Source organism: Notamacropus eugenii, chromosome 7 (assembly GCF_028372415.1).
Source record: "Notamacropus eugenii isolate mMacEug1 chromosome 7, mMacEug1.pri_v2, whole genome shotgun sequence".
Classification (NCBI taxonomy): domain Eukaryota; kingdom Metazoa; phylum Chordata; class Mammalia; order Diprotodontia; family Macropodidae; genus Notamacropus; species Notamacropus eugenii.
This window is the reverse complement of record NC_092878.1, coordinates 12,795,019-12,864,803: the sequence shown is the minus strand read 5'-3', so window position 1 is coordinate 12,864,803 and position 69,785 is coordinate 12,795,019. Positions and strand designations below refer to the sequence as shown.

General features: G+C 45.0%; 3 protein-coding genes and 1 long non-coding RNA gene across 22 annotated transcripts; 3 read left to right on the top strand and 1 right to left on the bottom strand.

Moving 5' to 3' along the window:
* Positions 1-12,249: 12,249 nt before the first annotated feature.
* On the top strand, positions 12,250-37,238 carry ARHGEF40 (Rho guanine nucleotide exchange factor 40). 3 transcript variants are annotated; one of them, XM_072623652.1, is made up of 24 exons: positions 12,257-13,008; positions 15,581-15,778; positions 16,293-17,541; positions 17,681-17,848; positions 18,019-18,139; positions 18,515-18,611; positions 18,699-18,779; positions 18,882-18,998; positions 20,368-20,463; positions 20,619-20,734; positions 21,668-21,794; positions 27,195-27,317; positions 27,461-27,604; positions 29,973-30,583; positions 30,789-31,023; positions 31,480-31,566; positions 32,446-32,661; positions 33,565-33,735; positions 34,417-34,594; positions 34,746-34,850; positions 35,100-35,243; positions 35,771-35,901; positions 36,502-36,558; positions 36,667-37,238. In XM_072623652.1, exons 1-23 carry the CDS (start codon positions 13,006-13,008, stop codon positions 36,541-36,543), a joined length of 4,560 nt encoding a protein of 1,519 aa, XP_072479753.1. In that variant the 5' UTR covers positions 12,257-13,005; the 3' UTR covers positions 36,544-36,558; positions 36,667-37,238. The 3 variants fall into 3 exon arrangements, 2 of the variants coding, with proteins under 2 accessions (XP_072479754.1, XP_072479753.1); XM_072623653.1 differs by lacking the exon at positions 35,100-35,243 and having other exon boundaries at positions 12,252-13,008; XR_011970298.1 differs by lacking the exons at positions 34,746-34,850; positions 35,771-35,901; positions 36,502-36,558; positions 36,667-37,238 and having other exon boundaries at positions 12,250-13,008; positions 34,417-34,701; positions 35,100-35,224.
* Positions 37,239-37,934: 696 nt separating this feature from the next.
* Positions 37,935-65,675, bottom strand: ZNF219 (zinc finger protein 219). Of its 7 annotated transcripts, XM_072623656.1 has the most exons (7): positions 65,606-65,675; positions 51,415-53,003; positions 51,046-51,204; positions 41,408-41,493; positions 39,745-41,152; positions 39,322-39,453; positions 37,935-38,991 (listed from the first exon to the last, which is right to left on the bottom strand). In XM_072623656.1, exons 4-7 carry the CDS (start codon positions 41,411-41,413, stop codon positions 38,378-38,380), a joined length of 2,160 nt encoding a protein of 719 aa, XP_072479757.1. In that variant the 5' UTR covers positions 41,414-41,493; positions 51,046-51,204; positions 51,415-53,003; positions 65,606-65,675; the 3' UTR covers positions 37,935-38,377. The 7 variants fall into 7 exon arrangements, with proteins under 7 accessions (XP_072479757.1, XP_072479759.1, XP_072479758.1 ...); XM_072623658.1 differs by lacking the exon at positions 65,606-65,675 and having other exon boundaries at positions 51,105-51,204; positions 51,415-54,409; XM_072623657.1 differs by lacking the exons at positions 51,046-51,204; positions 51,415-53,003; positions 65,606-65,675 and adding an exon at positions 46,679-46,743.
* LOC140513744 (uncharacterized) lies at positions 41,492-43,566 on the top strand. Its single transcript, XR_011970299.1, has 2 exons — positions 41,492-42,522; positions 43,192-43,566. It is a non-coding gene; the product is annotated as an uncharacterized lncRNA (long non-coding RNA).
* Positions 46,226-51,085, top strand: TMEM253 (transmembrane protein 253). 11 transcript variants are annotated; one of them, XM_072623672.1, is made up of 9 exons: positions 46,226-46,425; positions 46,831-46,888; positions 48,251-48,346; positions 48,565-48,686; positions 49,157-49,267; positions 49,366-49,422; positions 49,666-49,776; positions 49,903-50,049; positions 50,353-51,085. In XM_072623672.1, exons 4-9 carry the CDS (start codon positions 48,579-48,581, stop codon positions 50,407-50,409), a joined length of 591 nt encoding a protein of 196 aa, XP_072479773.1. In that variant the 5' UTR covers positions 46,226-46,425; positions 46,831-46,888; positions 48,251-48,346; positions 48,565-48,578; the 3' UTR covers positions 50,410-51,085. The 11 variants fall into 11 exon arrangements, with proteins under 11 accessions (XP_072479773.1, XP_072479766.1, XP_072479774.1 ...); XM_072623665.1 differs by having other exon boundaries at positions 46,831-47,232; positions 47,765-48,346; XM_072623673.1 differs by lacking the exons at positions 46,226-46,425; positions 48,251-48,346 and adding an exon at positions 47,765-47,921 and having other exon boundaries at positions 46,887-47,232.
* Positions 65,676-69,785: the final 4,110 nt, after the last annotated feature.

Below are 69,785 nucleotides of genomic sequence, written 5' to 3'. Positions count from 1 at the left end.
AAATGATGAGCAAGATGCTCTCAGAAAAACCTGGAAAGACTGGCAAGGGGTGACGCAATGTAAAATGTACTACGTACAAAGTAACAGCAATATTGTATGGTGATCAGCCATGAATGACTTAGCTTTTCTCAGCAATACAATGATCCAAGACAACTCTGAAGGACTTATAATGAAAAATGCTATCCATCCCCAGAGAAAGAATTAATGGTGTCTGAATACAGATTGATGCAAATTTTTTATTTTAATTTTATTGAGTCTCTTTGTCTATGTTTTCTTTCACAATATGACTATTATGAATATGCTTGCATGATTACAAATGTGTAACCTTTATCTAATTTTCTGCCTTCTTAATGTGGGGGAGGAGGAGGGGGAATTTGGAATTCAAAGTTTAAAAACAAATGTTAAAAACCGTCTTTTCATGTAACTGGGGAAAAATAAAATACAAAATAAACATTAAAAACAAAAAAAAAGGTAATAGAGAAAAAATATGGTATAGTGAATAGAAGGCCAGCCTTGGAGTCAGAAAGAAGGATCCAAATTCCATATCTGACATGTGACTTGACCATAAGCAAGCCCTCTAACTTCTAAGTGCCTCAGGCGGTTCTTGATGATAATCATTTAGAGGCAGAAGTTCCCACACTGATAAAGTTATAGAACTGCATATACCTACATGTGTGCGTGCACAGAAACAAACATATGCCTACACACACACACAACAGGAAGAGGAGGAGGAAGAAAATCACCTGGGTAGCAGTAAGTTGTTTTTTTTTTGTAATAGAGTCAGCAAATTGTTTTATAAATTATTCTGGACAAACTAGAAGACAGGGAAATGCATGAACATTATCCATCTTGAATAAGATGGTTTCAGAAGGAGACAATCAGCAGATCATTGTATGACTCTCCATTTCTTAGCACAACAAATATCTCTACACCCTTACTTTTTCGGGGGGAAGGAGGTGCTCCAGCAGCACCTTTTGACTTGGTCAATAAAAAGAGGCTGTGGTAGAGATTAGTTGGCATTATGATTATGATGATTTTAAGATCTAATTTTAAGATTATTATTACTACGGTCAACAAAAAGAGACTTCTAAGCATTACAAGACATCAATTTTTCCTGCTTCAGAATCTGGCATAACAGTAGAAAAGGCAGAAGGTATTTAAAACAGTAGTAAGCTATTATAACAAAAGTTAGAATATGATAGGTACAAAGGACTCTTCTATTAGAGTTTCATATGAAGGAAAGAGAGATCATTTCTAGTTGTTTGCGGATATGGGGACTAGAATTAGGAAAGACTTCATGAATAAGGTAGAATTACAGCTGAGTCTTAAAAGAAGGGAAGTGTTACATGAGGTAGAGATGAGTGCATTCTAGGCAGGAGAGATGGCTTTTAAAAATAGAGAGGTGGAGTGGAACCAAAATGGTGGAGTAGCAGGAAGAAGTATAGCAAACTCTCTAACTCAAGGGAAAAAACTAAGACTTCAAACAGATCCAGAACATGCATCAGAGTGAATCATGATTAGGAAATTCAAGAAAAAAATCACAGTGAGTCTTTTTTCCAGCTCAGGTCAGCATAGGTAGACAGACAAACAGACATTAGGAAGGGGGTCCAATCAGGATCATGTGACAGGAACCCTCTAATGCAGGAGAGGCTATTTACCAGATGAAGCAGAGGTCCCAAATCCAACACAGAGGGACTTTAAGTTGTGCACAGTGCAGGAAAGATGTTATGTTGCTGACGACCCAGTTCTAAGTCATAGGGCAGACTTAGGAGATAACCTGTGCCAAGGGGTGTCATTTTAACAAAAGGAATAGTTGCAGACCCTAGGTTGTGTAACAAGAGAGAAGCAAGTTCACAAGCAAGCAGCTACTGTACAGCTTGGACTATAAAAGTAGAAGGGGACTCAGTTGCAGCCTCCAACCCAGTCTAAAGCCTACAAAGAAATAACCAGGACAGAAATCTCAAACCAAAGTGAAACCTAGTTCTATTGTTATAAATCAGCGGGATTTTCCAGCTGGCTGATAGTGGTAGAGTAAAGCAGCAATCTACTGGAACTCCAAATGGGATATGTCCACAGGCCTGTTGCTCAGACTCAAGTCAGGAATTTGCAGAACCCAAACCAGGGTATCAACAGTTAGACTTTGCCCTAGACAGAACCATGCTGGGAACTTTGAAAACATGCAGGTCCCCAATCTGAGCTGTCCTTGAGATACTGTAATAACACAACACTCAACACCCCCAAGAAAGCCTAAAAAGGCCAGGGCTTCCCATTGCATTCTAAGCCATTTGCAGTCATCCTGATAAATATCTGGCCCCTGGACCCAGATGACTCAGGAAGAGAAAGTGAGGCTCATGACCTTACAGAGCCATCCAACACGCAAATCAAAGTCCACTGCAAGTCACATCATCATCTCTCTGAGGTCATGGTTGTCTTTGAGAACAAAGAACGAACACCACAACAACAATAATCATATAAGCAATGAACCTTTAATGAAAGGTAGCACATTCAAACATTCCTAATGAAAAGACTAGGGCTGCATTCACAAGTACAGAGTACTAAAGAGAAACAAAAAAAAAAATATGAACAAACAATCGTAAGGGAATAGACAAGGACTAATCCCTCCCTTAATCTACCCACTTTTTAATTCCTCCTCCTCCCTTTGCCCCATTCTTTCCTATTTTCCTGGGGAGTAAAATGTTTTTTGGTGTTTAAATATGTATGTGTATATGTATATTCTTTCTTCCACCTGTGCAGTGGATAAAGCACCAGTGCAGGAGTTAGGAGGATCTGAGTTCAAATGTCACCTCTGACACTTGACACTCACTAGCTGTGTGACCTTGGGCAAGTCACTTAACTCCAATGGCCTCGTCCTGGGTCATCTCCAGTCATCCTGATGAATATCTGGTCACTGGATTCAGATGGTTCTGGAGGAGAAATGAGTCTGGTGACCTGCACAGCCCTCCCTCACTCAAAAAACAAAGTCAAGTGCAATAGATAAATGATCTCTCCAACAGATAAATGATCAAAAGATACAACAAGTTTTCAAATGAAATAATTAAAGCTATCTATCTAGTCATATGAAAAAATATTCCAAATCACTATTGATTGGAGAAATGCAAGTTAAAACAATTTTGAGGTACTGCTTCATACCTATTTGGTTAGATAATAGGACAGAAAAGGTAAATGACCAATGTTGGAGGGGATGTGGGAAAAATGTCCTATTGTTGGAATTGTGAATTGATTAAACCATTTGTTAAAAGTCTTCCAAAAATGTACAGACTATAGTAAATGGGAACTTTCTAGCAAAGTGTGTCAGCACAACCAGAAACATGACTCATATGGCCTGCAAGATGTGTCTAGAGACAAAAAATACGGAGGGTTCCCCTGAGGAAGCCTTAGGGTGATCAGAAAGCTCCAAAGTTGTCAAAAAGTCCCAGTGTGGGGACCTTAGAAGGCCTGAGGAATGGCAGCAACTGCCATACACCATGAGTGCCAACCAGTGTGGTGCCAACATGCTCAAATCAGGACAGTCAAGGTGCATGGGGTCTAAGGTCCCTAACACTGTCCAGAGAGGTCCCTGAGAATCTAACGCCCTGAACTTGAAAGGACCTGAGAGGCCTAATCATGCGATATAGAGGGCAGCACAAGAATCCAGTTAGTCCTAGAATAAAATCAAGCTAGGGTAACCAACCCACCCAAAAGTGTAACAGAGGGTGAAAAGTCACCCTGGCATAAAGCCTCAATTCAACCACCACAGTATAATTAGCCAGACCAGAAGCCCAGTTAATTTTAACTTTCTTCTACTGAAAAGAGGCAGCCCCAGACAGGAGAAAGAAGAGGAGATGATACCTTTATTAAGACAATTGGCAAGAATGCTGTATTTAATGGTGACAGATCTCATTCAAGGGACCAGAAGACAAATAGTTGCACCTGAAACCTACCAGTGAAAGCTGTCAGTTCAATTCAACAAGCATTTATTAAGCACTAATGGTATGCAAGGCACTATTCTACATGCTGCAGATGCAAAGGGGAAAACACAATAGACTTGGCCCTCAAATAGCTCACAATCTGGCAGAGAGTCTGTTTAACGGCACATTTGCCCAAGTAAGTAAATAAAAAGCAATGAAAGTAATTTCAAAAGAAAGAGAGTGTAAATAGCTAGGCATATCAGGAAAGGCCATGTTTAGGTGGTGGCACTTGGGCTGTGCTTTGAAGGGAGCTAGAGATTCTGTAATGCAGAGCGGAGGAGGGAGAGCAGAGGTACGCTAAAGCCAGGTAGTGTTCAATTTTCAGGATGAGTATTCAACACCTCCGAAGTTGGCAAATGCTATATTTGTTATAGTAACATTTAACCAGATTTATCCATCTTGCTTATTATCTTAAGAAAGTGATGGAGAAAATGTTAATAGTGCAAATGAAACTAGAAATTTGTTGAATGAACTTTTTTTTTTAAGAGCTCGCTGTTAAACATTTACTAGCACACCCCTGAAGACAGCAGATCTCTTGCGCATATAGAATGTCATGCATATGGAATGTGAAGATGTTGGGTACCTAAGTCAAGGGAAGATTCTAGATCTAGTGAGAAACAGATTCTTCTGGCCCAAAATGAGGGATATTAGGAGAATTGTGCCAAGGATTGTTCAAAAGAATAACCCACTTGAACGACTTGCCTGTAGAGCTTCCATGTTAAGAAATGTTGGGTGCTGGTATGCTCAAATTTCTTATCTTTTTTAAGGTGATTAGAGGAACATGAGTAACAGTCTAAGAGTGACTGACCATTTACCCAATATGTCACAGGCCTAGCCAATCTGGAATCAGAGATCCTTTATGGTACCTAAAGTCTTGCAGGAGAAATAGTTCTCAGTCTCTGGCTTCCCTACCAGGATCCACTGTGGTCAATGTTGAGATTTTGAAAGAAAATGATTTAATGAAGTACCCAGTCTGGTAGGAATTACAAAATCTAAAACCACACCTTACCACCACCATGGAGATCTCATACTTAACATTTCTATTACGCTCCAGGAATAATGTTACATGACAACCATATATTAATGTGCAGGTGGGAATCCAGCTACCTTTTGGTCTTCTAGGGCCAGAGGATGGAGGAAATTTAGAGGTTTAGAATTAATTTGTCGCATAATTAAAAAGAATTGTAGAGAAAGGTCTACCACCTAGCTATGAGTTCAAAAGGAAAGAAGGCTAAAAGGAACAAACAGTACAACATTTCTGAGTTTACATCAGGAATTTCAGACTAGAGATAAGAGTCTTGCTATGTTCTTGATGGCTCTGGAAACAAAAACACTAATCAATGAAGAGTGACATCCAATGAAGTCATTGAGATAGCAAAAGTCTACCCAACCACAAAATAACTTTGGAAAATAGCTAGTTATTATTCTGATGAAGTTGAGTCTGTAGGTACAGCATTAGAGAATGTCAACTTCCTGACCATGAACTCATGGCCGCTAAAGCACATGTCCTTGCTAGGCAAGGCTGTGCCTAAATTTTGCACTGTTTCTCTTGTATTGCTTCTTTCCCAGTCTTAAGTGAATGATTCTTTTTCCTGAAATAGACATATCCAAGCTCGGAGGTAACCTTGTAAGTTGGAGAGGTCTGGAGATACTGAGTCCTTTCCATCAGAGCTAATTAGAGTCAAGGACAAGAATCCTCAACAATTCCTCTAGTGCTCTTGAAGAAGACAATGGCCCATAAGAAGATAGGGCCAAGACTTGGCCATTTAACCAGAAGACATGGACCAAGAGTTGTTTGAACAGTGCAGAACTCAGGTAAAATGTAGTGAATGCCTATTCAGCAGTTCCCAAAACTGTTTTATGTACTGATGAGGTTTATATGTCAACTTCTCAGGACAGCATAACTAAAATTAGAAGAGTTACTAAATCATGTTTTAAGTCTTTCTGTCAATACTCTTGTGTCCTTTGGTGTCTCACCACAGATTCATGTGTATTGTACACTGAGAACCTTTTTGCTTACCCTTTTGCGGAAGCCTATACACAATCCCAAATTAAGTTTTAAATAAATCTTACCCAGATCAGCAATATAATAAGCCAAAGAGTATGTGATAGGGAGGTCAGACCCTTCTCATTAGGCCAGCTTCCCCCAAGACTGAACCCAATCCCTATCACCTGCAAGAGTCAAGAATGCAGAGGAGCCTCTTGGAGAAGGAAGGGGGCATAGTGCTAAAGACCCTGGGTCCCAACAATGGTTCTTGTTGTTAGAGAAAGATTGGGGGACTCTACGAAGAACTGCTGGTTTACATAATGATGGTAGGGTGAATACGCTACCAAGGCATGAGAAATGAGAGGAAAAGGAGTTGGGGTAGAAGAAGAGACATAGCAACCCATCCCATTGCTATAATTTACAAATGATGTAGCAAGGGCTGTCCTCCTCACATGTGACATAGAAGTGTCAATCCATGACTTGAAGGGAGGCAGAATAGACATCTCTAGCCTCTTCTCCCTCCATCTGTCTTCAAAGGAGACTTTAATTCCTGCCAGGAGGAGAAGCAAGAAGCTGGGGCCTACTCTCTTCAGAGAGAAGGTATATCAGGCTAGAATTATATCAGTTTGCTCTCTTACATACTATTAGTCTAGGCACTGTGGTTTTCAGGTCCAAGATAAATTTCTGATCACTGCTTATTAACAGAAGTAAGACCCCAGCGTTAAATCCAGGGCTCATCTCCCTTCCCACCAAATACTTCTTCCACAATAAACACACATAGCTGATAGCAAAGAAATCCATTTATCCAGGTTAATGGCAAAACAGAAATCAGAAAAAGTATACATATGAGAATATATGCCAGACAATACAGAGTGAAGGAACTCTTTCATTGAAAATAGCAAGGTAACTGAGCTCAACCAAGAAAGAGTCCCAGATCTCACCCAAAGGGGAAATCCCCCCAGTCTCTAGTGCATGAATGAGAACCCATAGCCCCAAGGACACATATGGCCCTCTAGATCCTCAAGTGTGGCCCTTTGACTGAATCCAAAATTCATGGAACAAATCCCCTCAATAAAAGGATTTGTTCTGTAAAACTTGGACTCAGTCAAAAGGTTGCACCCAAGGACCTAGAAGGCCACATGTGGCCTCAAGGCCACAGCCTCCCCATCCCCGCTAGTGTAAAAAACTGAGAATAAAGATATGATGGAGACTGCCTGCTCTTGGCTTCTTCCCAGAATCTCTTCCTTCAGTAATCTCAAGTGGAATTGGCATCATGTATCTTCTCTCTTGAAGCTGGAAGCCAGAAGAACCTGAAGCTACTGTCGAAACTGAAGAGTCTGGTGCTCTCTTCTCTCCCACTCTGGTCAACTCTGCCCTGCCCCTCACGCTGGTGTGGGGTATCGATGTCTAACTTTGAGGAGAGAGTTCCATACCAAAGAGCTTTGGGAGCTGAGTTACAATACATTTGTCCTTACTCAAATGCATAGAAAAATGAGTCATGACAGGACCTGAGAGGAAGAACATTCACCAGAGAAGTATGAACTCAGCACTAAGTAAATGATGAAAGATGGACACACATTTTAGGAACTAATGATTACTCATTCTGGGACTTCTTTTTTCCTCCTTTTAATAAAGCATCCCTCCATACTGTGAACTGTGTACTTACCAGTGGGAAGCTAGCCTCAATACTTTCCTGTGTGGGATCTGTGAGCCCAAAGGAATAAAAAAATTTCCTCAGAATGTACCTGGGGCTTCAAGACATGAGAGTCTGACATGCAGCTTTTGCAGCTTGATTGCTGACTACAGAACTGCTGCCCCTCCCCTTCTACTGTTCCTAGTTCTATCTGGAAGCATCTCTGAGCCTCTCAGGTAATTTGTAAGGGGGGAGTAGTAGGAGAATGATAGGAGTTGGAAAAGCTCATGGAAAAGGGTTTGAGTGTTTTTCCTTAGCTTCAAAAGCTTCATGGGAAGGGTTGATGGTGGATGGAGCACAATGCCTAGTGGTGAAGAGGTAAACGGAAACAAGTTGTTCTAACTCAGCTAAGAGGAAGAACCAGTAGCTCTAGTTGAGAAAAATGGGTCAAGGAGTCTTCTTAGTCACATAAGGGGCCCTTTAGTTGACAAAGTGTAGCCATGGATCCAACAAGAGATGTAAACAGAGCAGTGGCACAGTGGTCCTTGGGTATGCAACTTTATGTGTTTTCTCTTTACTCCCAAATGGCCTTTGAGATAAGAATTCATTCCTCAACATGTAAAGAAATGGAGGCACTTGGCAGCTAGAACAAGATCTAGTGACCACCAGGACGATTAGTACCAGCTAACTCTGAGGAATCAGATCTGTTGGTAGTGCCCCTGAGGGAGATTTCCTAGCAGCCATTCAGGAATAGGACCAGAGAAAACTGCAGCCATCAAGCTGGGCTTCCCCAGACCACTGAAATGGAGGAGCTGGATCCCAGTAGCAGTCAGAGCAGCCAAGCAGAAAGAAGTAGAGTCTAGACTGGTTAGTGAGCCAGAGCAGTGCCAGGAATCCTCACTGCTTTGCGGCATTTATATTCACTGACCCTTCCTCAATTACTTCCATTGCGGTAGAAGCAGAGGTGACAGAACCGTTACCCCAGGTGCCCCAAAGGCATTTAGGGAAAAGTTAGAGGAGATTGAGCAAATCCCTCACAAGTGCTTTGTTTGATACTGTAGGATTTTGGGGTGTTAAGGATGAAGGGGGTCTAATTTTTTTTAAAATAAATTTAGAGAAATTTTAAAATTAATTTTATTTTACTATGCTTAATGATCCTTCTTGTCACAGAAAAGGTCATTGCCTGAGACTGAGCGTTAGGGAGGGACAGGGTTAGTTTTGCTTTTTTTAAACAAATTCAGGGTTAATTGTAAAAATTAACAAGGAAATGTGAATGTGTCCAAGTTGATGAGCCAGTGGATGGACTAGCTCGCCACCTGGTGATCAAAATTATGAACTGCTGGTTAACGGTAAAGAGACACCTTACCTTTCTGAAGAAAATGGGATAATAGAGGGGTGTGGAGTGCATTGATTATTGCCACACCCCAAGTGTCACCTAGGATAGCCACAAAGTACACACAAAGTCTACACCAATTTTATACTATCACATGATTTATGTTGATTCTGTTTCATTTCCATAATGTCCTTATCCATTGAGCCTTCCCGGTAATAATTTGGGGTTTTTTAGGTTCAGCAAAAACAAACCAGTATATTGACAGTGTCTAGCACCAGATGCATCATTTTTTTTTTTTTTGCAGTGAAAGAAGGAAGGCAGATTTCCTTTCTCTTCTTTGGGGCCAAGCTTAGCCATTGTAATTCTATGGTTTTCCATTTTGTTTTATTTTCCTTTCCATTTCCCCTGTTAAAATCACTGTGCATAGATTTTTTTAGTTCTGTTTATTTCACTTTATATCAGTTAGTGTGTTTCCCGAGTTTTCCTAAATTCTTCACATTGTTAATTTCTTCTGATTCAGTAACATTCCATTTCATTTATTTACGTACCACTGTCTGTATGTTTTCCAGCCAATGGGCACCTATTTTATTTCCGGTTCTTTGTACAAAGTGAAAATATGGAATGTTTTGGCATATAACGGGAATTCTTTCTGTCTTTGGATTGTTTGGGATATAAGCCTAGCAGTGAGATACCGGATCAAAGGGCATGGATATTTTAGACACACTTTTAGGATAATTACAAATTGTTTTCCAAAATTGTTGGGCCACCAACAATTTGATCAGAGTTCCTAAGTCTTTCAAATTCATTTTTCTTCACAATTCTGGTATTGCATAAATTGTTCTCCTGGTCCTGTTGACTTTACCCTCCATCACTTTATACAAGTCTTCCCAGATCTTTTCTTTAAATAACCTTTTCATCATTTACCATAATTTGTTCAACTTTTCCTCACTTGATGGGTAACCCTTTGTTTCTAAGTCATTTCAATAATAACAAAAGTTGCTATAAATATTTTTGTAACTATTTTCCTCATTCTTTGATTTCTTTGGAGATTAAGGCCTGATAATGATATCCCTGGGCCAATGGGTATACACACACAGTTGAGTAATTTTGGGGCATTGTTCCAAATTGCTTTCCAGAATGACTGGGCCTATCCATTGCACCAAACTTGTTGTTTGTCAGCTTTTTCCTTTTTTTCATCTCCTACAATCTGTTGAGTATGAAGGAAAAATTATGAACTACTTTAATTTTCACTTTTCTAATTATTAATAACTTGGAAGAATTTTTCATATGGTTCTTGGTAGCTTGGATTTCTTCCTTTAAAAACTTCCTGTTCATTTCCTTTGGCCATTTACATATTAGGGAGCAGTTGTGGTTCTTAGGCATTTTTAGCAAGTTTTTATGTAGCTTGGGAATGAAACATTTATCAGAAAATCTTGCAGCAAAGACTTTTTTTCCTCTAGATAACTGTTTCCTTACTAATTTTAACTGCATTTGTTTTATTTATTCAAAATATTTTTATATGTAATTGAAATTATTTATTTTATCTTCTCTGATCTTTCTTATTCCTTGTTTGTCAATTAAATTGTCCCTATCCACAGCTGTAAAACATATTTTCTTCCTTGTTCTTCTAATTTGTTTGTGATATGACCTTTATATCTCAGTCATGTATTTATTTCAAGCTTTTCTTGGTACACAATTTGATTTCTCCTGTGACAGAATATGAGAGAAATCTTTGAGAGTAGGACCTGTTTCATTTTAGGTCATGTACTCTCTGCTTTGTGTAGCACTGGGAAGGTACTTAATACAATTTACTGAGTTAGGCATTGGAGGAAACTTGAAGGAACTACATGGGAGAGAAGTCTATCTCAGATTACAGACACTTTGTTAGGGACAAACGAGCTGAGAATAAGTGGTCAAGTGTAGTCTATTTGAAAAATATATGAAGGAAACTAATAGGAGATAAATCTAGATTTAGATTAGAAATAAGATTTCTCAAAGCATTGAGTAGCAAGATAGTGGCATTAACGTAATGGCCACCAGGGGGCAGAAAGATATTTCTTTCTCGGGCACCCTTGTCAATCTCTGGGGTACACTGGAGGCCTCTGCATCTCCTAGCATTAGAGGATGACTGACAATCAGAAGATCCAAAGACCACTGGTTGTTGGAAAGGAATCTAAATCCTATCAGGAATTAGTCATTGTAAGGGGAGCCTGAGGATTCTGCCTCTACATTCATTCTACAGAGTACAAAGGAAAAAGCTATTTTCTCTCAAAAACAAAATAGATGTCTCCATAACTATTTCTTCTATAGGACATAGGGGACCAGGATCTCTGAAACCTAGCACTTGGGGTACCTGGATTCTATACATGTTTGCTCTATACAGAGAAAAGGAAAAGGGTAGCTACTTATGCTTATGCCCCTTTATCTGCAACTGGAGGGAGAAGTCCATGAAGTAAACCAAGGGAGGGGATGAGGGAATTCCTCTACCTCCAGTAACTACAGAAATCTGGAACTGGCTTACTAGATCAGAGGGCAGCATAACTTCCATCCTGGGGCCTCAGTGGAGGTGGACAGTTCTCTTCCCCCAGTAAAGCCTCTACATCTCCTTCCCTCTCCCATGCCCCTCCTCCCTAAAACTTAGAAGCCAGCAGAAGAGCCATTCCCAGAGATTTACCCTCTTCCTGAATAGATGAGAGGATCATCCCACCCCCTCCACTAGTCCCTCACCTTATAAAGAAAGCAGCTGGCTGAAAGGACCAAAGGATAATGCGGGACAGATGGGTTGGTGACAAAACATGCTTTAGCTTTCTCCCTCTTCTACTCCCCTATCCCCAAACCAAATCTGGACTGCCCTTGTAGACCTCAGATCTCTGCTGAATCCCTGATTTCCCTCCCCTGCATTACCATTAAACATTAAGTCTGGAGGAGGTCCTTCAGTCCAAGACTGGAAATCAGAAAGACATCCAAATGAGGGGAAAATTTGGCCCAGGGTGGAATTTCAAGACAGAATGTTTCCTACTTCCTGCCTCCTCTTGAAGTAAGCAAGGAGTGTTCAAAACCCCAAGAATTCTCTACCAGTTCTATCCTCCCTGAGAATCATGCAGCCCTGACGGCTGGCCCCTCTGGGCAAAGGACCAAAGTGGGATGGAGGAATGTAAGGTGAATAATGGATAGAGGCAGTCATAGAAGAATTAGAAGTGCCTACAGAAGAAACCTTGAACTAGAGTCCCCAGCCCCCTTTAACCACAGTCCCCTATCCCAACCCTTTAGCCCTCCCTTCTCCCTTGATCCACACCCACGCACCTCGTCATTCTCGGACACAGGAACCTCATTGTCCGAGCTGCGCCGCCAGAGGCCTGAGCATGGTGGGCGGGCGAGAAGGGGGATGGGAGAGTTGGAATTGTCGGGACAGTAGCTGTGGAGTCCCCTAATTTCCCTCTGTCCATCACCACGAGATGTTCAGTTGATGAGAAGGAGGCTCTTAGCCCAAGTCAGGACGTCAGAAATCGAGGTCCAAATGAGGGGGAAACATGGCCCAGGACAGAGTTTCGGGATAGGCAGTCTCTAGCCCCGAGCCTGTCTGGAGAAGGGGGATCGGGAAAGATTCACCCCCAAGTCTCCGAAAGATTCATCTGAGGGTCAGACCCCAGACAGATCCCGAGGAAAGGAGACCAGTCAGCACGCAGGAGGGGAATCCCTGGGAGAGTCTGGTTGTCCGGTGGGTCAAGGTCCCGAGTAAATTAATTGGGGTCTGGGATGGATGAGGATCTAGGGTTCGTGAGTGGATGTTCTGGGTGGATGGGCGGGGTGAGCGTAGAGTGTCCCAAGGAGTTGTGCATCTCCCGTTAGACCAAGTGGCAGAGAAGGGCGTCTGGGGAGCTAGGGGGAGGTGGGGGGTGCGAGCTTAGGGGCGGGGCGGCCGTCTCGGTCCCCCTTGGTGGAGCCCCGCGGCCTGGGAGCCAGAGCCCGGGCTTAGCTTGTGCTACTGCGGCCGGGGCCGGAGCTGTCCCCCAGCCAGACCAAGTGAGAGCTGCCGGAGGGAGGGAAGCGGTGCCGCGGACTGGGGCCCTGGAGCCCCAGAGTCATGGTGAGTGCCACCCCTCAGGCTAAGCCCTTTGCCTCTGGCTCCTACCCTCTCCTCTGGGCCTCTGGAGCCCCAGCCCCAGCCCCGCCGCCGCCTCTCACTGTCCTTGATCTACTTTGACTCTAGTTGCCCACCTCAGAAAAGAACGCAACGCGCCCGCCTTTCCTTGCCTTGCCTTGCCTTGCCTTGTCTTGCCTTTCCTCGCCTTTCTGTCTTTCTCTCTGGAGCTGCCTGGCTCTCCCTGTTGCTTCCCCTCCCTCCATTTAGCCCCCTCACTCTTTCTCTTATTTTTTCAGCCCTTTATCTGGACTTTGCCACCCCACCCCCATCCTCCTTTCTCCTGTGCTCAAATTTGTGCTTTCCATATCTCTAGCCTTCTCTTTCTTCCCTTTCTTACTCTCTGTTCTCCCTGCCTCTGACTTAGCCTACTTGTGCAGCTTCCCTTCCCTTCCCAATTATCCCGTTTATCCCACCCAGGGCCCCTGGGAGCAGGTCCTGGCAATGGCCCTGGAAGGGGTCGGCCAGGCCATGAGAATGGACCTGCCTGCAATCACCATTTTCCATCTCATCCCCGGTCCTGCGAGGGGAGGCCCACCCATCCGGTCCCAAGAGGACCAGTCACAGCTGTAACTGGGGCAGGGGCATGGGCATGAAAGAGTAAACAGGGTAGAAGAGATGCAGAGGAGCACTAATCCAGGTGGCATACCTGAGAGAGGAGGGAAGCATCACCTGGGGAAGCTCCCACAGCCCCTTTGTTCCCCACCTCTAATTGCCCTTTTCATTTAATATTGTATTTTACAGTTCTCTGTGCTTATGTCAATTCTCTCTCCAAAACTGAAAGCTCCAAGAGGAGGAATCATATCTGATTTAAACTTTGTATTTATCCTAATATATTGTATGGGGGGGGTGCACACTGTAGAGGATTGATGAATGGCATAGGGAGAAAGGGACACTTCCAGGGGAGCTCACACTGCAGTGGGTGGGGGGGGGGGTGGCACTGCCTTAAGGGAAACTCACTGCCCCAGTTCACACCTCGGGGAGGATGAGGGCATTTGGAGAAGTGAGGAGGGCACACACTACAAGGTCGAGAGGTGCTTAATGGGCATTGCCCCTTGGAGAACTCACTGCAGGAATACTTTCAGATGGAGACTTCACTGCTCAGAGAAAGAAGGCACTGCCAGGGGGAGCTCCTACTGCAGGAATGGGGGAGGGGCACTGCCAGAAAGAGAGTGAACTTCAGGGAAGAAAGAGGGGGTACTCCCTTTGGGGAAGCTCCCACTCCCTAGAAGGAGGGCATAAAGTGTCAAGAGGGAAGTCATGCCAGATATTTTTGACTCAGTCCTGCTAGTCTCCTCTCTTGTCCCAGCTGGTGGCTTCCCTCTCAAACCCTCCCAAACTCTCCACTCCCAGTCCCCTCTCTTCAGACTGCTCCTCCCCCCTCCCTCTGCTGCTGCTTCCTGTGGCTGGGACTCTCACACAGCCATGAGCTCACCGCCCCTAATGGGTTGCAGCTGCCTCCCAGCCTGGGCTTCTGCTCCCCCCCCTCCCCTCCTGGTCTCTGAGCCTATCGCCCACTTGGCCCCACCCCCACTCCATTCTCAACCACCGCCACCTCTTGCCCCACACACACCTATTCATTCTGCTAGACACTGGAGTTAGTTCTTCCACATGCCTGCAGGCCCGGGTCTGTCTAGGTGCCCCCCAGCCCCTCTTTGTCAGGTCTAGCTATCCTCTCTGTCCCTAATCCATCTGTCAGTATGGAGATGCCAAAAAAAAAAAAATCTGTGGTCACACACACACACACACACACACACACACACACTTTTTAAAACATTAAATCAGGTTACTTGGAACTTCCAAGAAAGGGAAAAAGGGACATAGTGCATATGGGAAGGATCTTGATGATAGATGTGTAAGAAGAGATCTTTCTAGTCTCAATCAGAGTTATCCATGATGTCACCGATGTGTGGGGAGGATCGAGAGGCAGAGGAGGTCAAGAAGGGGGAATAGTTCAGGGAAAGGGCTATGCTAGGAGGAGAAAGGGATTCAGCCAGCTGGTGCTACAAAGCCACCAGGCTCAACTCATGAGCATCCTACACACACTCATGCAAGGTAAGGCCCTTTGCTGACTTCCTTTCCCTTGTACCCCTTTTGTGACTTCGCTCCACTTACAAAATGCCCCCAAATGTCCATTTTAACCTAATTTCACCTACCTAAAAATGTGTTTCATTTGTGGAGGACGTAGGGGATTGGTATAAAGCATAATCTGTCCTAGTTTATCCTTTGACTGATTATATGTGTAGGTACTGAAGGTCTTATTTAAGTTGTTTCTGCCACATCCTTCTCTCCCCTGCCCAGCCATTGCCTACCCCCTTAGAACAACTGATCCGATTTCCTTGTATTTGCAATAAGTCTGACCAGATGAATCTGCTCCTTCAATTCAAAGAGCCAACAGAGAGACCTGTGGACAGATCATCCCCCTACCCCAGATGCCTTTACCCCGTCCCCCAACTCTACCCAGTGTCCTCTAGACCTGTCCCCCTGATGTCTCCTGATTTCCCCTTTCTTCTTCCAGGAGCCAGAGCCAGTAGAAGATTGTGTGCAGAGCACTTTGGCTGCACTGTATCCACCTTTTGAGGCAACTGCACCCACCCTGCTGGGTCAAGTGTTCCAGGTGGTAGAGCGGACCTACCGAGAAGATGCACTGCGCTATGCCCTGGATTTCTTGGTGCCTGCTAAACACCTTCTTGCCCGGGTCCAACAGGAGGCCTGTGTGAGTTACTAGCCTGATTGAATGCATGCATGCATGCCTGCTCACTGGGCCCTAAACTGACTGTCTGATTGTCTCATCCCAAGGAACAGTCCCTACAGAATGAACTCCCAGAAACAGACCTCCCCTTCAAAGACATTGACCCCTTCAGAGACTGACTCCCCAAAGAGAGCAACTAGCTATCTTCATCTATATAATGGTCTCAGAGTTTCCCTCCAGGGCTAACATTCTATGACTGTTATAATAGCCATCTCCATGAACCCTCAGTACTGACCTTGCCCCCATACATAAACTAACTACTTAACATGACATTCCTGAATACTGAACAGTACTCACACTGCTACCTTGCCGTAGTGAATTCCCTATCTAAGGCTCAGTGTACATTTTATGATGATGAGTGATCGATCAACTGTGGACTGCCCTTATCTCGACTGTCCCTGTTCTCATGCACTCTGCCTCCACAGCCTGTTGACCTGGCTTGGGGCCCCTTGACCTCCAGCTCCCCCTCTCTCTCTAGGCCCAGTACAGCGGTTTCCTCTTTCTTCATGAGGGTTGGCCACTCTGTCTGCATGAGCAGGTAGTAGTACAGCTGGCTGCACTGCCCTGGCAGCTGCTTCGCCCTGGAGACTTCTACCTACAAGTAGTACCCTCGGTGGCCCGAGCCCCTCACCTGGCACTCAAGTGCCTGGCCCCAGGGGGTGGACGGGTGCAGGAACTTCCAGTATCTACCGAAGCCTGTGCCTACCTTTTCACTCCTGAGTGGCTGCAGGGCATCAACAAAGACCGTCCAGCAGGGCGTCTTACCACATGCCTCCTGGCATCACCCACAGGTGTCCAGCGGTTGCCTTGGGCTGAACTCATCTGCCCACGCTTTGTGCACAAAGGCAGTCTCATGGTTGGACAGCGCCCAGTTTCTCTGCCCCCAGAACTTCCCCCAGGAGCCCCTGGGCTCTCTAGTCCCCCACTGCCTGAGGAGGCCCTGGGCACTAGAAGTCCTGGGGATGGGCACAATGCCCCAGCAGAAGCCCCAGAGGGCGAGTACGTGGAGCTGTTAGAGGTGACCCTACCAGCCCGAGGGTGTCCAGGGGATGCAACAAGCTCCCCTGGCCTCTCCAGGACTCAAACTGTACCTGCCAGGAAAGGTGCAGGAGGGAAGGGACGACACAGACGACATCGGGCATGGCTACACCAGAAGGGAACAGTGCCCCGGGGTCAAGATGGGACTCGGCCCCCTGGAGAAGGGAGCAGCACTGGAATCAACACTGGCTCTCCCTTAGGAGCCGAATCCCCTCAAGAAGAAGGGGATGCTCCTGAGCCCCCAGCTGAGGCACTGGGAGGCGAGGCTGGTTCTTTTCCTCTAAAACCAAATGAGGGTGGGGATGGGCCAGGCCAAGGGGATGAGGGGCTGGCTGGGACACCCCGGAAATTAGGCAAAGGAAACAGAAGGAAGAAACGTGGGGGAGGCAGAGGAACCGCTGGGCACGGAGCAGAAAGTGTACCATCAAGTCCCAGGAGCAAAGAAGAGAGCAGTCACCCAGAGGCCCCCACTAGTCTGGCCCCCCCAAATGAGAATGGGCTCTCAGGATTCACAAGAGTCTCAGGAGTACAAGCAGAACCGGAGTGTACAGGAAAGACTGAGTCGGAGCAGGAGCCAGAGCTCGAGCAAGTAAAGGAAAGAGAGTCCATACCCTCTGCTGCCCATGAGTCCACAGAGGAGGGAACAGGAGAAGCAGAGCCAACAGGGCAGAGTGTGACTGCTACAGAAGGTAAGAGTACATGGAGGCCAGTGGGGAGTACAAGTGAGAATGGTCTCAGCAGTAGGGAAAGGACTGTGGTAGTGGTCTTAGTCTGGGGTGCAGCCTCTATTGCAGATCTCAGTCCAACCACTCTTCCTATCCTCCTTAGTATCCACAGACCCAGAGGAAGTCCCAACTAGCCCCCTAATACCACTATCAAAAGCTGGGAAGAAGGACAAGGAAGGCACTAGCCCTGAAGGGTGTGCCCCAACTTTGGTTGATGATGACTCCAATATGGCTTGGGATTTGATGGCATCTGGATTTTTCATGCTGACTGGTGAGTGCTTAGAGTGGAGGAATAGAAGAGAATAATAAAAAATGATAAAAAGTGAGAGAAAGGGGGATCATGTTGCTGGGGAGAGCCAAGGGGTGTGAAGATCAATCGCACCTTCACCTAAGTGAGACCATCATCCCCGATCCCTTTTCATAGCCACCTCATGTCCACAGGTGGGGTGGACCAGAGCGGCCGGGCCTTATTGACCATCACTCCACCATGCCCTTCTATTGAGCCTCCACCCACACAAGCAGAGATGAGCACTGTTCTTTGTTACCTCCATTCACTGCTCAGGTAAATGTGGGCCAAGGACCTCCCTGAGTCTGGGGACAATGACACAATCCCACCCCCCCATCCTCAGTCCACTAACTTTGAGCCCTTCTGAATTCTGAGGACCCTGACATTATATAAAGGACACTGATTAAATTTTCCATACTTTGGCTCCTTCGTTATAGGGACTATGAACACTGACCTCCCCAGAGCCTCAAGAAACTTGACTCCATGATCTTCAAGATATTCTCTCCTAGAGGCAAATTTTCCATCCCAGATACTGGATTTTTTTTTCGTTCTGCCTCCCTGAGTTTTTCCCATGAACTAAAACCAGAGCCTCAGACTCTACTGTGCCCTAACCTCAGGATGAGACCTTATTAACCCTCCCTCCCCACACAGGTCTGACCTGAAGACGTTGGGGTTGTCTGTCCTTCTAGACCTCCGATGTGCTCCCTTGGTTCCGCCAGGACTAATTACTGTTCTAAATGACCTTCAGGTACATATTCTGGACCTACAGTTCTATTGTGCCCCTCCTATACTCCCTGACTCCCAGGGTTTAACCTGATCCGCCTCTCCCCCTTAGGATTCCAAAGAACACCCTGTGATACAGAGACTGATGATCCTAACTGAGAATGAGTCCCACCCTGAGCTCAGTGATCTTCAGGTATGGTTTATTAAAGTCCTACCTGTTGGTGAAAGAGAAGAAAGATGGCTTGGCTGGCTATGTATCTGGCCAGAACTCCACCTGATCCCAGTATTTCCACAGGGTGCTGAGTTGCTTTCAGAGAGTGACCTACCAACTGTAGCCAAGCCTGAAGAGCTACAGAAAGACCTAGGAGGTCAGAGGATCCTTTCTCCACAGCGCTGGACAGAAACACATCAGGTGAGGTCACCTTTTCCCCTTACCTCAGCCAAAGAAAGGCATTATAGGCATGAGCCCATGGCCAGAAAATCCACATTGGTTGTAGCCTGAGGACTAGATCCAAGCCATGACCACAAGACTGTAAAATATGGTGCTTTTAGATTCAAGGCAACAGTATCTATTGGTCACTTAACTAAGGTGTTTCAAGAGAATCTGAAGCTCTTGATAGGATCAAGTATGGTATAACAGAAGGAGAATTGTCCTGGCTCTGACACTATCAACCTATAGAACCTTAAACAAGTTACTTGATCATTCTATATATCAGTTTCTTCAACTGTAAAATGAGTAATATGTGCATGACCTACTTTACAAAGTTATGATAAAAGTGCTTTGTAAACCCTTAACAACTGTATCAATATGAGCTATTATTATTCAAAAAAGTTATAATACTGGGGAAGATGAGATATATGCACCTAAAAACAATTAGAGAATAGTGCAAAAGAATACACAAAAGTCTTGTGTTAAATACCAAGTTTCAAAAAGTATGAAGAGAAGGAGGTAGAATGGGAGAGTGAAAGGAGACTGAGTGGTTTCTAATCTAGACTCTGTCACTACCTAGGTAGGTGACCTCAGATGTATCATTTCACTTATCTGGATGTCAATTTGCTGGGGATCAGGTGAGGAGAGGGTTAACTTCTACTGTCTCTAAAATCCCTCCCATGATCCATATTTCTATGATTCTTACTGGTGCAAATGGTTAAGCAGTGAACTACACTAATAGTTAAAAGGTGGCGTGTACTCCACTACTTGCCCTCCAAGGCTCCTTCTGGGGCATTATGCCCATCCCTAGAGCTTCCAGTGCCCAGGACCTCCTCAGGTAGTGGGGGGCTAGAGAGCCCAGAGGGTCCTAGAGAAATCTCTGGGGGCAGAAAAACTGGGCGCTGTCCTACCATGATACTGCTTTGTGCACAATTACTGGGGAGGATCCCTCCCCTTGATGATTGTAGGATTTGATCTGGGCCTTCCTTGAAAGCTGACTGAGATTTGAGTAGGTAGAGAGGAAGAGCATTCTAGGTGAAAGGACTATGTGAGCAAAGCCCTGGACTGAGGAAGGTTAGGTTTCAGACCTTGCTCAACTACCAACTGCTTGTGTGACCTTGAGCAAATTATTTCATCTCTTTGGACCTCAGTTTCCTCATATGTAAAAACAAGTGGCTAAGACTCTGTAAACTTTCCTCTGATTCTCATATTCTGATATTCAGATCCCCCTGTGGGAGTTAGGAGAAGGTATCTCTTGGGTTTGGGCTACCCTATGTTAACATTTGGGTTCTTCATTACAAATGCCACCTATCTGCAATGTTTCTGTCTCTTGTGTGTGTGTGTTTTCCAGGAAGTAGCAAGACTGGGCCAATTGTGTCATGATGTTCTCTGCTCTGTACGAGAGGCCATTGAGGAACTCGAAGAGGCTGCTGAGCCTGAGGGAGAGGTACAAATTGGATGAAAAGAGGGGAGACATGCAAGAATTCCAGGGCAGAAGAATGGGTGGGACCTTAGTACAGGAAAGAAGGGAAGATTGTAGGACTGTGGTGGAAAAGAAAGGGGTTTGAGCAGGTGTTCTTTCAGGGGTCCCACTCTCTGCAGGTGGAGGTGGGAACTCCGGAGCCCCTGCAGAAGGTGCTAGCAGATCCTCGGCTGGCAGAACTGCAGAGGGATGGAGGAGCCATTCTCATGAAGCTTCGTATAGCCCACAGCAGCAGGTGAGAGAAATGGACTAAGTAGAGCAGGGGAGGAGGTTAGGGAAGTGAGGGAAGGAGTGGAATTGATGGAGGATTACAAAAGGGCTGCCAGAGGTGGCAGTTACCTCCCTATAAAGTGGACACCATGGGCTCCTGAATGAATAGGGGTAAGGAGATATGTATGGGTCAAAGCTGGAGTCTGGTCAGTTCCTCACATTTCCACTTTGTGTGTGTGTGTGGTCCTCCACTTTTTTTTTTTATAATTAATTTATTTGTTTTCAGTTTTCAACAATCACTTCCATAAGTTTTAAATTTTCTCCCCTCCCCTTCCCAAGATAGCATGCAATCTTATATGGGTTCTACACATACATTCTTATTAAACATATTTTCACATTAGTCATGTTGCATAAAAGAATTAAAACGAATGGGAGAAACCATGAGAAAAAAACAAAACACAACAAAAGATAAAATAGTCTGCTTCATTCTGCATTCACTCTATAGTTCTCTCTGTGGATGAGAATGGTATTTTGCACCATGAGTCCTTTGGAAATGTTTTAGGTCCTTGCATTTCTGTGAAGGGCTAAGTCCATCAGAAACAGTCCCCGCACACTGTGGCTGTTACTGTGTATAATGTTCTCCTGGCTCTGCTCATTTCACTCAGGATCAGTTCATATAAGTCTTCCTAGGTTTTTCCGAAGTCCGACTGCTCATCATTTCTTATAGCACAATATTATTACATTACATTCATATACTACAACCTGTTCAGTCATTCCCCAATGGATGGGCATTCCCTTGATTTCCAATTCTTGGCCACCACAATTTAAAAAAAGCTGTGATAAATATTTTTGTACATGCAGGTCCTTTCCCCATTTGTATGATCTCTTTGGGATACAGCCCTAAAAGCGGTATTGCTGGGTCCAAGGGTATGTATAGCATTCCCACTTTTACTCTCAGGTTGGAGGGCCCTGGCCCTGCCATTCTCTACCAGGAAGTGGATGAAGCAATTCACCAACTTGTGCGCCTGTCCAACCTCTACCTACAGCGGCAGGAGAATCAGCGACGTCAGCACAGGCTCCTCCAGGTGAGGCAGGCTCCTTACGTTTATAATCACCCCTAGCTCTCGACACGAATATGAAGCATCCTGCTAATTGGAGATTTTGTCTTCAGCCCCCAGGACTTTCCTTTTTTCTCACTTTCTTAATCTCCTTAATTATTGAAATTCACCTCAAGGCACTAAGCCTTTGGGACCTTGAATTGACTTGGTTTCCTAAGTTCTGAGATCTGCCTTGCCAAAGCTCTAACTACTTGCTCCCCTTCTTCTGCTACTAACCCAATTAACAAGAATCATTACGAACTTATTATGTGCCAGGCACCAGGCTACTTCCTGGGGTTATAAACACAAAACTGAAACCATCTCTGCCCTCAAGGAGTTTATATTCTATAGGAAGCAACATGTATAAAAGTGAACTAGACTAGATGGAAACTGAAGGGCTCTTCCAGTTCTAACTCTGTAATCCTAAATAGATATAAAACATACATGATATAAAAATAAGGTAGACACAAAGAACTTTCAAAAAGGAGACACTAACAACCCAGGAGAATTAGCGAAGGCCAAATCATATAAGAGGTGGCCCTTGAGCTGAGCTTTGAACAAGTTAGGTTTGCTCAGAGGTGAACAGGAGAGGGAGTGCATGAAGGGCATAGGGGATTGCCGTGGAAAGGCAAGTAGACAGGAAATGTAATATTTTGTTGTTAGGATCAGCAAATAGGCCAATTTCACTGAACTACAGAGTACACAAAGAGGAGTCATGTGTATAAGCCTTGAGAGGTAGGTAAACATAACACTGTAAAAGGCTTTAAATGCTAAACAGAAGAGTTTATAGTTGAACCTAGAGTAGGGGTTCTTAACCTGGGGTCCACTGACCCCCCCCCAAAGAGATCTAATGGATAGATTATAAGATGTCTGTGAACTTGGATGAGGAAAAATGACATCTACAGTTATCTCTTCCATATCAAAGAGGTTAAGGGCACAGCATCCCACCCCTACCCCCATGATCTGGAAAATCCACATAAAACTTTTTGACCTTCCCTTTTTACCAGAGAAGAAGTTTGATTTTTTTTCTTTGTCTTTTATTTGGTGATTACAATACCTTATTGTAAACTTTGCATTGATATTATATAATACTATACATATATTTTATGCATTTCTGAGTTTCTAAGTATTTTCTGTGTGATCTGTTGGTCTTCATCTACAGTTTCCACAAAACTCCCCCAAAATTCCCATTTAATTTCTTATGCCAACCCAAGATATATCGAAACCACAATGGAGAAACTCATGATGCAGAAGAGATAACTGTATGTTTTCACTATTCTCTGAATGAAATTTATCATGTCCTTCAATAATGAATATTGGTAACAAACCACAATAATGTGGGGCTCATTTACATGACCAAAAAGTAAAGCTTAAAAATTTCTATCCTAGAGGCAACAGATAGCTTCCTGAAGAGTGACATGGTCAGACTGCACTTTAAGAATATGTTAGCATGCATTTCCCTCTTCACCAATACCCCCAGTCGCCACATACTTCAACAAGAGTAATTCACTTTTTAGGGCTTATTACCAAGAAAAAAGATAATGTGTGTGTGTGCTTGTGTGTATATGTGTATGGGTTTGCATTTACATATGCATCTGTATATATACACCTATGTATATAGAAATTCATGATTCTAAGTGAGAATGTCACCTTCTGTCCCAGAACACCTCCATTCTGATTTGGGGATTCGCCACCTGGACCCCATGAATCAAGTTTACCCAGAAATTTCTTAGTAAATCCAATTGAACCAGATTAAAAGTCAGGTTCTTCATGGGGTAACTACATGGTACAATGGATTGAGTGGAATCAGGAAAAGTTCAGATGTTTACTAGATGTGTGACCCTGGGCAAATAACTTCACCTCAGTCTCTTCATCTATAAAGGGAGGATAATAATAGCACTCACTTCCCAGGATTATTATAAGGATGAAGTGAGACAATATTTATAAAGTGGTTAACATAGTGCCTGGTATATAGCAGCATTACATAAATTTAACTATTTTTATGTCCTGCCCTTACTGCTTTGTAATCACAAAATCCTAGATTTCGAGCTGGAAAAGGCCATAGAGGTCATTTCAGGTGGCCTTAAATAAAGAAACTGAGGTCCGGAAAAGTTAAGTGATTTGTCTCAGGCTACACAAGTTGTCATCACTTAGCCAGTAAATTTCCCTTCCCTTCACCCAAAGTAAGGAGGAAAACTGAACGGCCCCACATTTTTCTGACCACATCGTAAATCAGAATGATTCATTCAGGGGTGTGCCGGAGCCAGCTCAAATCTGGGAAAACTGATTGTTAAATGTTCTGTGTGATCATTTACACTTCAGAAATCAGTAAATGCTACAAGGCAGAGTTTGTTCATTGTTTAGATTTAAGAGTGTAACGGAGAAAATGTAAACAATGTAGATTAAATTTTAAAATGTGTCCCGTGAACATTTTTTTTTTGAGATCCAATTGTTAAATACTTACCAGCACACCACTAGAATTATCCCAATACACAAAACATTCCCAGAATTTACAGGAGAAAGAAGAAGAAACATAGTATAGTGGAGAAAGTGTGAGACTCGGAAATGGGAAGACATGAGTTCAAATTCAGCCGTAGACATTAGTTATATGATCCTGGACTAATCACTTATTTTCTCAGGACGTCAGTTTCTTCCTCTTTAAAATAAGGGAGTTGGACTCAATGCCCAAAGTCCTTTCCAACTTGAAATTTATGTTGTCGTTTTTCTTATAAGCAAACCTGAGGCATCTCTCCTGGAGTTCCCATGGTGTCCCTTTTCTACACCCCATCCACATTGCCCCTAACCTGCAAGGATAGCCTTTCATCTCTGTATTCCAGAAGCCAATCCACAAATCTAATCCTCCCCTTCCATAGGGAGAAAGCTTCTTCCCCTCTGATATTGGCAGATTTCCTTCCACCTTGACTTGCCTTCCAATCCCAAGGGACCATTTCAAAACTCTCTCCTCCCCCTTCTCTCTAGACTTCTTGGCATCAAGCTTTCTTTGAGGAACCAAGTCTTCCCCTCTCTGATATTGTATGGGAACATCAGTCCAACACTCTCCCCTTCCACCAAGGCTGAATCTGAGATCTTGGAAAATGTGATGATGATAATAATGCTATTATTGGCCCATTTTTATAGAGTTCTTCATGTTTTACAAAATGTCTTTCTCACAACTCTGTAAGGAAAGTAGTGAAATTTTTATTATCTATATATTATTCAATAAATAGGCATGTGGAGATTAGATGATTTATTCACAGTTCCACAGCTAGAAGAAAAAGAAGAGCCAGAAATGCAATATGAGTTGTGACTCAAATGCAGGTCCAATGAACTTTCCACTCTACCAAACTGTGTCATGTGGTCTGAGAGTCAGACATCCTAGTAGATTCTGGTAGATCTGAGAGACCTTATGTACCCAATGGAAGCCCTGCTGATGCTTGAAAACTTCCCAGCTACTATCTTCTTCTACTCAATGTCAACTCTAACCCTAGAAGCCATAAAAAATAGTAATACCTCAAACCCCAAAGGAAGAAGACATGAGGATCCAAGAGGGCAAAAGGTCTTGAAAAATATTCATCTCCTTTTTAAGAGGACTCCCCAAAAATGCTTTCTTCCTTCCCTAGACATTAATTTTCTGGGGTCAAGAACCCCGCAGAGAACTGAAGGGAGGCTACAATGAGCTTAGACTCTTAGATTTGGTTTCGTTCCATAGTCCCAGGACCAGTGGCTAAATAGCCACCTAGACTTAGCATGGAAGTAACTCTCTTAAGGAACTTTTCATGACTAATACCAAGAAAGTAACTGTGGGCTCCACATGTGCCAAAGTTGAAATCTAAACACCACTGACTAACTTGGTGACACTGAGCGAGTCACTTCCCCTCTCCTTATTTGAAAATAAGAATAATAATCTTTGTACTACCTATTTCCCAAAGTTGTCTGGTTCAAGTGAGATAATATATGGAGAACCTTTTGTAACCAAGAAGTGTTATATGGATGTCGGATATAATAATATTAATAATACCACATTTACACAGAGCTTTAATGTTTACAAGGTATTTTCTTTAGAAGCCACCTTGCGAGAGAAGAAGCCTATCTTACAGATAAGGTTAAATAACTCACCCAGGATCTCATAGTTATTAAGGGATAGAATGGAATCTTCAATCTCAATTCTCTGTCTCTGTCCAAAACTTATTCCATTACACTATATCATTCTAAATTTTATGATTATTAAATTATTATGATTATGTTTATTGTCCTCCTTACATACAGGGTCCTGTATGCCAGGATCCAGAGAGTTATACCTCCAAACTAGTCTGCAACCTCCTCGGAAAAAGCCTGATGAGTGTGCCTACACACACACACACACACACACACACACACACACACGCACACACCACTTTTCTTCTCTAGGCTAAAAGAAAAATCTATTAGTCTTTTTTTATAAAATAGAATTCTAGTACCTTTCATCGGGGCACCTAGGTAGCACAGTGGATCGAGTCTTGGGCTCTGGTTTCAATCTAGCTTTCTACCCTTGCTAGCTGTGTGACCCTGGGCAAGTCACTTACCCTATTTGCCTCAGTTTCCTTATCCATGAAATGAGGATAATATGATGATGAGAACTGTTTTGAGGATTAAATAAGATAACAATTGTAAAGTACTTTGCTCAGTGTTTCAGATATATATATATGTACGTATATGTATATTATATATATATATGTATAAGCATTACGTAAGGTATTATTTACCTTTTTGGTAAACTTCAGCTTTTCTGTATTCTTAGAAAAGCAGTGCTCAAACCACACATGCCCACATGTGCATGCTATAACCACAGCGCTTCCTCCCACCCTTCCTCTACCTGCCCTCGTGCTCTCTGCAGTTATTGAGAAGTCAGCTACTGCCAGGCAAGCCCTCAGTACCACCTTTTACATTGCTTTTTTCTGGATGAGGGTTACCTAAAGAACTTCCTTCTGGTTTCCCCTTACCCCTCTCCACCCCAACAACCCTTAGTTCAGCCTGCCTCCAGGTCCTATCAGGCTTCCCTTCTGACTCTCCTGTTGTCTCTCCTTGATGAATGCCAAGCTCTTCTCAGCCCCAGTTGTATATCCTGCCTACCCCAGGTCTTCTTAATAACCCTGGGATTTTGTATAATGCGTTTCAAATTGTTTCCATGTCCATTGGCTTATCTGATTCTTAATTGTGATTATTATCACCCCCATTTTACAGATGAGAAAACTGAGCATTCGGGAGATATCCAAGATCTCCTGGCAGCTGGTGGCACAACAAGAACCAATCAGAACCCAACCCTCCTTGCTTCTGGGGTCAGTGTTCTTTCCATAGTGCCACACCGTTTCTTTGACTGGTGTCTCCTCTGCCCAATCTGTTTGCCTCCAGGTCTTGCAGTGGCTTTCTGGCCCAGGAGAAGAGACGCTGATGAGCTTTACTGAGCTTGGAGACTCACTCCCTGCCCTGCAGGAGACAGAGATGCGTTTCCAGGCCTTCAGCACTGAAGTCCAGGTAAGGCAAGGAGGAACCAACTGAGGCAAATAAAAATAAGGGACAACAGAAGAGAAGGGAAAATCTGGTGGAGGAGGAAAGAGGAAAAGCTCTTGAAATGCGAGGGCAGAGACAGTGAATCGCTCCCCCTCAATCTCCTGCAGGAGCAGCTGGCTCAGGCTCGCGAGGCCTTGACGCTGGAGGAGGATCCTACCACCCAGCAGCCTCTGGATGACTTTGAGCAGCGACTGGAACAAGTGGAGAGTAGCCTCCATCGGGCCCTCCGGCTACACCGATTCTTCCAGCAGGTACCCTTGCTCCTTCCCCTTTTTTGCTTCTTTTCTCCTCTCTCCTCTCCTTATCATCTTCCTTCTCTTCCTGTATCCCTCTCTGGAGGAAAGAGGATTGGATTGGGAGCTGGGGGGGGGGGGGAAGTCTGGGAATCTAGGTTCATATTAAGTGTCTACTATGTGCCAGGCTACAGTCTGCTAAGCAATGAAGAGGTAAAGATAAATATACAAGAACATTCCTGCCCTCAGGGAGCTTATGTTCTATCAAGAGAAAACAATGTCACATACACTGACAAGTCAATACAAAATATGTACAAAGGAAAAACAAAGTTGATTTCAGGAGGGCACTAATGACTGAGGTATCACAAAAGGCCCCTTTTAGGGGGTAGTGCTTGAGCTCAGTCTTGAAAAGAACCTGAGAACCCAAGAACCCAGTAGAAGGAGAATGTGTATGACAGGCCAGAAGATAATTTTTATACCAAGTCACAGACGCAAGAGATGGAATATCACGCCAAAATGAAAAATAGGCCAACTTGATTAGAACGAAGAATCAGTCAGTTAGCAAGCATTTATTGAGCACCTACAATGAGTCAGGCACTATGAATTGGAGAGCGGAGAGACCAGAGGCTATTTACGTAATGAGAGCCAGAACTAGGGTAGTGGTCATGTGAGTGGAGAGAAGGCAGATGGGAGAGATATTTGGGAGATATATAATCAAGAAGACTTGACAATTGATTGGGTATTGGGGTGAGGGTGAGTGAAGAATCTAGCATGACTCCAAGGTTATAAGCCTGAATAACTGGAAAGATAGTGGCACTCTCAGCAAAAAAGAGGGGAGTTTGGAAGATGGGTAGCTTTGGGCAGAAAGATAATGTGTTCCATTTTGAGCACATTGAGTTTAAAATATCTATGGGAATATCCACTCGAATATGTTCAGTAGGCTTTGCATGATGCTTCATTTTAGCCTAGCAGAGGGATGGGGTTTGGATATATAGACATGGAAATCATATCTATATGATTCTCTATGCACAGAGATTGTCATTGAAGTCATGGGAGCTAATGCAGTCAGCAAGAGAGAGAATGTAGAGAAAGAAAAGGACAAAGTATTGGGACACACCCACAGTTAGAGGGGTGATGATCCAGAAAAGGAGTCCTGAGGTATGATCAGACTGGTGGAAGGAGAATGAGGAGAGAGCAGTTTCATCCAGATTCAAGAGATGATGGTTAACCATACCAAATAATATCGAGAAGAATGACACCTAAGAAAAGGTCATTGGGATTTAGTAATTAAGAGATCTTTATCGACTTTGAAGAGAGTAGTTCCAGGTGAATAAAGAGGTCAGAAGGCAGATTGAAATAGTCTGGGAGAGACAGCTGGGTGATGCAATGGTTAGAGCACTGGCCCTCAAGTCAGTAAAATCTGAGTTCAAATCTAGCCTCAGACATTTACTAGCTATGTGACACTGGGCAAGTCACTTAACTCTGATTGCCTTAAAAAAAAAAAAAAAAGAGGCTGAGAAGTGAGAGGAAAAGTGAGGTATGTCTATGAGTTTGGCTATAAAGGAAAGCTGTAGGATACTAACTTAAGGGAATAATAGGGTCAAATTTAAGCAAGGAGCTAGACCTGGGTATGTTTATAGGCAGAGACAGACCCAGCTGATAAGAACAGAGAGGGAACTGACTGTTCACATCCTGTGTCTAACACTTACAAGCTGTATGACTGTGGAGGAGTCATTTCTGAGTGTCGCCTCATTTGAGGAGGGATGGAGATAATAATCCTTGCATCTCTACCTTATGGAATGGTTGGCTAGATCAAATAGGAAAATTTTAACTCCTATTTTATGGAGTTTTAAGGTTTGCAAAGTGCTTTTCTCAAAGCAACTCTATGAGGCAATCAGCATTTCCCCAATTTTTCAGATAGGAGACACAGAGAAATTAAGAGACTTTGGACTGATCACCCAGATAGTAGGTGGCAGAACAGGGATTTCAACCTAGGTCTCATAATGCCAAGACCAGTATTGGTTCCACTATCCCTTACTGTGTCTCTAAGATAATGTATCCAAATCAGACAATGTACGTAAAATATTTTTTGAACCCCAAAATCCTATGTAAGTATAAACTCTTAATTAATTCTCTTTATGTAGCTGGGGGTCCTTACCTTGGAGACATGAAAGAAGGGCACTGGTACTGAGACCCTGGGGTAGAGTGTTTCCACAGGATGCTTTCCTTGGGCAACATTCTTGCAAGAGCCCAGGGTGGCGATGGAGAGGCATTAAGCAAAGAAGAAATAATCTGTTCTTAGAACCTAAGAGCCTAACCTCTCATCCCCTTTTCTCTGTCTTTCATTGGTTTCTCCTCTCCCATGTCTCTTTCATTGCCCTTACAGGCACATGAGTGGGTGGATGAAGGAACAGCAAAATTGGCAGGTGCAGGACCAGGTCAGGAGGCTGTACTGGCAGCCCTGGCCCCAGTGCCTAGTGTAGGCACCTTCCAAGAAATGCGGGCTCTGGCCCTAGAACTGGGCAGCCCAGCAGCACTCCGAGAGTGGGCCCGCTGCCATGCCCGATGCCTGGAGCTAGAAAGAAGGATCCAAGAGTTTCTGGGGGATGAAACAAGTCCACAAGGCCGGTGCCGGCGTCGGGCAGACAGTGCCAGCAGTGGAAGAGGCAAACAGGACCCACTCAGCCCCTCTCGAAGTCTCAGCTTACTGCTGCTCCCCAATAGCCCTGGACCCCGACCAGCACCTTCCCACTGCTCCCTGGCACCCTGTGGGGAAGACAGTGAGGAAGAAACACAAGAACTTGCTCCTGATGCCCAAGGCAAGCCACGCCCTGGGACCACAAGAGCTGTATTGATCCGTGGCCTAGAGGTCAGCAGCACTGAAGTGGTAGACAGGACCTGCAGCCCCAGGGAACATGTACTGCTAGGCCGAGCTGGAGTCCCTGATGGGCCTTGGGGAGTTGGCACCCCCCGGATGGAGCGCAAGAGAAGCATCAGGTAAGTGCTGAAATCACCCTTAGTTTCCAAGGAACCCAACCCTATCCATCAACACTCTTCCCCTCCCCTTCCAGCCGCAGTGAAGTTAATGCATATCAGGTTAGGGAAAGGAGAAGGGAGGAAGGGGTGCCCCATCATACTCTTTCAGGGCCCTGCTTCTTCCATGCTCTGGAGTGACATCCTCTGCCCTGTCCTGTGTTTACAGTGCCCAGCAACGGTTGGTGTCAGAGTTGATTTCTTGTGAGCAAGAGTATGTAACAGTATTGGGTGAGCCAGTGCCCCCACCAGGGCCCGAGCTGACAGCAGAGCTTCGGGTAGACTGGGCGGCAGTCCTGGGGGCTCGGGAGCGACTCCGAAGCTTCCATCGGGTGCATTTCCTTCGGGAGCTGCAAGGCTGTGCTGCACACCCTCTTCGAGTGGGGGCTTGTTTCCTGAGGCATGTAAGTAACCAACCAGGGCCTTTTCCTTCCCCTATCCCCTCTCCCACTGGCCTCTGCTGATATAAGCCTCATTTCCCTTAACTTTATTTTCTCCCAAACCCTATCTTCTTAAACCATTTTGCAGTGTCCCGTCCTCTAAAACTCTCAGTCCCCAAGCGTCTCTAAAGATAACTCTCATATCTTCCTCAAACTATTTCTTCACCCTTTTCTGGAGTACCATGTAAATAATAACCTCTCCAGTGAGACATTGTTTTTGTATTTTGTGGAGTCCCTCCATAAACTTGGTCCCTTTCTTTTGACCAAGCATCTCCTGATCTTGCCCACTCTCCTTTTGGGGCAGTCAGGTGATGCAGTCTCATTCTGCATCACTCGGTTCTTCACCGGACTACTGTTAACCACTTTCCCCCTGGTGCAGGGAGGCCACTTCAATCATCACCCACTTTCTTCTTGATGCAGGGGGATCAGTTCAATCTGTATGCTCAGTATTTGAAACACCGGCACAAACTGGAAGCTGGCCTGGCTGCACTCAACCCCCCTAACAAAGTAAGAGGTCCCCTTTTAGAGAGACAACAGGGAATGTGATAGAGAGATGCAGAGCACACCTACCACCCTCTATCCTTATCTCCCATAATGGAGGGGGGGAGGGGAATGGAGTCTTTCTAGTGACATATAGATATGTAGGGTGTCTATAACTTGTCAGAGTCACATAGCAGAGTGGAAAGGGCCCTGGCACTGGGCAACCTAGCAGCATTCCAAGAGTGAAGCCACTGCCATGCCCAATGCTTGGAGTTAGAGAGGGCTCAGGAGTTCTAGGGGATGAACCAAGTCCACAAGGTTGGTGTTGGCACCAGGCAGACAGAAGTAGGGAAATCTGTATTCTAGCCCCAGGTCTTCTACTGAATAACTAGTTGGCCAGGTGGACATAAATATTTCTCATATTCCATCTCATTTCAGTAAATAAGGAGAATTCCCATATTACCTATCTCATAGCGCAGTAGCCAGGATCAAATAAGATCATGGACATGAAATCATCTTTAAAAAGAATAAATGCTATAGAAATATAGTAGGTGATCATCATAATTTATTTCATTCCTCATTCTTTTCTCCTCAGATTTAGAAAGGCGAAATAATCTTCTAAATGTCCTCTCTCCCTAACCTTTCTCTGGGACAGTACATGGAGAAGCCCACTCCCTGTGGGGCAGGGGAAGTCCTCTGGTCCCATCTACACATGTTGTCTTTAGGCATTCCATAGGACTGAGGAACATTATGGGGAGGTAGAAGAGCTTTCCCATGACAATATCCACCCCTTCCTCCCCCACACCCCACTTTCTCAGCTCTCCAGAATAGAACTGCCACATGCTCATTGAATGCATACCTCAAATCCTCATCATGAACCCGTTTTTGTCTCCTCCCCCACCCAAGGGTTCCACCGAAGGTGGCCCCTACCTGCCCCGATTCCTACAGCAACCCCTGGAACAGTTAGCTCGATATGGGAAACTCTTGGAGGAGTTGCTGAAGGAGACAGGGACTGAGCTGAGTTCTGAACGTCAGGCTCTGGCAGCTGCTCTGCAGCTGCTAAGGGACCAAGAGGACAGAGGCCGGGATCTGCTGGCTGTAGAGGCTGTACGTGGCTGTGAGGTAAAAGCAACCAATGCCATCCACTTGGCACCACTACCTCCAAGACAAATGACGGGTTCTAGTTTGAGTCCTCCTGCTAGCTAGCTATTGACCTTAGCCAAATCACCTGCTCAGTTCTCAGTTTCTTCAAGTGTAAGATGAAGGAATTAGAGAAATCATTTCTAACACCTCTTCTAGCTCAAAATCCTATGATCCTATGTATGACTCCTTTCCTGTTCCTCCTACTTGACTTTCCAGTTCCATGACAATTCCACGCCTTTTCCCCATCTATACTAGCCTTACCTTAGATCCATCCCAAAAGCCCATTCAATTTTCCTCTTCCCTTTTCTCCACCCTGAGATCAAGTTCCACCACAGTTTCCACCCTGCCCTCCCCAGCTCCTTCTAATTCTTTGCCCCCTTTCTTACAAGAATAGCCATTTGGAGTGCTAGAGTTCTCAGAATGGCATCCCTCAGAGGCTACAAAACTGTTTGCAGTGTGCCATGCCTTCTTCCTGAGGTGGGAATGGAGCACTGTCTGTAGAAATACATAATCTATGATTTTTCAAATCAGCCCTGAACCCAAGTTTGGGGATTCTAAGCCAAAAGCTTCACTACTTCCTAGGTTCCACTGGAAAAATCCAACACAATGCTCCCCTCCAAAAAAGTCTCCCTGAGCTCCCAATTCATCCTGCTTCCTTCTGCAAGGCCAGTCAACCTTCATCTCTGGGTAGAGAAAAAGAAAAAGGAAGAGGCATACAGAATGGGCATTAGAGATGGAACTAAGTAAGGCAGGGCCAATAATGCAGAAAAAAAGACCCAGAATTGAAAAGTCGAGTCAAAGAAATAGGAAAGGAGTCAAGGGGGTCATGAGATCTTGAGCTAGAACCAAGCGCAGGCCAACCTTCCCCTTGTCTTTCATCAGGTGGATCTGAAGGAACAAGGGCAGCTACTACACCGAGATCCTTTCACTGTCTTCTGTGGAAGGAGGAAATGCCTTCGTCATGTCTTCCTCTTTGAACACCTCCTGCTCTTCAGCAAACTCAAGAGCCCAGAGGGTGGACCTGAGGTTTTTGTTTACAAGCAGGCCTTTAAGGTACATCCCCATGGGGGTATCCTTCCTTCCTTGGATATTTGGAGTGCTCCAGAATCTCACCCTAGTCCAGAGACTTGGATAATCTAGAAACAGTTCTTGGCCTGGAGTCAACCAATGGGTCAGGATCTCAAGTATTCAACATGAACCAAGCTAAGGAGATTTCCTTTTCTCTAGTGCAGCAGCCACAACCAGACAATCCAGGAATAAAATGGAATGGTAGTATGTGACCTAGAACTTCAGGATCACAAATAGAAAGATATCTCTGCAAGCCATGTATTGGCTTAGAAAACCACAAATTAACATTATCTATGTTGTATTGTATTTTTATTTATTTTGTTAAACATTTGCCAATTACATTTTAACCTGGTTTGGCTGCACTCAGGAGTTTTGCCAGTGGTGAGTTTGCCACCTCTGATCTAGAATACACAGGCATTGCAAATACTTCTGGACCAAAAGGAATGACCCAAAAGACTTGCCTATGTGAAGATACCTTGGAACCAGGTGCTGCAGGATTCCTATTTTCCACAGACAAAAGTTTTGCTCAAGACCTGGATCAGTAGATTTAGAATCCTTTTCTGTGACTCCAGTATTTATTCTTAAGTTACATTCTGGATCTTGGGTAGGTACCACCCACTTACTTATTCACTCTCCACCCTTCTCCCTTTCTTTTCTTCCTCACAGACTGCTGACATGGGACTGACAGAGAACATTGGGGACAGTGGGCTCTGCTTTGAGCTGTGGTTCCGAAGACGGCGTTCCCGGGAAGCATACACACTTCAGGCCACCTCATCTGACATTAAACACAAGTGGACAAGCTCCATTGCCCAGCTGCTTTGGAGACAGGCAGCTCACAACAAGGGTACAGGAAGAGAACTTAGGAGATCAAGCAGACTGAAAGAGGGGTGGTAGGAAAGAAGGAACAAAAAGAGGGATGGACAGCAAGGTAGTGTTCAAACAGGAGCAGAGGTAAGAAGGGAAAGGGAGAAGTGACAATGTCTCTGCTTCCCCAGAGCTCCGTGTGCAACAGATGGTATCCATGGGCATTGGAAACAAACCCTTTTTGGACATCAAAGCCCTTGGGGAGAGGACCCTGAGTGCCCTGCTCACAGGGAGAGGTGAGGGTTATGGTGTGCAAAATTTTGGTCCTCCCCCCTCCCCAAGAAGTGCTCAGAACCTTAAAGGTGAGGGCACAGTTCAAGGATGGGGGTTGGTGGGTAAGTAGAGATAAAGAGCAGTGGTAAACTCTCTCCAGGAACTGTGGGACTAGGGGACATTCCATGGGACCGAGGAATATTATGGGGAGGTAGAAGAGCTTTCCTATGACGATATCCGCCCCTTCCTCCCACACACCCCACTTTCTACAGCTGCCCGAACCCGGGCCTCCGTGGCCGTCTCTTCTTTTGAGCATGTCGGCCCCTCCCTTCCCTGTCTCTCCCCGGGAGCCTGCTCCCTGCCTGCCCGCGTCGAGGAGGAGGCCTGGGACCTGGACATCAAGCAGATCTCCCTGGGTGAGGCACCATAAGTGGCAGTGGCCCTGCACCCTGGTGATGCCCCTAACTGCTCCTAACACCATGGCAATACTTAGGGCTGCCTGTAACGGGGAAATTTTTCCTGCCTTAGCCAAAGAGCCTTGTTGCCATGCTGGTTTTGTACACCTTCCAATCCTGAAGCACCTTCTACCCCATGGCTAGGGTGATGCTTACAGCAGACTGTTTTTAAGGAGCATTTCCTCTATGCCCCTCTCTCTAGCTCTCCCTTGGTCGCTATGGAAACTGCCTCAGCTTCCTGTTGTGCCCTCCTGGTTCACCATGGCAATACTTACAGCTTCCTGTTGCTTCTTCCCTGGTTGTTCTAATGATGCTGCTGACAATTTCCTGCCTCTTACTTGGGGGGGTTCCCCTGCAACCCGGTTGCTATGGTGATTCACAGCTTCCTGTTGCTAGGGAGTTTTTCCTCTATGCTCCTGCATCCTGGTTTGCTTAAGGTAATCTGGAGGGGGTTCTATACACTGCTCTCATCCCAGCTTCCCCTCCAGCACCTGAATCACCTGACTCTTCTGGAGAAGTGTCCCCAGGAGCAAGAAGCAGCCCCAGCCTACAGTCCCCCAACCTTGGGAGCAGCACCCCTATCCTGCCTAGTGGAGGAATCTTGGGGTATGCCCGTACGGTGAGTTCCTATGATGGGGCTAGGTCTGGGAATGATCTCTTTGACTATTTTATATGCGACTTCTCCCATTTGTACAGTCTAATCATCAGGAATGCTACCCTTCCCAATTTAAGCCAGGGATTAAAATATCCCTAAGGTAGGAGAGAGCATTTAATAAGCAGTGGAACATTAGGCTGGAAGAAAAGAGGGGATGACAGATAGGCTAGGGCTTAAACTAAACTGACAAAATCCAGAAATATTGGGAGACATCTTTGGTGTAGTACAAGTAACAGACTTCTAGTTAGTAAGAAGTATGTTGACATCCAGGCTAGCTCTTAGGGGTGGTTTGGACTGCCATTTACAAGCTGTGTAACCTTAGACAACACTTAATCCTCCTTCAGTCTGTTTCTTCATTTATAAAATAGGGGGTAGTAACATCTAGCTACTTCAAAGAAATATTGTGACAATCATCTGAGATCATATATAGGAAGGGTTCTATAGCTATAAAGAACTATCTTAAATGTCAGCTAATATTGTAATCAAAGAGGTACCAGCTTGATGGGGGAACAAGTAAAAAGAGGTAGTTATCTTTCTAGCTCACTGAAGTTTCTCTTTCCTCAGAGCCATACTCGAGCCCCAAGTGACCCCACCACCCCTCTGTGACCCTGGAGCTCTGGGGTGAGTCCCAATATCCTCTTTCCCATCCAACATTTCCCAACTCCCTCCCCCAGCTGCCAGGAGTCAATCCTTCCTCTACTCAACTCCTTTCACTCTTCTCTCTTACAGAGTAGGTCCAGAACTCAACAGGAACACCACCTTTGAAGTACATGATGGGCTGGGGTAGAGGCATAGTAGAGGCATGAGAGAATGTCATGCTTCTTCCTTTCATTTTATTTCCTGGGAAAGAGGGGTCAAGGGACCAGTGCATTATTATACTGCCTCCACATCCCCTGCTCTTCCTAGCTTGGTGCCTTTGCCTGCAGGACATCTGGTCTCCCCTGAAACCCCTGCAACAGGAGAAATTTTCCCTCTTCCCTTTATTCCCCAATGCTAACCCATCATCCTCTAGGAAATACATCACTGCATATGCCCAGTGCTTCCCTACCCACAACTTCCCATTTCTCTTCCACCCCTTACTCCTCCCTAAAGGAACTCATCTCTGCCAGGCAAACTAGAGTATTCTGGGAACCGGACCATCACAGGAGATGGAACTATGCAAATTGTTGTGGGAGGGATGGGCTGGGGAACCTGAAAGGTGTCTTCTTTGTAATTACTGTTATTATAATTACTATTGCCATATTAAATGTATTTACTGGAGTCATCTCCTGGAAACAGGAAGTCTCCTTAGTCCCCTGGAATGATTGAGACTACACTTTAATTTGGATACTTCCCCAGAACTAGTCCCATGGCCAGAATGGATTTTTTAAAAACTGTATTTTAAGTAAAAAGGCCTTCTATGTGACCTTGGACTTCATTTTTCTAATCTGGAAAATGAAGGGCTTGAACTACAAGACCTCTACAGTCTAAATCTATGAACAAAGCTTTGTTCCTATGACTAACTGCATGTCTAAATGAAGCCACCTAAATTCAGGGAGGTTCATCACAAGAAGATTGGTTACCTGGTAATGATTTTAGGGGGAAAGGGGGGTCATTGCAACTCATGAAGTACCTACATCCTAAAAAGCATGGATATGATGACAATCTCCCAGTGACAGTACTACCCACGAGGAAGAAATCACAACAGTTTTGAATGATTCAAGTAAACCAGGTGCTATCCCCACCTCATCACAATTCAACAGCTGTTGGTGCAAGAAACCTGACTCTCCAGGGGCCTTCCATTCAGCATCCTTTCTGAAACTTCTTATAGACTGGCGATGAGGTCACCAAGGGTGAGATGCTACCCCTTACGTCCCACCCACCTCCGTGGGGAGTCCTAGCTGCTTCTGGGGAGCTCTGGGTCCAGTGGACACTGTCTGAGAAAGCTGGCTGCCCATGGAGGGTACTGACTGAGAACAATAGTAGGACATAGGCCGACAGAAGGACACAGTGCCCAGTGCCTTAAGACACCTGTTTATTGGGGTAAACCGGGTCTGTGAGGATCGTACCAAAAATAGCGACGTCTACAGGACCCCTGCTAGGGACAGGAGGAGGGTGGGACCGTCCCCCTCGTACAAAAATAAACTCTCACGGCTATGGACCAGCAAGGACTGGTGGGGCACCCCCTCTAGCGGGCCCCCTCTCCCGCCCTAGGACTCTGCTCTCTGCCCCCACCTCCGCCACTCTAAGGCACTGTGACTCTCCCTAGGACAGGGTGGACACCGCCCTCCAACCCACACATCCCAGGCTGACTACTCCCGGCTCTGCCCAGATCTGCCTGAGGACTGGATGTGGGTTCCGAGCTGCCCCCTGCTGGCTGCCCTACCCAACTACCTCTAGTGATTTCCCGCTCCCTCAAGGCGAGCGCTCTGTCTATGCTACCTGCCCCTAAATGGGCTCCCTACCGCTCCTGCCCTCCCACCCCAGCCCCTGCCGCCTCTCCCGGTCGGGACAGCCCGGGGCTCCCATCCCCATCCTGCGGAGGGCTGGGAGTCAACTCCCCGGACAGGACGCAAGCGGAGGAGGGAGGGGAGGGAGCGGACTGGGGGGGCCTGCGACCCCGTGCCCGACGGCTGTGATGCACTTGCAGATGCAAAGCCATGAGCTCCGGAGCTCCGGTGGCAAAGGGGCAGAAGAGGCAGCGGTGCAGGGAGCCCCCAGCCCCGGCCTCACCTCCGGTCCCCGCCCGCAGGGACAGGTCCAGAGGCTCGGCTTCGCCCCCTCGCCCGTTGCGCAGGGTCCTCCCAGGGCTCACAGGTTTACGACGGGAGGGGGCAGTGGCGCTGGAAGGGAGGCGGGAGCCCATGGCGCCCTCTGCCCAGGTTGGGGGCGCAGGATTGGGTTTGGCCCCTTGGGATGGAGCTGAGCCCCGCTGAGGTGGGGGCGGAGGTTCCGGGGGTGGCCCCGGTCCAGCTCCGCTCCTCTGCTCTCGATGGTGACGCTGCAGGTGATATTTGAGGGAGCCCGACTGGGTACCAGCGTAATCACAGTGTGGACACTTGTAGGGGCGCTCACCTGCAGAGGGCAGAGAACTCAGTAGGGGAGAGGGAGGTGCCCAATGGAGTCCCTTATCCTTCCCTCAACTCCCTTCCCCTTTCATGGACTTGCAGAGCAGAAAATGTGCAGGGTAGTCCCCTCCTCTAAAGATTCAGGACTGCCCTCAAACTCGTGACTCCCACCCACTAGTGAAGTTCCCCCCATAATCCGTGAATCCCCCATAAAACGTCTGCCACACCCATCTGCAGGTCTGGGCAAGAAATGCCCCTCATCCTCCCAAACCCACACGCTTCTCTCTTCCTTCTCCAACCCCTCGCAGGCCTCTGAGATACCTTCCCCCCATCTCACCTGTATGCACCCGCAGATGCACTTTGAGGTGGTGTGCAGAACGGAAGGATTTCCCACAGAAGGGGCAGTCCTTGCCCGAGGCTCCCCGGCCCCCTTCGGGCCGCGCACCCCCTACTAACAGCCCGTTCTCTTCTGCAACACATGTTAAGGAATCCAGTTAAGAGGCTAAGATCCCAGCTGCGTCTCCCCCTACTGTCTCTCCAAACTGCAAACGGGTACTCTACAAGACCCGAGTGGAAAGCGAACGGTAGGGAACAGGGGGCAGACAGAGGGGAATCAATGCTGCCTCCAGGAAGATAAATGGGCAGGTGGGAACTAGAGGTCGGGACAATGGAAGATCTGAAATGCAGAAAGGGAAAGGAGAAGGAAGCACCGCTGCCGGGGAAGGAGGTGTCGCACTCGCTCCTCATTACAGACACATACCCTGGGAGGCTGCAGGCCGGGACTGGCCCCCCGCGGGAGGGGCAGGATGACCCGCGCCCTCCCCTGGCCGTCTAGGAAGTGAAGCCAGCGCTCCCAGGGCCCTGCTCCGAGTCCAGCTGTCCTCCTCCGCTTCCACCACCACCTCCTCGTCGTCTTCATCTTGCTCCTCCAGGCGGGGACGACGCTCCCGAGCCGGGAGCGGGCGGAAGCCCCCGAAGCCCCGGCCAGCCCCAGGCTCGGTGCCCTCCCCGTTGGGCCTGGCTTTCCCTGCGCGCAAGCTCAGGTAGCCCAGCAAACCCGGGGGCTCGCCTCGATCCCCCTGGGGAGGCGCCGGGGCCAACAGTAGCGCGGGGCCCAGGGGCTCGTAAGCCAGCAAGCCTAGGTCAGGAGGGGGAGGAGCCCGGGGAGGGCCCGAGCCGGGCCCGGGCGCACGCAGGGCCCCCAGCTTGCTGGCGTGCACCTTCATGTGGTTTTTGAGGAACCAGGGCTCTTTGAAGCAGCGGCCGCAGACGGGGCACGCGTGGTCGAAGGAGGCCTTGTGCTTGCGCATGTGGCCCTTGAGGAACCAGGACTGGGTGAAACTCTGGCCGCAGACTTGACAACGAAACTCGGGGGGCGCCGGAGGCTCCTCGGGGGCGGTGGCCGGGGCTGGCGCGGGCTCGGGCTCCGGCTCCGGCTCGGGTTCGAGCTCCGGGGCCGCCTCGGACTCCGGCTGGGGCAGGGGCAGGGGCAGGGGCAGGGGCAGGGGCAGGGGCGCGGGCCCCGCCGAGGCGGCTGCCAGGGGGCGCTCGGGGGCGCCGTGCGCTGTCAGGCTGTGGCGCAGCAGCTCCTCCTCCTGGCTGGAGCCGAAGCTGCACAGGTGGCATTTCCAAGGCCGGTGGAGGATGTGCAGGTGGCGTTCACGCTCCGCCGCCGTGCGGAACTTGCCTTTGCAGAAGGGGCAGCGGAAGGCAGGTAGAGTCGGGGCCGGGGCGGGGGCCGGGGCCTGCGCGGGGCGCTCCGGGGAGGGCGCGCCGCCCAGCCGGGCCTCCCGCAACAGGGCGCGCTCCTCCAGCTCCAACAGCAGGCGCGCGGCGGGGCTGCGCGGGCGCTCCGGCTGGTGCGAGCGCAAGTGCAGGCGCAGCAGGGCCCTCTGCGCCGTGCGGTGGCCGCAGTGCGGGCACTGGAAGGGCTGGGCCCCGGGGTGGGCCCGCAGATGCAGCGCCAGGATGGAGTTGAAGCGAAAGCGCTTCCCGCACACCGGGCACGGGAAGCGCCGCCCGCTCCCGCGGCTCTCGGGCCAGCCCGCCGCTCCCATGCCCGCCGGCCCCCCGCTTACGCCCGGCCCGTTGGAGTAGCGCTGCAGGTCCAGCTCGCCTTCGAAGGCCGGCAGGGCAAGGGGGCCGCCCGGGGAGCGAGGACGTGAGCCCTGCCAAGACAGGAGCGGAGGAGTCGGGTCAGGAGAGGATACAAGGAAGAGGGAAGTGGGGAACCGGAAGATAAGAACTGTGGGGGCGGGAAAAGGGAGGATCAAGGGACAGCAGAGCCCCAAGGGGAGAGGAGAGAGGCAGGAATTAGAGAAGCCGAGTAGCATACCTTCCACCCCCCCCCCCCAAACCAACCCCCAACTCTGCTTCCCGGCTCAGGCAGTCGGTGCCCTGGGGGGGGCGGCGGCATCACTCACCTCCATGGGCTCACTTCACATTCTTTGGTGCCAGGGATTGGAGGGAGGAGGGGAAGCCTCTGGTGGAAGCGTCTGGGGCAAGGGGGCTAGAGAGAGAAAGCCAGATTCCCAATATGAGATCACAGGTTTCCAGGTGGAAGACGTGAACTTTGATCACCACAATGAAAAAAAGGGACTCTTCCCCCTCCAAAACTCAATGTAGATGTCCTTTCTTTTCCCCTCAACTTCGGGGGGAAGGGGAAAGCAACCCTTGATCCCCCAGCCCATCAAGCAGTAAGTGAGAATTTCCAAACACAACCCCTCCCTTGCTGACTTCCGCCAGTTATTCTGGAGTCTATCCCATGCAACAATTCAATGGATGGGGAGGGAGTGGGGTCTCATGATTCCCCAACATCTTCCAAGTTGGGCTGGGCATTTCCCTCTCTCCGTCAAGCTTCCCTCAGTTTAGCCATTGCCTATCAAGCTGGCCAAGTCTACCCTTCCTTTTGCCTGAACCCTGTCTTTCTGCCTTTCCCCCTCATTCCCCCTCCCTCTGCCTGGATTCCTGCTCCATTCATTTCCATTCATTACAGAGACTCATTCATGCATGGGAGAGAAACACCTCCCAGCAGCAGTAGCAGCAAGTCTGGAGACAGACAGAGGGGGAGGGGCATGAGGGGGGAAAGACAGAAACAGAGAAGGGGATGGGAAAACAGTTGGGGAAGAATGAGAGCGAAGGGGTTCTTCTGGTCTGGGAAAAGAAATCAGAAGTGGAAAATCCTGATAAAAAACGTTCCCTTGCTTTTAGCACCCTGGAGACTGAGACCTGATGGTACCTCACAACCCCTTTGTCCAGAGCTGCTCCAAGCCAGACTTTCCTTATCTCTGCAGGGGAGAGGTTCCCCCACACAAGAGGAGGATTACACAGGCTCTGAGCTCTACAGCCTGGAGTGTGGGGCAGAGGGGCGGGGCTAGAGCCATCTGCACAGACAAGAGGCCCAGCACATGGTCTGGAAAGGAAAGGGTTAAAGTTTTCCAGGATAAGACTTCAAGGCCTGGTCATCCTTGCTGGAGTGTTCAGGGAAGCTCGTTGCACAGAAAGGAAAACTCAGGCAGCACTCTAGCCTACAAAGGAGGTCAGTGTTAGGGATCTGAGACTGAACACACAATCTCCAAGCTGCAAGGGAACCTAAAGAACCTAACCCAACCTCCTTATTTTACAGATAAGGAAAATGAGTTTCAGGGAGGTGAAGGGATTTGCCTAAGATCATGAAATTAATATTTAGAGCCTAAGTCTATATTCCTAGGCCAAATCTATCTCTGCTATATCATGTTGACTGACCACACCAAAATACAGAATTACCCAAACAGGTAGAAGAGATAACCTGAGATCACCCAGTCTATATTCCTGCCTTTACCCAGAACTGTACTTAACCTAGGACACATTATAAAAAATTTCCCTATAGTGAGGGCTGTGAATCTGAAATGTGTCACTAATGAAGGCTGAGCCATGTTCCTCCCTTTGACTTTTAATAACAGGTAGGACTATCTGAGCAAGGGGAGGATCATTCTTGCATTGAGATAGAGATTTAATGACCTCTGGAGGACCTTGCATGTCCAGAAATTCTATATGGAATGTGCTGAGCCTCCATCTGGGATCTATGACTCTTTAGGCTGTGGGAGCTTTATTATTAGTGTAATGTGGGACAAAGGAATGCCAGTCTGTGGGGTCACTGAGCCCACAGATAAATGTGTCTCACTCCTAACATTAACATTTCTCCCCAAATCCAATTTGAAACCACCAGGAAAAAACCCTTTTTTTTCCTTGGGACCAAGAACCTGAAAGAACCTAAAGAGAGTTACAGTTAGTACCTCTTGGGTTTGGGAGAGGAAGCAGAACAAGTGAAGCAAGATTCAGTACCATGGAGAGTACAATGGACTACCAGAGGGGTACCTTTGGCCACCTCAGCACCACAGAAAAGAAAATGGTATACATCAGAGTGGCCATGTTTGTCCTCTCAACACCAAGAGAGGGCACTGAGAACCAGAAAGAGGGCAATCTCTCATCTATACACCAAAGAAAAAGTGAGATAGTAGAGGGGTCTTTTGTACTTCTAAATGCCACTGAAAACATTTTTAAATGTCATGGAAAATAAATGAAACTGGATTAATTTACTAGATATGAGGAGCAGTGTCTCCATCAATTACAGTTTGTACATCCTGGTATCAGTAACTGAAGAATCTGTTTCTTAAAGCTGTCACATTCTGGAGCTCTCTTGGGGATTCCAGAATATCCTGGTATTGAACCAATCTTGTATATTTAGAGAAACCAGATGATAAGGGGTGGGGATCCTGAATGTCCAGAACCCATTAACTACCAGACATTTTGTGAACTTCCCTCCCATGCCTCCTAGGCCCTGAAAAGATTCTGGAATTCTTGTCAAGGTGCAAGAAAAGCAGGACCAGAGCTCAAAAGGCCTGGAAGAAATTCACTTTTAGGAAGGAGAAACTATCACAGAAGGCAGTCTTCAAGGTGGTGATGGGGAAATATGATCTCCAAGTATAATAATATTTCAAGAGTGCTTAGACATATAAAAGGGCCCTAAATAAACACCTAAATAATCTAAAATTAGAATTCACCAAGGATTTTCCTAAATAGATCAAATTCTCCTAAGAAAATAGTGACCTGGAAATGAACAGAGGCCAACCTAGGTCCACTTTGATACCATGAGCTATCACTATACTGTGGTCCTCTGAATTTATCCCAATCTAAAACTGTATTAGAACAGTCCTAGATTCTTTGAAACAGGGCCTGAAGTCCCATAGAAAGCTCATGGATGTACCCCCTAGGTATAACAGCAAAGTGTATTTCCCATAAAGTTTGGACTAATTCAAGGCTCAAAGGTCATGACTGATACAATGCTGATCTAGAAAAGCAACTTTCCATTCCCACTCTCCACCCCTTTCCCCGTATATACACACAGACCTTTTCTGTCCCTGACAACCCATAAATGTTTTTTCACTGGTATAATTCTAAAGAGGTCATATGACTTAAGACAGGAATCAGTAACTTAAATTGTTTGCCATACTACTGGCCCCCAAGTGTAGTATAGTGGGAGAATTGGAGATTTAGAAGGACAGGGACCTCCAACTATTAATGGATAGAGAGGGGCAGATACAGGGAGATGGCATGTAGAGAGAGGCAATGACCAAGATTGGCCCTCATGCCATCCTTCAGTATTAGATTGCCAACCAGTGACCTAGGATCAAAGTGCACTCTAAGTTAGTACTTTTAGGGTCCAGTAACATATATATTTCAAACTTGTATTATAAACTTGAACTCTCCGTAGAATCCAGACCCCAAATCTGCCTGAGAGGCAATGCTGAGGCTAAATTGCTCACAATAGGGCTTATAAGGCAGGGGGGTGGGGTGAGGAAATATCAGCCCAGGGCCCTACTGACTACCCCAGTCCACCAGCAGTTCAGATGCCATGGTTCCCCCTCAAGACCATCTAAACATGCGTGGCTAAAGGGACCCAATGAACCAAGGCTTTGGCACCCCTCATGATAGGGGTACTCAGCTTCAGTATCCCTAAGCATAGAGTAAAGGTCCTCTCTTTCCAGATTCACTGCTCTGGGGTGGGCCTTCATTCTGGGACCTAAACAGTACAGGAGGGAGTAAGATGTACCAATTTCAGGCCACAATCAGTGGAACTGCCCCAGAGTCTTGGCCTTCACCCAGACCCCATCCTGACCCGATTCTGGTGGTTTCACAAGGCCTCCTGATTGACGAGGGGATGAGACTGGTGAAACCCCTAGGTTCCTACAGCCAAAGCTGACTATATCCTGGTTGGAATCCCTCCACTAGATGGGAGCCCCCTGCCCCGGATGGAAGTCTGAACAGCCTTCGGGGGGGAAGAGCCCCCTTGCTGTCCTGCCAGTACTTGGATTGGCAAATTGGACTGGGCTCTCATCAGGTTCTCCCCACCCCCGCCCCAAACCGAGACGGATGAGAAGAGGTGGGCAAAACGATTGGGGGCAGAGTCCTGGAGGGAGCGGCGAGGGGCTCGACTAGCCCATCTCGGGAGAACAAAAGCGGAGCTTCAGCCGCTGCCTCGGCTGCCGGCGGGCCGAGCTCTTTGTGACACTTTGTTTGGGACTCGGAGAGAAACAGTCCTTCCCCCACCCCCAGCTCTTCCCTCCCACCCCCACAGCCCGGAGCCGAGAGGTCGGATCCTCGCCCCCTCCCCAGCCCCAGGCCCTACCTACCTGTGCCCCCGATCGCCCACCAACCCCCGGGTCCCCAACCTCGCCGGCCCCGCGCCCCCGGCTCTCCGCTCCTCTTCCCTCCCCGCCCCTCCGGGCCCCTACAAAGACGCTCGCTCCCCCTCGCCTGGCCCTTCCTCCGGGGTCCCCGCTCCCCGCGCCGCCCCGACCTGGACCCCACCTCTCTCGGGGCCCCCAGCTTCCCGGGCCTCCCCGGCCGGCCCCCGCTCCGGGAGCTCCGGGCGAAGTTTGCTCGGGGCCGAGCCGGCGCCCCTCCCCCGCCCCCGCCCCCTGCACCTGCTCCGAGCTGGGCGCGGGGAGCGCCCCCCCCTCGGGGCTGGGGGGTGAGGAGGGGGCCTGGGGCGGGCGCCGGGATGGCGGATGGGGGGGAGGGAGAACGGGAAGGGGGGAGAGGCTACTCACGAGCCCGGGGCGGCGGCGGAGCGGGCGGGCGGGCGGCGGGCCGGCGGCGCGGGCGTCAGCGTTACGTGGGGCCGGGGGAGATGCGCTGGGCCCCGGCCCCCCCGCCCCCGGCCGGGCCCGGCCCCCGCCCCCTCCCCCTTCTCCGGTCCCCCCGCCCCCGCCCCTGGCCCGCATTGTGTGGGGCAGGAGGCGGCCCCGGCCATTAGCATGCGGGGGGCGGCGCGGCCGAGCTGGGAGCCGGGCGGGAAGGAGAGCGGGGTCCCAGGGACTGGGGAGCCGGGGCTGGGCACCTCGGTGCTGGGCAGAGAGAGGCAGGAGCGAGCGATGGAGGGAGGCTAGAAGATGGCCAGGTGATGGGGCTCAGCAGCCGAGGGCTTTCAAAAAAGGTCACCCGCCTCCTCCCCCCGAGCCTGCCCGCGCCCCCATATCTCGGCAGGACTGCCCCTTACCAGGCATTTAGTTTCCCATCATTTATCTGCATAGTGTCTAAGTGTGTGTGTGAGTGTGTGTGTGTGTGTGTGTGTGTGTGTGTGTCCGCGCGCGCCTGGGTCTAATCTAGTCCCTCCTGAACTGCGTTGTAGTTGTTCTGTACCCGTCACCCACCTCCAATCCACACCTTCGGCTCATCTTCAAAGTTAAACAATATAATAACTAGTTTACGGTTATATTTATAAAGCTATTATTAAATGCTGTAATAATGGCAGTCGCCCCGGCATTGGCCCTGGTGCGATTCCCCCTTTACATCACAATTCTAGGCCGTTGAGGAGCTGCACACAGCCATCAAACCTTACACGCCACCCTGCAGGCAGTTGTGTATCCTTTCCCCATCTCCCCACCCCCCAACATCCCCATATGCAGCCCCACAAGCAGGTGCCTGCTCCCAGCCATAATCTTTCCAGCATGTTGGACTACAAGGAAAACATCACACTGAATTACAGAAAGCCCAGGAAAGCCTGAGAATAAGGTGTGGTAGAGGGAGGTGGTCGTCCCAGTACTAGGGAATGGCAGGAGGAGGAAAAGAAAAAGAAGGTAAGAGGAGAAGAGGGAAGAGAAGGGACCTGATCCAAGGAACTGATGAGAAAGCAGGGACATAGGTCATAACGAGGACACCGCCTTCAGCTTATTTGTCACAGCCTGGAAGGGGTGAGATTTGGCAGGTAAAAACAGAAGATATGGGAGGAAGAAGGAAAGCACTGGAGATAAACAAAGAAAGGTTAGATTGGGGAGAGATGGCAATGGAGAGAAAAGGCAGTACAAGCAGCTGGCTGCAGTGGAAATAAATAGTATTGGACTGGGAGCCAGGAGTTCTGGGTTCTAGTTTTTATTCCACTACTTTCTTTCTATGTGGTCTTGGGAAAGTGAACTAACCCTTCTGACCCTCAGATTTTTTATCTACAGAATTAGAGGGCATTGGGACGCAGTTGACGGAGTTAGATAATCTTTAAGGTCTATTCTAGCTCTACCATTTTATTGTAGGAGTCTGGGAGTTTTTCTAGTCAAACCCCTTCATTTTGCAGATGAGCAAACTTGGGGCTGGAGAGGTCAAGTAATTTTATTCACAAGTGGTACACAAGTGGTAGAATGATAACCTGAACCCATGTCTTCTTGACTCCAAATCTAGTGCTCATTCTACTCCACTCTGCAGAGAGATGAGGTTACCAACTGGAGAGTCATTTTCTCTCATTTCAGCTCAGACTATTGAGTACTAGAAAAAGCAGGAACAGTGAGTACACAAATGTAAAAATCTGGGTTGGAGCAGACTATATGGGGCACCTACTGAAGTCATGTTCCTGAAAGAATCTGGAGTGTGAAGAAAACTACTTCTTTTCCCACTTACTTCACTGAGGTAGATAGAAGGCCAGAAAACAGTGGGGAAGAAGGAGAGAATGGATATGTAATTTGTGAGATGGAATTCTAGGGTGGTTCATGGAGAGGGGATTTGGTGGAGATCTGGAGATCTGGGAAAATGGGAATTGAAAAAATGGAGATGAAGAGGGACTGATTAGGGAGGCAAATATATAGAAAATAAAACTGGAAGCATATGGGACCTCCATTGCAGAAAAGTCTGTTGGAATACTGGTGACTTCCTATCCCTGGTTATCTCCCTTCACCCCAGCAAGTCACAAGGACTTTTGCCCTGGCCCCACCCTATCCTTAACGAAACTCTCTTGAAAGGACAAGAGTGTCCTTCAAGTTTTTCATTCCCCGGGGTCTACAGTACCAGAACAGCCAACTGTTTCCTGCCCATCCGACGAAGTCACCAAAGATTCGGTATGTTTGAGTCAGAGAACTTAAACTCCCTGGAGGGAGTATAGGTTGGAGGTAAATAGATGGGTGGCTGAGACAGCAGGCTAAGGGTAGGGACAGCCGAGCATGTCCCTCTCAAAGATGAGCCTAGAAAAAGGGTAACTTCTCTGATCTAGATGACCCAGGGCTCCCTAGCGTGGGAGTGTTATATCCCTAGGACTAATGCTGTGCAGTCCCTCTAGGTTCCAGCAAAGTCATGGAGGAGAGAAAGATTCAGTCTTTAGAAGAGGAGAAGGCAATCCGGGAAGACAAGTTGAGGCATTGGGCCCAACACAGAGAAAGTGGGCGTCTCCTGGTGTTATCGGTGAGATTGGACTTCCGGAACCCCTAGAACTCCACTATACCCAACAGTGTCCCCTCTCCCAGGGAATCAGTCCACCCCTCATTTCCCTTTCTCTGTTACCTTCCCTACATACCCTTCTCCCCTTTTCACCTGCACCTCCAAAATGAGAGGAGGGACCGGGGTTGGCACAGTAGAAAGAGAGACCTAGATTAGTAATTAAGAAATGTGGGTTCAAAGCTTGGCTCCAACACAGCTGTGCGACACTGAGCAAGTCACTTCCCCCCAGAGAGCTTCAGTTCCATCTATAAAATAGAGATAAAAATACTTGAACTACCTATTTCACAGGAATATCATAAGTAAAGTGCTTGGCAAACCTTAACCACTATATAAATGTGAGCTGTTATTATGAAGAGCATGAAGGAAAACAAAACTGAGAACTACCACCTGTTACCACACTGTCTGTTCTACTTCTTCTCACCCTCCCAAATCAGGTGAGCCAGCTCTGGATGGCAGTGGCTTCTGTACCCTTCGCTGTTACCATTTCTTGCCTGGAATCAAACTGTCACATGAATATAGCACTACCCCTCTGGCCAGGAGCTTCGGTGAGACCCAGGAAGTATGAGGGGAGCATTAGCATTCAGGGAGTCATCCCTCCCACCCGTTAGACAACAACCCAACAATAACTCCTCTTAACCTTCAGGGTCTGCTTACTGGGATCTTGACACTAGAACTTCGAAGAGCACCCCGCCTCTGGAAGGTGAGTAGGGGTCCTGAACTCAGGATTCCCCAGACACCACTGGGCTGATGACTAAGCTGACGAGATCCATGGAATCAATGTTTCCACTTCTTGGTAGAGATGGCTAAGACAGAAGAATGGGACAGATTGCTGGGGTTAAGGTTTAAGGTTAAAGATGGGAAGAAAGTGGTGGGGCAGATCATCTGGGCTGGGTGGCCTGCCCTTTGTTTGGGGCAGGATAGGATCAAATTCACTCTCTGGCAGGTGAGAGTCATGATGATATTCAACTTATTTGGAGTGATCCTGGGACTTGTGGTGGTGGTGGTCCAAGGAATAAAGCTGGCCTTGGGTCCGGTACAGTCAACCTCCTACCAGGTACCATGAAAGGGGAAAGGGAATGAGGGAGAATGATTGGAGGAGAGGTTGAAGTAGGAGGCAGGAAGAGTCATTTAGTGGAAAGGGTAGACTGTAAGTCCCATGCCCGGCTCCATTTGCCTGCAGGGGGTTGGCTTGCTGGTCCTGGAATTGAGTGCAGAGGCCTTCATCCTAGGTGGAGCTCTGGCCTCTGCCTTTGCCCTCCTCCTGCTGAGTCAAAGAAAACCAGGATGCTGTGGTGCTCGGAGACTGCGCTACCAGGAGCTACAGGAGGTACTAGAATGGGGGAAGATGATGTTCCCATTCAGTGACATGGGGAGAGGATAGGCTCCTAGATAAGGGCAGCAAAGTCTGGGGCAGGGCCTTCCAGTGCTAATCCACCTATGTTTGGCTATTTAGTTCCAGTCATGGGGTATCTAACTTGGGAAGGGGGGAAGAGAGAGAGTTAGAAGCAGCCAAGGTTTCTGAGGAAGAAATAGAGAAAGCAAGAGGCCTCCCATTCCCACTTCTTAATCCACCCTCCTCCCCTCACTAGCTGCTGTCTCCTGACAGTTCACAATTGTGTCTGCCTTTCAGGGCCTCTCTGAAATGGAAGAAATTAAAGATACTGAAAATATTCCCTCGGAACCTTGAGTTGCAGCAAATGAATGCGCAAGGAGAGGGGACCAGAGGAGTACTCCTAGAATGACTGAGGAGGATGGACCCAGTGATTCCTCTATCACCCTGTGCGGACGTTGATGCCTTGAGAAGGGAGCAGGAATGGCTCCTGTAACCCCCATAACTGGGACGTGTGCTCCCTGCATTCTCCTCCATCAACCTCTACTGCCGGGAGGTTGGAATCCAACCAGAGACACCGGAATGCCAGCTAGGGAGGTGATCACTTCTTCAGTTTGGCTCAGCCATGGACATGGATTTTCCCTTTCCCTGCCCAGGCAGATTTGTGCTCGGGACTGAGTCCTCCTCCCCCAGGGGGTGGCTAACCGCCCGCCCCAATTCCCAACGCTGTGAAAGCTTCCCCATTGCATCCTGAATTCCCCCGACACTTGTTGCTGTCCCATTTTACGTATCTGTGTCTCCCCCAGCCATGGTCTGATTCATCCAGCTCTCAATCTGCCCCTCTCCCCCCATCCTCATCCACTCTTGCCCCCAGTTCCTCCCAGCGGGCTCCGTTATCCCCTGCATCACCTTCCCCCCTCAGCCGCAACCTGCCCAACCCTTTGCTAAGGAAGAAGGAGACGAAGAACTACAAATCCCAGCAGATGCCCTTACCGCTTTGCATGCTGGGAAATAAAGGTCCTTCTCAGTGCAACTGGGGGCGATACGGATACCTTGAGTGACGCGCGGCGCCGGAGATCTGCCCATCGCGGTCCATCCACTGGGTGCGCGCAGACTTCGCTCGGGTCCGGGGAGCCAATGGGCTGGAAGAAGCTGGGCGAGGCGGGGGAGGGGGTAGAGGTGTGGGGTGAGGAGGAGCTGACGTGGAGCCGACCTGCATCGGGGCGGAGGGGCGGCCGGAGGGGCAGCGCTGCCCGAGGGTGGCACGCGTGCCCGACCCCTACCCCCCCGGGCCGCCCCCCCACCCCGCCCCCGGCCCCGATGCGCGAGGAGAAAGGGCTGAAGATGTCTCCAGCAGTGTACCTGGCTCAAAATGGGGCTGCCCTGGAGCGAGGAGGAGGAGGAGGGGGTGCGGACGGGGCGAGGGCAGGGCAGCCACCCCAGCCCCCAGTATCAGGGATTACAAGCGCCTCCTCCCCCGTCCTGGGCAGCGGCTGGGGCAAACATTCGGAGTCCTCATTTTACAGACCGGGAACGTGGAGAAAGGTTTCCTGCCGGGGTCCTTGGCACCACCCCCATGCACTCTCTTCTCGCCCCAGCCTCCTCCCATCCCCCTCCTGACGCCCGGCTCTGGTTGGCCGCCTTCATCGACCTTTGATCCAGACGTTCCCAGCGCCAGGCTTTTGAATCCCCCGTGCCTATCACAGTCGGAGCACTCTCCATCTCCCGCCTCCCTGCCTCCGGGAAGGCCGTCATCCCGCACTCCGGAATGCCTTCCCTCCCCTCGCGGTTGGGCTCCGATGCCACCCTCCTATCTTCCCCCCGCCCAGCTTGGAGTGTTGTCTTCCTGCTCCAGTGCTCTTTAAGCACTGGTTTCCACCCCCCTCCCTACCTTGCCTGTACCTCTGTACGTGGGTGCCCTACACAAGGAAATGGCCAACCACCGCGGTATCTTTGCCACGAAAACCCCAGATGGGGTCTGGAAGGGTCGGAGCCTGAACCAAAACATCCCCCTCCCCTGTACTGCCCCACCCTGAACCCAAAAGCCGCCCTGGGGATAGTGGCATTAAATAATGGCATTAAAGGAGAGGCTTTACCCCGTTTCACCTCCGTATCCTAAGGGCCATGGGACTTTTCGATTTCATTTGCCGCTGACTTCCCGTATCTATTGTTTCCCCTGTTAGAATGTGAGCTCCTTAACAAGGGGGACTTATTTTTCTGTTTGTACCTGCTGCATTGAACACAGTGCTTTGCACATGATAAGCGCTTAATAAGCGTTTTATTCGTTCATTCATGCTTGAGATCAATTACCATTTGTTTTTGTCTTTAGACCCAGTTTCCAGCGTTCTGCCTTGCCCGTAGTAGGCACTATATAAATGTCGAATTTACAACAGGATGTTGCAAAGATATATAAAGCTGACAGGCAGCAATCAGGGAGCAAAGACGAATTTTGAAAAATAGAAAGTTCACAATGCGATTAAAATGTAGAACTCGAATAAAAGTTTACATTCTTCTGTTTTCATAATAAACGCATTACAAAAGATCTCATTTTCATCCTTACAAGTTTCAGCCAAGTCCAATCATCAACCCAGGTAACATTATGGTTAGTGTTGCAATCAGTACAGGAGCAACTGGGGAGAGCCATACCAGCTGGAAAGGAAACACTCCAGATTTACATCGTGCTCAGGCGATCACAGAATTACCCTCACTCTGTCTCATTTATTCTTAAAAGAGAGTGAGAACAGAATTCTAGGAGTATTGTCTCCGTAGCATGAAAATAGCTAAAGTCCAGTCCTAGGTCATACGCGCCAGGATAACAGTTGAGACTCCCCTTTCATGGCAGCTTGATAATATCAGTGTTCTTCTGGCCAGTTTTGGAATAATCTTCATTCAGTTCCATTACACAGTGAACAATCGAGCACTTCCTATTTGCCAGACGCTTTACTAGACTGCTGGAGGCATAAAGACAAAAACAAAACCATTTCTGTCCCCAAGGAGCTTACATTCTGCTGAGTGGGACACAGCATGTACAAATTCCTTTTACCGGAAGGATGGTGCATAAGAAAAGCTGGGGAGGGGGTGGGGAGCAGAGGGCAAACCCTTAAGGTCAAGCTTGGATATAAAGAAAATAGTGCTTGTTTTCGGAGATCTCTGGCCCTGGGAATCTAGAGAGGTCCTGTCTGTAAAGGGCGATATCATCAAGAAAAAAAGAGCTGGAAACAATAATTTCTAAAATATTAAATGATGGCTAAAAAAACCCAAGAATGAGAGTGCAGAATATCCTCTTAAACTACAGCCACAGCTCTTGATAAGATAAAGAATTAGTGAAACTCAGGCTCAAGCCAAGAAAACGTGCCATGACCATCACAATACTGGGACCAAAAGATTCCAAATGTACTTCAGGGAAAACAAGAGTTAATCTCTTGGTGTGAGCAGATGAGCAATTGGAGCTCGTTCATTCTTATGGTTATGCTCCCATCTGCTACTGCGGTTTAGTTGTGGTTTAATCACATGAACCACTGAATTAAAATTTAGAAAGAAACTTTGCCCACACCTATTAAAGGAGCACTGATGTGGGAGTCACTTAGACATAGGTCCTCTGTTGGACATTCAAAGCCCTTCACAGTCTGGCTGCAGCTCATCTTTCTTGGCTTCTATTACACTTTGCTCCTTTTCACAAACTGCATTCCAGCTAGACCAGAAGGCTCACTGTTCCTCATACACAGCACTCAGCCTCTCATCTTATGCCTTTGCACAAGTCCCCCATTCCTGGAGTGAACTCACTCTTCACTCTGCCTATTAGAATCTCAACCTACCTTCAAAGCTCAGGTTAAGTATCACATCCCACCTGAAGGCTTTCCTCATCCCCACAGCTGTTTGTGCCGCTTTCCCCCAACCCCAGGGAAAAATTACTTCAGATTCATTCTGTATAATACATTATTTCCTACAAAGAATACAAGTTCCGTAAAAGCAGGGACTCTCATTTTTGATTTTTCATTCCCCATTTCACGAAGAGCTTGGCACATAGTATATACTCAGTGGATGCCTCTTGATTGCTTGACTGACAGTCAAGATTTCATCGCTATCAAGTCACATGCTTGATCCTGGTTTCCTCATATGGCATATGGTGTTGGTTGGTCAACAAACATTTATTAAACACAGAGTAGTTTCAGGCACTGTGCTAACCGCTTTACAATATCTCATCTGATCCTTACAACTCTAGGAGGTAGATACTATTATTCCATCCCACCCTACGAATGAGGAAACGGAGACAAACAGGTTTAAGTGACTTGCCCAGCATCACACGTCTAGAGAGTATCTGCCATCAGATTTGAACTCAGGTACCGCTTAGCTGAAAGGCAAAAAAAAGTCTAATGTGGGAGACCATTTTAAAACTACATACAAACAAGATACATACATGAAAAATTAGAGATAGTCAACAGAGGGAAGGGCTATCAAGAAAGCCTTCTTGTAAAAGATGGGATTTTGACTGAGACATGAACGAAGCCAGAGAGGTCAGGAGGTATTAATGAGAAGGGAGAGTTCCAGGTATGGGGACAGCCAGTGCCTAGAGTTGAAAGACTGAGTGTCTTGTGAAAGGAGCAACAAAGAGGTCACTGTTACAGGATGATAGAGCATTTGTAGAGTGTAAGGCATAGGACTGGAAAGGCAGGATTGCTAGGTTATGAAGGGCTTTGAATCACAAAGGATTTCATATAGGAAATCACTGAAGTGGATTGAATAGCTGGGTAACATGGTCAGAACTTGGGCAGCTAGGTGTCAAAGTGGATAGAGTGGCCCTGGGCCTGGAGTTTGAAAGAACTGAGTCCAAATGTAGCCTCAGACACTCATTAGCTGAATGATCCCGGGCCAAGTTACTTAATCCTGTTTGCCTCAGTTTCCTCATCTGTAAAATGAGCTGGAGAAGGAAATGGCGAACCACTCTAGTATTTTTGCCAAGAAAATTCCAAATGGGTCATGAAGAGTCAGACATGACTGAAGAACAAAATGGTCAGAATTGCACTTTGGGAAGGTCACTTTGACAGCTGAGTGGAAGATGGATTGGAGTGCAGAAAGATTTTAGGTGGGTAGAACAACCAGAGGTTATTGTAACAGTCCAGGCATAAGGATGAGATCATGTACCAAGGTGATGGCAGTATCAGCAGAGAGAAGGGGGCATAAAGAAGAGATGTTGGAAAGGCAGGACCAATAGAACTTACCAACAGATTGAATGGCAGGTGGGGATGAGGAGAGAGGTAGGAATCAAGGATGGCATCTAGACTGTGATCCTGGGTGATTGGGAGGATGGTGGTGTCCTCCATAATAATAGGAAAGTTAAAAAGAAGGAAGGACTTAGGGGAAAAGATATTTAGTTTAGACATGGTAAGTTATGGTGTTAATAATACTTTTCCTTTCAACCACAGTACGGTTCTGTGAAGATGAAATGAGAAAACATATATGAAAGTCCTTCAAAAATTTAAGTGCTATACGCTTGTACTGTGGACACTGGAAACTACCAGGGATATGAAAAACTGGGTACTTTTGCCTTGACGGCTTCATGTTGCCCACACGATTTTGTAAGTTCATCTTGGCCTCTCTGCTACCTTCTGAACAGTTCAGTTGCATTCCTTGTTTTGCTCCCATGTACCACGTTGCTCCCTTTCTTCCCTAGAAAACCCTGATCTTTAAAAAATTCCTTGGTGCCTTTTTTCATATTCTTCTTCTATCTTATGTTCCTTCCCAACATCCAGTGCAACAACTTTCTTAATACCGTAGACTCTGGAGATCACTGATATTTTGATTTATTTGCTGACCAACTGGGATCTCACCGGAAGGAATGACTATGAATGCAGGCCCCAGTGATGTCAGAGATTTATCTTCACTAATTTCTTTCCTTGTTCCAACCACTGGGAAGATTTCCAAGAAATTACATGTGATCAAGAGCTTATACAAGTCCAGATTTGATCTGTATTCAGTCACAATGTGGTATAGTAGAAAGAACTCTGGAATCAGGAGACTGAGGCTCTAGTCACACTGTACTAACTGCCTGTACAAATCTGGGCAAGTCACTTAAAATTCTCTGGGCCTTAGTTTTCTCACCTGTAAAATGAGAGAGAACTTTTAAGATCTTACATTTTTAGAAATTATCCAATTGATTAAGATTATTCATTAATTATGAGTTCATTAACCTTTCCTGATTTTAATTAACACATCTGAACTATGGAAAATCAGATCTCAAAGCTTGCTTCATAGACTAAGTGTGGTCCTATTGTTTTCTGAGAAAGGATTCTGCTAGAAACAACTTACTCACTTCAGAAGAGCATGGTTCATAATTTCATTGCCTCCCATCTCCAGGCTATGTCCTCTGCTGCCATCTCGTGGTCTTTGGGCTGTCCAGACCCAGGTGTATCCAAGAGGTCTTCAGTTCAGGTATAGGTGTGTTCATTAGCTCACTCTTTTACCTTCCTCCATCCATCAATAGGAAGTACTGTTCCCCATACTGTGAGGCACTCTGGCAGTATGTTTGTAACGTAGGTATAATGTGACCGGAAACGTGATACCCAAGTGAAGTTTCATACTAGGTTCTAGCTTCCATTTCCCAAAGTCTTCTTATCATCTAGGGCTAGGCAGTCATTTACTGGTTATGTTTACATTTTAATCATCATGATTCTTTGGTATGGATGATCCCTCCTCTCATGTAGACCACATATCCTATGTACCTCAGTACATGGTCTTCATTAATTGCTTTCCTTGTCCCTTAATTATCACCTGGTGGTCAATGTGGTGATGAACCTATCTGTACTCAGCTAGGCTGGTCCTCGGATAATAGAAAAATGGTCCATCTTCAGACCTGCACTTGAAGTTGTTTCACTTTGGAGAGCCCTGCCAAAGTTTGTTTTGAACTAACATAGCCTTCAAGAACCAAGGGTAACCTTAATGCTGCAAGCAATGAAGTATTGTAATAGGTCTTGGTCCAATGTAGCCAAAGCAGTTCTCTTCTCCTATTCTACAGGTGGCTAATGCCTTCTTGTGATGTCACTGCACTGCTCCTTCTGAGCATGTTCCCCGTGGGTCTAATATGGCATGCAATCTCTATAAAGTTGTGTACAATCCAACTTCATGACATTTATCCTGAAAGCTGTTGAAGATCTCCATTCTCCATGTTCTGTTCACAAAAGTGCCCAAAGCAAGTAACTCTTTGTAGCAAAGAAAATCTTGTATTATGACCCGAATAAAGTACAAAACCCGTGCCAAGTCAGTAGTATGAGTTGATTCACCAAAGCAATTAAATAATATATATTTTCCTTTTGAAGTATTGCATGAAGTTAAGTTGAAGGCTAATTCATGCTGCTAATCAGTTATGGTTCTTGAAAGAGGTGGTTGTTTGCATTTTGAAATGTTATCAGGGTCCAAGCATCCTACAACTTCGACAATGCATTCTTTCACAATTTCTACATCACTGAACAGCTTCCCTTTTTCCTGAGTATATAAGTTAATTTATAAGTTGCTTCAGTATTATTTCTAGGTCTCTTTGCTGCTTAAAGAATTGTCTTTGCTTTTTCTTTTCATCTTTTAATTTCTGCAATATAACATTTCACATCTCTCTAATGTAAAATATTTTTGGTCCTTATGAAAGTTATAATGCTGATGAGCACTGAATTTCTTTAATGCTGACACTGAAGTATCAAAACGCAAGCAAATCCTCTTATCTTTAGCAGAAACAAGATAATATTACAATTCCCAATACTCATTAAAAAAAAATCTGTTTTCTTCCTTCTACATTCTCTTGGTCTTCTTTGACATGATGGGCTGTTAAGCAGACAGAATTTAAAAATATTGCCAATCTGTGCAACTATTCAAAAATTCTACTTCAAACAGAAACACAGTGCACCGTTGTCAAAAGCTGACAGTACACCAGCACAAACTCTTGCCAGCTAGCCTCATGTGGTAGTGGTGCCAGCCAGACAGCAGAAGTTAGAACTAAATAATGAGCATAGCAGCCATCCATTTAGCCCATGTAGTTTACTAATGTTCTAATTGTGCTGGTCAAGCAGGGAGGATTATTTCATTGAAACTTATCTTATTCTTTGGCATTTTAAAGATGTTCATTTTAAAAATAAAATAAAAATATAAAAGATGGACAAAAATGTATTAATAAAAATAAAAAGATTTGTTCTGTGAAATTTGGATTCAGTCAAAAGGCCTCACAAAGATCTAGAAGGTCATATGTGGCCTTAAGGCCACAGGCTCCCTGGTCTAATGTTATTTGAAATGAGATTTCTGTTTCTATCTTTTCCTGCTGGGCTTTATTGGTAATATGTAGAAATACTAATGAATTATGTGGGTTTATTTTATATAGTGCAACTTTGCTGATATTGTTGGTTATTTCAAAGAGTTTTTTTAGTTGATTCTCTAGGATTCTTTAAGTATAACATCATATCATCAGCAAAGAGTAATAGTTTTGTTTCCTCACTGTCTATTCTAATTCCTTCAGTTTCTTTTTCTTTTCTTAATGCTATTGCTAGCATTTCTAATACAATATTGAATAATAGTAGTAATGGGAATCCTTGCTTTACCCCTAATCTACTGGGAAGGCTTCTAGCTTATCCCCATTATAGATAGTGCTTACTTATAGTCTTAAATGCTACTTATCATTTTTAAAAAAGCTCATTTATTCCTAAGCTCTCTAGCATTTTTAATAGAAATAGGTGTTATGTTTTGTCAAAAGCTTTTTCTGCATCTGTTGAGACAATCATATGATTTTTATTGGTTTTGTTATTGATGTGGTCAGTTATAATGATAGTTTTCCTAATAGTGAACCAGCCCTGCAATTCTGGTATAAATCTCACCTGGTCATAGTGTGTGATCCTTGTGATATATTACCGTAATCTCCTTGCTAGTATTGTATTTAAAAACTTTGCATTGATATTCATTAGGAAAATCAATCTATAATTTCCTTTCTGTGTTTCGGCTCTTCCCAATTTAGGCATCAGCACCATATTTTTCTTATAAAAGGAATTTGGTAGGACTCGTTTACCTGTTTTCTCAAATAGTTTATATGATATTGGAATTAAATGTGCTTTAAATGTTTGGTAGAATTCACTTGTGAATCCATCTGACCCTGAGGATTTTTCCTTAGGGAATTCATTGTTAGTTTGTTCAATTTCTTTTTCTAAAATGGAATTATTTAAGTATTCTGTTTCCTCTTCTGTTAATCTGGGCAATTGGTATTTTTATAAATATTCATCCATTTCACTTAGGTTGTCAGATTTATTAGCCTAAATTAAACAAACTAGTTTAATTTCCTCTTCATTGGTGGAAATTCACCTTTTTCATTTTTGATGCTGGTAATTTGATTTTCTTTTTTAAAAAGTCAAATTAACCAATGGTTTGTCTTTTTTACTGGCTTTTTCATAAAACCAAATCTTAGTTTTATTTATTTCTGAACTATATCTTTTGATCACCAATGCTATGTCTTCGTCAGAGATGTCACTCTAGCTTAGGGTAGAAATTCCTTGTAGGTCCCTGTTTAATTTCAGATGGCTTATAACAAGTAGAAGGTTTTCCACTAACAAATTGCCAAGGGCTTTCAGAATTTAAGGTCCCAGATTTCTCAACTCTGAAACTCTTCTGCTCTCCCATGAAGATGAATGTGAGGTCAAAAAGCATAAAATAAAATTAAGCCCTGGAGTCAATCATCACCTCCTACTAAAGACCTTCCTGGTCTTTCCTACACATACAAAGCAGCAAAACCTTTTGAGATTTTTGAATCCACACTTAACTAAACTATCTGGGTTTCTAGAGGAAAAAGTTCCCCATGAGGACATATTTCTGTGCTACCAGGGTAACATCTAAGTTATGTGTTCCTTCCTGGGTATCTCATTTTGCAAAACAGCGTCCAGGTACTGCCTCTGTTTAGGATTCTGGTAAGGGTATCGTTTATGATGAGAAAGGGTCTCATGTTCACTATTTGTTCTGAAACTCTGCCTTATCATTCTACATGTGTGTTCTGAGTGTTCAGAATTAATGTTAATAAACTTTAAGAATTAATAAATGTTGTACAGGAACATCCTCCAGCATTAGAACACCTTTCTTAGTTAAATCCCAAAGCCACTTTCCTCCTCCTCCTTTATCTCTCTTTTTCTGCCATCCAGAAGGGAAGGGCCTTTTTATATGTCTGTATTTTTGGGTGTAGGAGAGAATTAGACCCTAGCTCTAGAATAGTCAGGGCAGTTAGGTGACCCAGTGGATAGAGTGCCAGGCCTGGAATTAGGAAGACTTGAATGCAAATCCAACCCCAGACAGTAGTTGCATGACCTTAAGCAAATCACTTAATGCTATTTGCCTCAGTTTCCTCATCTGTAAAATGAACTGGAGAAGGAAATGATAAACCACTCCAGTACCTGTGCAAAGAGAACCCCAAATGGGGGCACAAAGAGTCAGACACAACAGAAAATGACTTAACAAGAGACTAGCATAGTTAGGCCACAAGTAGATTGGTGACTAGAAACAAAATTTTGGCTCACAGGCAAGTCATTCCCAAGATCGCAGTCAATGACACCATGCTCTCAGGCCCTTGTTCAGTCATGTCCTATCATGATCCCATGGACCATACTGTCCACAGAATTTTCTTGGCAAAGATACTGGAGTGGTTTGACATTTCCTTCTCTAGCAAATTAAGGTGAACAGAGGTTAAGTGACTTGCCCAGGGTTACACAGCTAGTAAGTATCTGAGGTTGGATTTGAACTCAGGTCTTCCTGACTCCAAGCCCAGCACTCCATCCACTAAGCTGCCTCACCCGCACTTAATAGTAGTGGGGGAAAACCTCTAAAAAAAGTTCTGCAATCATGTCATTAGATTACCATCTGGGAGTCACATCCCTTGGATTAGAGAGGTAGTGTTCCATAGGGAGCTATGCTCATGCAGACTGTGTGACCCTAGGCAAGGCACTTAATTTTCAGTTTCTCAGATCTGTAAGGCAATAAGTTGCACAATAGGTACTAATCTACTTCAGTGGAGGGAGTTTCCTCATCTGGAATTCCCTATACCAATTAAGCCATGCGTGGGGTTAAGAAATAATGTTTTGGATAGGTTTCTGGATAGTGTCACTAGGTTACATAAAATCATTCCCAGTGTTCCCTGGTGAGTTGGCCCTAGGCCAAACCAAGAAATTCGTCTTCCAAGTCTTCAAACTCTCCTCTTAGTAACCTGCCTCTCTTTATACGTCCCCTACATCCAAATGCTCTGTACTTCCATGCTTTCCAAGACCCCTCGTTTTAGAGGAGGCAGAACTATGGCTTAATTATGATGAAGTGATTGTAAGAAAACAGATTCAGAACCGGAAGGGTAGAGTCAAACCTTTCCCCTTCTACAGATAAAGAAACTGAGGCCTATTCATTTCTAAAATATATAGAGAACTGAGTTAAATGTACAAGAATACAAGTCATTCCCCAACTGATAAATGGTCAAAGGATATGAACAGGTAGTTTTCAGAAGAAGAAATTAAAGCTATCTATAGTCATGTGAAAAAATGCTCTAAATCACTATTGATTAGAGAGATGCAAATCAAAACAACTCTGGGGTACCACATCATACCTATCAGATGGGCTAACACATGGCAAAAAGGAAAATGGTAAAAGTTGGAGAAGATGTATGAAAGTTGGAACACTAATTCATTGTTGGTGGAGTTGTGAACCGAACCATCTATTCTGGAAAACAATTTGGAACTATGCCCAAAGGACTATAAAAATGGCATACCGGTTGACCAGCAATATCACTTCTAGGGCTGTATCCCAAAGAGATCATAAAAATGGGAAAAGGACTCACATGTACAAAAATATTTATAGCAGCTCTTTTTGTGGTGGCCAAGAACTAGAGATCGAGTGAATGCCCATGAATTGTGGAATGACTGAACAAGTTGTGGTATATGAATGTAATGGAATATTATTGTGCTATAAGAAATCATGAACAGGCGGACTTCAGAAAAACCTGGAAAGACTTATATGAACTGATGCTGAGTGAAAGAAGCAGAGCCAGGAGAATATTATACACAGCCCTAGTGCGTGATGACTGATTTTGATAGACTTAACCCTTCTCAGTAATGCAAGGACCTAAGACAATTCCAAAGGACTCATGATGGAAAATGCCACCTACATCCAGAGAAAGAACCATGGAGTCAGAATGCAGGGTGAAGCAGATTTTTTTGTTTTGTTTTGTTTTCTTTCCCATGGTTTCTCCCATATATTATAATTCTTCTATGCAACATGACTAATGTGAAAATGTGTTTAACAGGAATGTACATGTAGAGCCCATATCAGATTAAATACCATTTTTGGGGAGGAAGGGGTAAGGGAGAAGGAGAAAATTCAAAACTTATGGAAGTGAATGTTAAGAACTAAAAATAAATTTAAAAAAGGAAACTGAGGCCTAGTATTAATAGAAATTTCACATGCAAATCCCTTGTTCATCAGCACTAATAATGAGTGGGTCTGGTGAGCCACTCTTTAAAGTGAAAAAGAACTAACAAAAGGAATAATTGTATTGGTGGGGTAAAATTAGAAATGTATTTGAGAAGGAAGAAAAACTGGAACCATTTCACAACTAAGTAATGGTATGTGCTTTAAAATCATTGTGAATAACAACAAATAGTCTTTAGATAAAAATGATATGAACATCATTCTGACATGAAATAATCTAAAACTTTTGATTTCAGCAGGTGCAGAGGAAGTAGGACAATGGACAAATTTCTAGGGTTCCTTATCTTTATATATGATTGAGCCTTAATTACCTATGTAGATAAAGTGATTTTTATATCCCTCCCCTCAAGTTGTTTATGACAGCCTATACTGTATTAAAATAGCAAAGAAGTGTTACTTTTATATTATGTCCTTTGAAAAAAAGAAACATTGCATGTTTACACTATTTGCTACAGTTCTTTAACATTCTGGATAAAGGCCATCAGCTGAATGGAAAAGACAAAATAATTACTATTTATTCATTATTTCTGTTCTACGTTTTTAGAATGAAGCTTTCAATTTAATACATTGATTGCTTGAAAGCTGTGGTAGCTGTTTCAATGCACTTTATATATTTTTAGAAACCAAAATAAATGCAGTTAACTATTTAGTATATTATGTTAAACCAGCAGACACAAAATATATGCATGTGCTAAGTACGTGTGTAAGTGTGTTTGTGTGTATAGGGAAAGAGGAAAGATTTTAAAATAGGTTTACAACTAGACATGGTATCCACCCAAATATAATTTCTCATATTCTCTTTTTTATTGTAAGGTACTTGATTGGAAGATCTCAGTTGCTGCTGCTTTATACAGAAAATGCCATGTTCACTAATTGTGAATACAGGAAAAGAGCTTTTTCATGCTGCTTTGCTTAAATACAAATCACAGTTCTGTAATCTGTACCATATGTAACTATTCTTTTCTTTTGACTGTCATTTCAAAAGCATATATATGTATATCTGATTATTATCATGAATTGTTAATGCTATAAAACAAAGGGTAAATATCCAATATTCTCCTATATAATAAATTCTCATGACTTAAAAAATAAAATTAAAATTAAATAAACTGAGGCTCAAAAAAGGAAGGTACTTATCTTCCTTCACACAGGATGTAAATGGAAGAGTTGGGATATAAACCCAGGGCCTTTGACTCCAAATCCATTGCTTTTGCCGCTGTACTTCCATGAAATTTAATCAATTACTAGGCATATACCGCCTCCTCAAAAGATCAAAGTCAGGAAAAAATGTCTAAAATATATCAAAATAGTCATGCCCAAACTCTTGGTGGTGCTATGAACTTATGAATTATTGCAGGTAAAGAAATTATATGATGACAGGTAATATACAGCTATAATTTTTATTGCATAATTAATGACTAATGGAGGAGGTAGAACATGTTAAGAAGATGAAGCTGTCATCTGTGTTTCCTAAGAAAATATTTTTCAGAAAGGGAGAGATCCAATTAGGAAGGAAGGAGAGACTTGTATTTCTTCCAGCAAAAGGGGGCAGTCTACCCTTTTGGGGCCCAAGCCAGTCCCAGCTAATCTAGATTAGGAAACAGCGCCAACCAATGACTGTCAAGAGTTCAATGTTAAGGCTTGTTGTGCCATTGTTATAGATTGAAGACTTTATTTTATTTACTGTTACTTTTGGTGTTTCTTCCTCCTGTGCAAATTGAAACTTTCTACACAATTTATTAGTTGCCTCAAATGAAAAATGCTTTATCAATTTTATAATAATCTGATCTTAAATTAGTCAGTTCATCAATAATCAATAAACATTGGTTAAATGTTGAATGTATGCAGAGCTGGGTGTGGGGGTATATGTACTTAATCCTTACTATTGGAGGGACTAAGATAGATGGATCACTTAAGTTTAGGAGTTGTGAGCTGCCTAGTAGGGTTAAAGTCAATCAGTCCAACATAAATACAGTAAGCCCCTGAGCCAATCTATCTAAGGAGTGACCAACAGGTTCAGGTCAGAAATGTAGCAGGTCAAAGCTTCTATGCCAGCAGCAATGGAATAGAGCCTATAAATAACCACTCCACTTCTAACTTAGGTGAGATAGGAAGACCCAATATCAAAAGAGAGGAGAAAGAAATAGAGATGAGAGATACAAAGAGAAATACAGAGAAAGAGACAGAGAGAGTAGGTAGGCAGAACACTTTGCTAGGCACTGTGGGATATACAAAATTTAGTTAAGAGATGGTTCCTGTCCTCATGGAGCTTATAGTCTCATATCAAAGAGACCATCAAATTAAAATAGACAGCTATAATATAAATTACATGATCGATACATTGTAGAGTTACCAAACAAAGTGACATGTGAAGTTAAGTGGAGAAGGTCAAGGAAGACTTCATATTTAAAAAAAGGCATTTGAGTTTAACTTTAAAAGGCACGGAGGAATTCAGCACCTCCCTTCAGAGTGGAGAATGACCACTTATTGCAACAATGTTCATTTACTTTCCAAAACAAAATTGTTTTCAAACAAAAATATTAATTTGTAACTTAAACCTGGCCATGTTTTGACTTTAGCTAACACAGGAAAGATGTGGAAATTAAAGGTTCTAAGAAGAAACAAATAAATGGCCAAATAAATACATGAATAAGTAAAAGATATGTAGGAATTCCATAAAAGAAATAGGACATTCCAGGCATAAGCAATTATGAAGGGGTAAGAGTATGAAGTATGAAGTCTAGACTGGCTTGGCTGGAGGGTAGAGTGCATGAAGGAGCATGATATAATAATAATATAATAAAAGCTAGAAATTTAGGTTAGTGACAGATGGTAGAGAGCCTAAAAATGCAGCCAGAAAAACCTGGAATTAAATAGTGAATAAAATGATGGCCTTCAATTTCGGAGAATTGAGTGCTAATCCCACCTTGAACATTTAATAGCTGTGTTTCCCTAGGCAGGTCATTTAACTGCTCTGTGTCTCAGTTTCCTCATCTATAAAATTAGGGGGTTGGACTCAGTAGCCTTCAAGATCCTTTCCAGCTTTAAATATATCATAATATTGTAAGAAAATGACCTTTTAAGTAAATGACAGTTCACTTGTATGGGGCAGAAGTTTGTTTCTGAGAAAAGCAGTTGCTGATTTAAGTCTGCTTTGGCAGGGGTAGACAGTTCAGTGTTCTAAGAGAAACAGTTACTCTGACTCAGAATTCTAAGACAGTTATTGCTAATTTTGAATGTGATAAACTGTAGCACACTGGAGAAATATGGACACAAAGACTGTTTTATGTTATATAACAAATGTCATTTATATGATTATAAACAGAAGAGGAGAATTAGGCTTCCAGCCTAAGATGGGGTCATTTGTAGAGAGGATCCAGTATCAGAATACACACAAACACAACCATCTTGATATAAAAATACATCAGATTCAACAGGAAAAAAAAGAGGATGGGTGGAGGAAGTTTAAGAGGGAAGATAATACTCGGAAAAGAATAATCACAAGCAAAACAAATCCCTTAATCTGTAGAAGTAAAAGGAAAAAGAAAAGCATTAGAATCTAAGGGAGTGTCATTATTTGGAGAATGGTAATAAATTCTGGTATGTAATACAATGGGATATTATTGTTACTGGTAGGAATTATAAAAGAGATAATTGCAGAGAATTTCAGCTTGTATGAAGTGATGCAGACTGACATCTGCAGAATCAGGAAAACAATTTATACAAGGATAACACGGTTAAAAAAAAACTTTGAAAAACTTAAACTGATCAGTGCAATAGGCAATCATGCTTCCATGTGTGATGAAATATGTTGCTCACTTTTTGATTAGAGAGGCAGAATTCAAAATGCAGAAAAACAGATTTTTGGATATAGCCACTACGTGACTTCATTTTGTTTGACGATGCTTCTTTGTTATAAAGCTTAGGGTCTGGGGTTGGGTTTTTGGTTTTTGGTTTTTTTTCAGTTTTTTCATTGGGAACAGGAATTGGAAAAAGAGTGGGAGGTTAGTGAGGAAGTATTTTTTAATTCATAGAAGAGAATGGAAAGAAGTTCAGAAGAAAGTGTCAGAGTAACAGAACAGCTTTAAAAGCAAGGTTTAGAATTTATTGTGCATATACTTTCATTTTAAATTTTCATTTTTATTCAATTTGAACTTAAATACAAAAGGACAAAAAAAATTCCCATGTGCACAAAACAACACAAAAAGAGGATTCAGTATGAAATGACGAATCTCCATTTCACAATTTTTAAAAATTATTTAATAAATACTAAACATTTTCTGCTTTTCTGTGCTTCCTTCAGAGTTTTTTTTTTTTGTTCTCTACTGTCACTTAAAAAAAATTGTTCTCGCTCTCTCCTAACCCCACACTAGAGAAGACCACCATTAAACACAGGTATGTGTGTCTATGTTAAATTTTACTATATATACTTCTATTTATCAATTCTTTCTCCGGAAATGGATAGCATCTTTCTTTATGCATCCTTTGTAGTTGATTTGAGTATTTATAATATTCAAAATAACTCAGGTGTTCACAATTGTTCTTTCAACAATATTTGTTACTGTATACAGTGTTTTCTTGGATCTGCTCGTTTCACTCTTCATTATTTCATGCAATTCTTTCCATGTAATATGTATATATACACACATATATGTGTGTGTGTAGTGTTTTATATATTATGTAGAGCTATATGAATGTTATTAAGAGTTATGTCAATGCTAGCTATCCTTACCATTATTATTTCTATAATGGAGGGTTCGGGGGGAGTGGGGACATCTATCACATTAATGACTGATATAAAGCAAAAATACCAGTAAACTTTAAACACAAATTAAACACTGTAATTCATAGACCTGAGGATTTTGTACCTTTCCCCCTCCTTTTGTTTGGATATTCATAACATATAACAAAGCTAGATTACAGAATCACATTTCATGAAAGAAAGATTAGCATTCAACGCATGATGTTCAGGCATACCTTGTTTTATTTCACTTTGCTTTATTGCCTTTTGTAGATACTGTGTTTTTGTACAAATTGAAGATTTGTGACAAACCTGTATGGAGCAAGTCAAATGGCACCACTTTCTCAACAGCACGTGCTCCCATAGTGTCTCCGTCACATTGTAGTAATTCCTACAACGTATCAGGCTTTTTCATTGTTATTTTATCTGTTGTGGTTGTCTGTGAGTAGTGATCTTTTATGCGATTGTTGTAACCATGAACCACACACATATAAAATGGTGATTTTAATCAATAGATGTTGTGTGTGTTCTGACTTCACCAATTAGCGTTCCCTGTCTCCCTCTCTCAGGCATCCCTATTCCCTGATACACAATATTGAAAGTAGGTCAGCTATTAGTCCCACAATGGCTGCTAAGTGTTCAGGTGAAAGGGAGAGTGAATTGATGCCACAAACTTCATTGTTGTCTTATTTTAAGCAATTGCCATAGTCACCCCAACTTTTGGCAACTACCACCCTGATCAGTCAACAGCCATCAACATGATGATAAGACCCTTGCCAGAAAAAAGATTACAACTCATTGAAGGCTCATATGATGGTCAGCGTTTTTTAGCAATAAAGTATTTTAATGGTATTTTATTTTATTTTCCAATTACATGTAAAGACAATTTTTAGCATTCTTTTTTTAGATAAAATTTTGAATTCTGAATTTTCTCCCTCCTTCCCTCCCCTTCCTTCTCCCTAAGGTGGTAAGCCATTTGATACAGATTATATATGTGCAATCATGTAAAACATATTTCCATACTACTCATGTTGTAAAAGTGGAAACAAAACAAAAGGAAAACTATGAAAAAAAGTGAAAATAGTCTGCTTCAGTCTGCATTCAGACTCCACCAGTTCTTTCTCTAGATGTAGACAGCATTTTCCATCAGAGTCTTTGAGAATTGTCTTGGATCATTGTAGCAATAAAGTATTTTTGATTAAGGTATGTACTTTTTCTAAGATACAATACTATTGCACACTTAATAGATTACAGTGCAGTGTGAACATAACTTTCATATGTACCGGGAAACCAAAAAAATTGTGACTTATTTGTGGAGATGGTTACCTTATTGCAGTGGTCTGGAACTGAACATCTACTATCTCCAAGGTATGCCTGTAATGTGGTCAGTTAGCAGTTAACAGTCAACAAGCATTTATTAAATAAATACCTACTATGTGCAAGGCACCATGCTAAGTGCTGGAGAAACAAAAAAAAAGGCGAAAAGCAAGCAGGCCCTGCTCTCAAGGAGTTGGCAATCTAAGGGTCTGAAAATTCCTTAGGTCTGGGATATCAAGGTATATCAATTAGAACAGTTATCTGCTAATTTTATAAGCTCAACATGTTACATAGCATGTTTAACTTTAGTTGCTGGTTGTAGAAATACATAGGCTGGTTTGTTTAATATGTTATGATATTTTAGAACTGGAAATTCATAGGATTTACTGATTTTAGGAGTGGAGTCAGAAAAACATAAAGACATTATAAGAAATTGGAAAGAAGGGTCAAAGAATTGGAAAATGACAAGGTAATCCATAGTAAGGTCAGTCTGGGAAAACCACTTAGTATTCTGTAAATTACGTGATTTGAATCCCGCAAAAATGCTTACATATATTGATAGTAGGAGATAGAACCTGAGAAGTGAGAAGTTAAAAGTTTTCTCAGGAAAGAAATTCTCTTCATCCTCTTTTTTTCCATATTTCTCTCAATATCTGTTGAGCCATGATAGTTCAAAATTTCTGTAGGAAAACAGTTGCTATCAGTCCCTCAAAACTCTATTGTCTTTTTAAAGATACACTACCTACGTATAATCTCAGTGGGAATGGCCATTGAAGCTGGTGTTAAGCTATTTTAGGACTTTGGCTAAGAAATTCTTAGATTGCTGTAAAAACAGATTACCCCTGCTCTCATGCCTTACCAGGTTAAATAATAATAGTACTCCCTCCTTTAAAGTTTAAAAAACACTTTTCTTACAACCTGTGAGGCCCACCTTACAAATGAAAGACTAAAACCAAGAGAAGTTACATGATTTCCCCATGGTCACATAGGGACTAGGTCACATGGTCACAATAAGCATCAGAAGTAAGAATTAAACTCAGGTCTTTGGGTTTCAAATCCAACATTCTTTCCACTTATACTACACATATGGAATCGTTAGAAACAGATGGCATTTTCAAGAATTAAACACTCAGATTTCTTAGGAGAATACTATTGCTAGAGTTTCTGACAGTGAACTCAAACCTTTGACATCACTTTT

Excerpts from the sequence above, each read along its gene's own strand:
- TMEM253 (XM_072623662.1), top strand. The coding sequence starts at position 47,077 with ATGGCAGGAGGAGGAAAAGAAAAAGAAG. Across the intron at positions 48,687-49,156 it reads GGCGTCTCCTGGTGTTATCG|GTGAGCCAGCTCTGGATGGC; the intron begins GTGAGATTGGAC and ends CTCCCAAATCAG. Across the intron at positions 50,050-50,352 it reads GCTACCAGGAGCTACAGGAG|GGCCTCTCTGAAATGGAAGA; the intron begins GTACTAGAATGG and ends TCTGCCTTTCAG.
- ZNF219 (XM_072623654.1), bottom strand. The coding sequence starts at position 41,317 with ATGCTACTCGGCTTCTCTAATTCCTGCCTCTCTCCTCTCCCCTTGGGG. Across the intron at positions 39,454-39,744 it reads CCGGCCTGCAGCCTCCCAGG|AAGAGAACGGGCTGTTAGTA; the intron begins GTATGTGTCTGT and ends CATGTGTTGCAG. Across the intron at positions 38,992-39,321 it reads GCATCTGCGGGTGCATACAG|GTGAGCGCCCCTACAAGTGT; the intron begins GTGAGATGGGGG and ends TGCCCTCTGCAG.
- ARHGEF40 (XM_072623652.1), top strand. Across the intron at positions 18,999-20,367 it reads GCTGGACAGAAACACATCAG|GAAGTAGCAAGACTGGGCCA; the intron begins GTGAGGTCACCT and ends TGTGTTTTCCAG. Across the intron at positions 30,584-30,788 it reads GAGCGCAAGAGAAGCATCAG|TGCCCAGCAACGGTTGGTGT; the intron begins GTAAGTGCTGAA and ends CTGTGTTTACAG.